Here is a 72,089-nt window from a genome sequence, read left to right on the forward strand (position 1 = left end):
AAGGCAAATATAAACAATGCCGTAGACGTGAAAATGACTGTCTTTGATAACTGGATTTGGGCACATGGGAAAGAGTTAAAGAAGGTGATTTTGACTTTGTTTCACCAGAAAGATGGTGAGATTGGGGACAGGGTATACACAGGAGGAATAGATGGTTTGGGGAGAACGGGAACAAGAAAATATTCTTGATTCTGTTTTGGATTATGTTGTGTTTAAAGTGCTAGTAGGATATCTAGTAAAAAGATTTTCAAGTCTGGAGCACTCATGAGCCCACTTTGCTTTGAGGGGGTACCACACTCATATGCCTGACTTCATCCATTGTTTTATACAGATGGTTTTCCTTCCATTCCCCCCAATTGTGGGGAAGTACCGTATTTAGTACCCTGTGCAAGAGCTAAGAAGAAAGAGAAAGGGAAAATGCATTAAAGAAAAGTGGTTGGAGGTGAAGTGATCTGATTTTCATGCTTTAAGCTGGCAAACTTTACCGTCCATCTTCATTAACTGACGTATGGATAGAGAAATATATCTTAAGGGACTGACCCTCTACTTAGAAATCCGGCAGCAACAGACTCCTTGGTGGTACTCTGACAAAGTGTTGGTGGGAACTGTTCCAGTGGGCATTTGTGTTGCCATGATCAGACATAGTGAAGGGACGTAGTGAAGGGATGTTTTTATAATTGAAAAAAATTATGTCATGTAATCAGAGGTGATGACTTTATTGACTATGCTTCTGAGTGAGGCTTTTACGTTGCTAGAACATTTACAAGGTAAGTTTGGAGAGTCCTACTAATAGTCTGAATTAGAAGGCATTCATTCATTCCTCCTCATGCTCTATTTTGGGCTATGTATTCTGAGGAGCAGACACACTCAGAAAGTTTATTACACAAGGATGGTTTCTTCCTTTCCCCTTCACTACAGTGTCGATACCCTGAACTCTCCCTTCATCCAGTCTTCCTCTAGTCCCACCTAGGCTGAAGCTTTATCAGTCCCCTCCAGGCGTGATGCTTTCCTCCAACCCCCACCTTGCAGGAGCAAGTGCCCCAGGGACCGTTGGAAACACTAACAGTCCCTTTTGTCCAGTAGGTGCGCACGCAGGGCGGGACGGGCTGGCGCGCCAGCGCTGGGGGCGCGAGCCAGGGCGGGCTGGCGCGGGAGGAGCTGCGGCGCCAGCCGAGGCAGCGGACGCGGGACGAGCCTCGAGTCCGACGAGAGCAGTCGCGGCCCGAGGGGCGCGCTAACCGACGATTGGCGTTTGGTTTGGAGAGCGCTCCGCTTCCGCTTTGCATTTGTGGGAAAGCAATTGAATACAGTAAAGTAGAAAGAGCAAGTTACAAAATGATAAGTGTTGTAAGATCCCATTTATGTAGGATGATACATAGCGTGAAACTGTGTGTACACAGTATGTAGATGCCTTGAAAAAGGGCTGTTGAAGCTCTGGGGAAGGAGTAGGTGGGGAGAGCGGACGGAGAGAGCTTACTTTGTACGTTATATATTTCTGAGATACTTAACATTATTATTACTTAGAACGTAATCATGTAATTGAAAAAAATATCTGGATTTGGGAAGCCTGGGTAGCCTCTTGGTTTCCACTCATAGGGACCTGGTCAGACTCTCGAAGCACCCGCAAGATGAGTCAAAACTTTTTCACACTCACCCTCCTACCTTCCTCACAGCTCCACCTCATCTTCTTACTACTCAAAATCCTTTGAATTAACCTTGTCGAGGAGGAGTCTTCACAGTCCTTCTTATAATTACAAAACTAGCTGCAAAACCCACTCTCAAAAGAGGAAACATTTTGAAGGATGCTGAATTACTCATAGGCACCTGAACCAGGAATAATTGGACATTATTCCTAAACAATATTTGATAAAAATTAACATGAAATATTTACTGTATGTTTCTGTTTTCTCTTAAATAGTTATATCATAGTGTTTCTTTAATCCGGCCACATGATGTTAAACATTTTTTCATTTTAAGTTTTCAGTTTGAAATAATTGACTTAGGAAAAAAGTTACAAGATGCTACAAAGAATTCCATTATATCCTTCATCTAGCTTTTCCAAATGTTAACATTTTAACATATAGCACATGATCATAACTAGATCAGCATTTCTACTGCTCTATTAACTAACTAATCTACAGATATTATTAAAATTACAACAATTATCCAACAAATGTCCTTTTTTGTGGTCCAGGATTCAGTCCAGGATATCACAATGCATTTTGTCATGTGTACTTAGTTTCTTCTGATCTGTGACAGTTTCCCAGTATTTCTTTTTTCATGACTGACACTTTTGAAGAGTACTACTGGCCAATTATTTTTTGAATATTCTTCAATTTGGGTTTGTTTAGTATTTTTTCATTATTAAATTCAGGTTATGTATTTTTGGCAAAAATACCACAAAAATGATGTTAGTCATTCTCAGTGCATCATATCAGGGGGCACAGGATGTCAGAGTGTCATTCATGGTGATGCTATTTGATTGGTTGGTTAAGGTGGTATCAGCCAGTTTTGTCCAATGAAATGTTTTGATTTTTCTTGTTGTATTTGATCAAAGGAGGCAGACATCCTTATGATATACACAACAATTTTAGCATTCAGGATTCTTTACTGCAACAGTTAGTAGTGGTGTTTGCCAAATGGTGATTTTTCTGTTTCCATCACTCTGATGTTAAATTTTAATCTGAATATTTAAATACACAATGATTTTTAAATGCAGATGTTTGACTAATTCTTTTCTACTTTACATTAGAGAAAAAAGGCATTTGGAGGTTGCTGTGACATGCTGTGGAATTAGTGGCTAAAATGGAATTTATGAATGTGCAGATAATTGAATTCTGAACAAATAGTTCACTATTCTCAGTATTTGTAAAAACTTGGATTCTAAAATCCCAATTTGCCTGGATTTACAAACTCATTAATTGAGTTGGTTTTTATTACTCCAGTGTTTGTACCGGGCCTTGTAAATGGGCAAATGTAAAATGGTGTTTAAATATAGAACAAAGAAAAATGTCTTTAATGTTATTTCCAATGTATTGCTATTTTTAGTTGGCATTTGCAAAACTGATTCTTTAAATCAACAATACATCTGACTCTCATCCAATGATATTTCACTTTATTTAGCCTCAATGTTTGCTGAAAGGATTTACTGGAAGTTGGAATGAGTACTCCTTTGAATGCATTACATACAAGGCAAGTAGAATTCTTGTGTGTGAAATTTAGAAATCTTTAAATCCGTGGATTATTTGACTAGGAAGAATTTTGATAAATCTCATTGGAAGATTAAGTTACCCTGTGCAACATTTTCCCTAACTTTTATTATTGTAGATGGAAAAATGGTCTAAGATTGGGTCTTAGCCTTGGTGCCATTTTTTTTTTCTTTCAGTATGAAGGAAAGGAGAGTGAATTTAGATTTTTAAAAAAGTCATTGACTTTTTTGAGTATCTGATATCTATGAACATTTTCCCCAGAAAAATGCACACTCATATGTTACATGAGCGCAAAAGCAATCCAAAGTCAAACTGAGGCGGGGAGGCAAGAGGTGATGGGGAGGAAAAAGCCGGCTGCCAGACTGTCCCAGACAATTTCCCCTCCTGCCATATGGCACAGCTTGCCTCTCTTGGCAGTTCAGGTGGGGCAGCAAAGGCTGCGCGGCCCATCTGGCTCCTTGTCTTTTCCCCCCAGGCCCCTCCCTCTCCGTTATCACTTAGCCCCCAGTCCGCTCAACTTTCTAGCTGGCTTTTCGCTCTTTATGAGGTCCTCACTGTCACTGGCTCTTTCACCAACTCCTTCACCTCTTTCACCAATGTATTGTTTGGGAACATAGGTCAAGAAGCTCAAGGGAGAGAACCTGACCACTTCCAATGGCTACAGCAGAGAAGAATTTACAAATAAATGTCAACGTTCCCCCTTCTCATCAGCACAGAAATCTTGCCACGTTTCCTGCTTGTTTGAAGATGGAGGACGAGCTGATGAATGAACACGTTGGGGGAACACATCTAAAGTCAATAGCTTACACAAACGGTGATCATAACCAATGGAGAAAAGGCCGGAGAGTTACTGCACACCTCCAATCCCTCAAAGGCAGGATGAGGTTGGAGAAAAGAGGAGAGCCGAGGAAAAGGGATCAGGACCCGTTATAACGAAAAGCTTTTGTTTCTGAACATGAAAAGAACGTGAACTTTCAGAAACCGCTTCTTCGCCCGCCAAGCCCTCGTCCCCTGCGGCTGTGACAGCCCTCGGCGCCTGGCCCAGCTCAGGCCCGCCACCGCTCGCGGCAAAGCTTGGCGCTCCGGAGCGCGCCTCCGGGGACAAAGAGCAGGCGGCGGCGGGGCGGGGCCTCCAGCTCCGAGGGGGAGGCGGGGCGGAGGCGTGCGCTGGGGGAATCCCTCCCGGGCTCTGACGTCACCGAAGCGCTAGCAAATGAGAAGCCAGAGAGAGGGATTCCCGCTCTGGCTGCCGCCCCGCCGGCTTTTTAAACCGTACCCTGGGGATGCACTCTGGGAGCCATGGGAGGAGTGGGGGAAATGGAGGTTGGGGGTGAAATATGATGGTCCCGGGGGACGAGACTCTAGAGGTTTGACGATTAGGCGTCAAGACTGGTTTAGGCTTGGGGGTTAAGCCAGAGACGGTCCCAGAGAGGCCAAAACTCCCTGTAGGGCAAACTTTTCCTGAAATGGAGTGGAAACTGGAGCGCACCGCACCTCGGAGGGTCCGGACAGAAGAAGAGATGCTGTGGGTAAGGCCCTTTTGATTCCTAGCCCCAACTTCCTACGAGGGCATCTTGTGGAAGGCGCCGTTTGTAATACTTCTTTAGGACCAAAAGGTAGTATAAAACTCTAAACCCTGATCTTAATTTTAAATTGGGTTGGGTAATTTAATTATATTCTGGAGATTGCTTAAAAAAAGTGAATGTGGTTTGACAAGATGAGGATTTAGAAACATTCCACATCTAACATTATGATTTTCCTAAGTAGTTTCTCTCTTCATATATTATTTATATTTTCAAAGGAGAACGTCATGCAGATGCTCTCCAAAGGCATGAAGCAGAGGAGAAGTCAAGGTTCTCCCAAGGTGAGTGTCCAGTGCTTACATTAGGTCTCTGTCTTAAATATGACCTTGAACAAACTGATTCTTGCTAAAGAAGATATTTATTGGAAGTCTGGCGGTATGAAAATATGAAAAAATTAAAAATCAATCTCATATTATCACTAATTATATACCTAAAATAATTCTGTAAGAAACTGAAGATTCCTGACAAATAATGGTAGTTATTTGTATCTGAATGGTACTTTGTATTGTTTGCGTCAAAGGTAAAGGATGAAGCTTGGATGTGTCAGGTAGGCAGTGTGTTGCCAGCTGGCTCTTATAATTTCATTTTAACAGTTGTTATAGTTGCATTCCCCTCTGTTACATTCATAAACTTGCCCCCCAAAGAAATGGAAGTGGTGCCATCTTGTGGACAATGAGAAGTGGCATAATCCACGCTTTTAGGTTAGTAGAGTAGTAATTTAAAAGTCGATCCAATGCAGACTTTTTCTCCTTGAAAGTCCACACTGAAAGGCCTTTAGCTTCTCTCGTAATCAGTGTAAAAATGAAACAAATCCACGTGATTTTTTTTTCTTATTTTTTCCACATAAACCACTCTCACCTGCTTTAAATCTTTCATTATCACCATTCACCTTGCTTCTCTCGAGGCTGGTAGTTCACATTCCTTTAATCTTTACTCACACATTATAGTTTCAAACCCATCACCATTTTTAGATTTTTCTATAAAATTTTCTATATTTAAGTGGTGACACAATAAATTGAACACATAACTGCACTTTTAGAATGCAGTTCTATCCTTTATAGTGGGAGTAAACAAATGACATTTAAGTCCTTAAATTTCCTAAATATTTTACTGTTGATTCCTTCCCCCAAAACATAACTGAAGATTTGTCTTATATCCAGCTTACGTATTACCATGACTCCTAGGTATTTTACTGCCTAATACAGACAACTGGTCTTTTGGTCAGTAAATAGAAATAATTGGGAAAGCTATAGTTAAATGTAACTTTGTTAATTCACTTGTACTGCAATAACATGTTTTCATATCCAAGCTTTTAATTTGGAAAACCTAAGTGTAAGTATTCTGAAAAATTTTCTTTTAAAGTTTTTGACCAAAGAAAATATTGGTTTTATTTCTTAATCCAGCAGTGGGAGATTTTATTTCTTATAACAGTTTTGGAGGAAAAAGTTTTGTTTATAAGTTGTCTTTAATGTAGCTATTAAGATTAAAGTTCTGCCACTGTGTTTCATATTACAAATTTCGCCTCAGTGATTTCACGGGCCATGAAAAGCAGCAGTGACCTGAGTCAGGTAGGCAGTGTATTGTTAGCTGGCTGCTTTGGGTCAATTCAGCAGCCACAACTACCCTGCCACTTGCTTCTGGATAGATTCTTCCTGTTAATGAAGTGCATTGGTTACCTGTATGTGATGGGTTGGCAGTGTATTGTTAGCTGGTTGAATATGTGAATGACATCAGCTAACATGCAACTGCTATCTTATTGCATGTACAATGAACATCAGAGTATAATTAAATCTGCAAGTAATATATGTGTATGTATGTGTACTTTTAGCTATGAACCAGGATACTCTTTACCATAATACTTGTTGTTGCTATTCAGTTACTGACTTATAATACAATAGACACCTTTAAAATGGTCAAGAAACTACTCTAGTTATTTAAACAATTTCCAGGTAATATTTTGGAGTCTCTCATTCTTGTAGACAGCATTAATGTATTTGTGACATTATATGTTCATTATTTAATATAAAATTTAGGATATAATAACAATCTGCATGGAAAGCCTAAAATTTTCCCCAAATTTTCAACCAAGTTATTAGTATTCTTTCTGGATGATCAGTTTCTCAATATGGCATTAGAGTAGGTCTCTGTAATGATGGTATGTGCAGCTGAAGGGAGAATTGAGTTGACTTTCCACATGAGAAAGCCAAAGATATTCACTTGAAATAGCAAGAAATTTGGGATTTTGGGGTGTGGTGGGGGTAGGGGTTGAATTGTTTGAAGGATTTGCCTCAATTTTTCACTTCATATTTTGTAAAGTCACAGACTTGTAACATATTTGGAAGAGCCCATGAAATTTAGTTTGTGAAGTGGGAAGAACTGACTATACAATATGATTTTGAATATTTTCTCATTCCCTTGGAGGCCATTTTGACCCATGGAGCAGTATCAGGTGTGTGCTGTGTCCCAGACATACAGTGAGGACATTTGCAGCAAGTTGATGGAACTGACTTTGGTGGTTTGCTCAATTAGTTACACATGAAGCAAGATGTGAGACATATCTCACCCTCTGTACTGTTTTGGATTATAAGTTATTGGTAAAATAATTTTTATTCTTACCTCATTTAAATTTAAATATGTCTAGAACCATGGGTTAAATAGACACCTATAAACTGATTCTAACGCATTTTGCTATTCTAAAATCTCACCCTCTTTTTGTTGTTGCTCAATTATCATTCCATTTGCAGGATCTTTGTGTTTAAGTATCCCTTCCATGTAAATATTGTTTTCATCTTGTTTTTTTTTAAGATTAAATTTCAACATGTTATTTTTCATAGAAAGTCACTAACCTGTTGATAAAAATAAAACCTACTAAATTGGGAAGGCTTGGCCTTTGTGTTTTAATTTTGGTATACTAAAAAGCAAGACATAAAATGCCGACATTTATACTCAATAAACAGAATACGTATTTAAAACTGTTCTTCAGTTTCATATTGTTGAGATGATGAGAAAGGAAGGATAGAATGAAAGGAAATAAAGATACATTAAGGAGAGCAATGGGTAAGGAGGAAAATGAATACATAAATTCGAAAAGAAAATGTTTCCATAGGTGTGAGAGTGAAAGAGAGGGAGCCACACATCGGACCTCAAAGGAAAAGCAGAGGGAAAGGAGGTTGAAAAAGAGGAGGGAGGCCCTACTGGTGGGGAAGTATTTTCTCCCACTTGTTTTCTCTTGGGGCAACCACCGTGCTGTTCTCTGGTGCTGGGGATGGAACTGCTTCTCATCACTGCCCTCTAGAGGGCTTCCTAATTCCTTCCTGCTCTTTATCCCCCCACCCCAGAGAATGCTTCCTTCTGTAAGGTTTGGCCTTAACAGTTCAGCCACTTTGAAAGAAAGGAAAGAGCAGAGAGGAGTGTGGTGTGTTAGTTTGTAGGTATAACAGTTATTAGAATTTTATTCCAGGGGAAAGATGAAATCAAGCTGAGGGATAAATATGAACAGAGTGTCTCCACATTAGCTCCATTCAAACGTCAATTTTCTTTCAAAGGAACATCATGAAAGAACGGTGATATTTTGTACAGGGACTGAGCGACACTTTTTAGCTCATGCAAGGCAATCTTTTGAAACACAGTATGCTTAAAGAATATAAACACAGAGACATACAGTTCTTTTCTTCTTAGGCTTTTCTACATTTCTTTTTCTTTTATTGTAGTGTTTTTCTACTTGAGAGTAACTGCACACAATCTAGTTAGGTCATTAGATGTTTCTGTGGTTATACAGTACACTGTTAACAGCTTTGCAAAATTCAGTAACTGAATACACTTCCACATGTTTTATACCCTGTCAAAATAGTATATTTATAATAAAAGAGTATATATATGTTGTTGCTGTAAATTTATCTCTTTGGAGAGCCCAATAATACCCTGATAAGTCTGATTTTTAAGAATTTTGGTGTGCTGGAGCCAGTTCATACTGATTTGTGAAAACTGATGGTTAAATTTTCAGAAATTTTGCAGGCCAGTTATTAAACCACTGTTAGGTTGGCCATGAGGGAGCATTTGCACCATGGAAATTGGCAAATGCTGCAAATTACAGCTCCTTCTCCAGAGACTTGGTTGTTAAACCTTTATGAGCCTCCACTATATATATGCTGCAATTATTAAGACTCAGATATATGTACATATACACATACTATGGATACACTATAATTTAATTAAGCATTTTCAAAGATGAAAGCTCATAAAGGTTTAACTCATCTCAAGGCATGCTTCAGGCAAATTCATATTTATTCCAATCTCCAACACTATTGTTACATCTCCTATGAGATGGTGATCAGGCGTTAGTGTGAAGTACTCCTCTACCTCCCAAAGAAAACAAACCAAAACAAGATTCAAAGCAGTGAATGACTGACCCAAATCAAATGCATTTGATTTTATCCCTTTTCTGTGTCATGAAGACAACAGCTGAATACCCTTTTATCTGATGCCTGCTATTTTCCTTTTATACTCCTCCACTTAGGCAGCCTGTAGCACTCTCTGCTCAGGCTTGTTGATGCTGATAGGGAAGATATTATGCTCCATTCAAGAAAGATACAATTTTTTTCTCAGTTTGCCTTGAGGTATTCATGTAAGACATTTGATTTATGGGGAGCAGTACATTGGCAAATGGCTCCACCCTCTTGCAGAACATGGAGCCTAATTGTTACAGAATCCAAAATGGACACCTGTATTGCACACTGTCAAATCCTTACCTGCCTTCCCTGCATATCCAAACGGCAAGGGGAGAGAATCAAGCACTGACTGTGGTAAATACTGCAGATTGAATAAAGCAACCAGGAGTAGAAGTATACACGTGAAAAAACCCCCTTTACCTGGCTTTGGTGAGAACCAGTGATTTTGGGCAGAATGGGCATCTGAATTGCATTCATCAGGACTGTCTGGTCGTTGCCCCAGAGCAGCTCCATTACCTCTGTCTGGCAGTGGGGAGTCCATGCAGCCTGTATGCTGCTGGCTTACACACTTCTGCTCACACAGCTACTGTGAGCACATAACCCCACCCTCCCTCCAGCAGTCCTGTACCAGTTATGACCTCATGGCAGTCGTAATCGACAGTGTATGGCAAGAATGCTCTGGAAGCAACATTTGGAAGAGTTGCCCTGAACCGTTTTTTTTTTTTTGTTTGTTTGTTTTTGTTTTTTTTTTGGCTTGGTGGCTCAGAATTCAAATAGGCTCTTGGGGTAAAATTGTAAAGGACCGATAGATTTGTTAGATGGCTTCTATTTCCCCAACAACAATCCAGGTTAATAATGATTCCTTTCTTGATCACTTAAAACACCTTGGTAAGCATGTTCATTGACTTTGAAAGTTGGAAGGTGCTTTTTGTTCAGTTTGATTGCCCTCATTTACAGGTGGGGAAACCAAAAACTAGTCATACTGCTCGTGAGAGGTAGAAGCAGGTTTGCTGACACGCCAACCTGGTATTCTTAAGGCTATCCCTGTAAATCCTCTTGACCTTTGAGGGAAACTACACCTCTACTCCCACCAAATATCTTACTAAATACATTCAGAGCCGGGTGGTTGGATATATACTTTGAAGAAGAAGGTGTCCCAGGAAATATTTTTGGTTTAAGAACTTTAAACACTTAGGCAGAACTATATAATAAGGTGGCATTACTGATGTCACCATAAAAAAGCATCTTCACTTTCATTCATCAGGTCAGATTTTGGGAACCAACTTACAGCTATTTAGATTGGGTCTTCCTTCTTAGCTGAGTTTTTCATGACTGTATTTTTACACCCCCTTCCTGGTTTTCCTATTTAATTTTTATGAAATGAATATATCGTTCATGGGCAACAATTAACCTATATCAACTTGGTAGGTTGCTTTGTTGGCCAATTATAAGGCTAACAAAACATAAAGGTCATGACTTTGGGAGAAAAAGTTTGTTGTAACTCTATCAAAATTTTCAGTGATTGCTAATGTTTAGGACTTGTGCAATTGCAGATGCTCCCTTTTTTACATTAAGTGTTTGACTATTTGGAGTTGATTCTTATTATGTCAGCCATCAGAATGATGTAGCATTGAATTCTTTCCAAATGGCTAATCTAATCTGAATATGAGCAACCAGAACTAACCTATAAGGAATCTAGTTATATGATCATACACTCTTGGCCTTTTTCTTATGCTTGGGATTTTCCCTCAGAAATAAAGACGGACTCAACCATTAATAACCTATGGAATTTGAGTTGCTTCTGGAAAATAATAAAGAAATATTAAAAATTATGAAGGCTTTTTTAAATGTTATGATAGTGTCATTTATAAATGATTATTTGGCCAGATGTAGTAAAACATATTATGAACCTCTGCTTAAAACACTCAAAATCCTGTAGATGAAACAAAACATATACAAATTTGAATCTATGTATATATATTTTACATTTTTCAATGGTTACTTTGTGTTTTATTACATAAAAATAGCCATTTATAGTTAATTACTCCAGAAATTTCAGTCACACACAAAGTCTTGAAATCAAACAATGGTCTAGTATGTTGGCATTTCTATTAATTATAATCCTAGAAAATGTCAAGTTGAACAATAGGATATTGAAGCACATCGGTAACTGTATTTTCTGAATTCTTTAGTGTGGTCAAATGAAGTGTTTTATATATTTCATTTTGATTCTTTGGGTACCCTTTATTTTTGCTTTCAGTAACATCTCTGTTGTGGGGACATTCATTACCACTCACTAGCAAAATAACAACAACAAAAAATTCTTCAGTGTCACATTTAATTGTCAGAGTATTTAAAACGAGACTAAACCTTCATGGAGACATTTCTGTATTCTGACTATTGCATTAGAAAGATTCAATGGCATTTTCATAGATCCTCTCTTTTTTTAATGATCATTTGTCTAATCAGATCTGCTATATCAGGCCTGATGACTTCAATGGGTTCCTCTGGCCTCCAGGATTTCACAACGTGACCCTCAGGGTTGACCAGATACTTCCAAAAATTCCACCTTGGTTCCTTCTTTGAAGAATCTAAAATATCAGAATATATTTTAATGAGCATAATTTTATTATTTGTCAAGATTTTCAATTCTGTTAGTATCTTTATAAGTGACAACTTTAGAATCAAGTTCTAGGATTATCACAATGTCAAAAGGAAAACAAAAAGCAAAACACCCAAACAAAGCAAAACTCAAGGTTTGATTAAACAGATTTCTATATACTTGGTGACTTCACTGATGATTCTACTGATCTAGATTCATGAAATGAAATACAGTGGTTTATTTCAGATTTGTTGACCTATAAACAAAAAAATTTACCTTGTCATTAGCTTAAAGCTTTCAGTTTCCTAACATTTTCTTACTAGATAAAATGAGGTTCTAAAGGTCCTTCATAATGGGAATGTATAGATTACTTTTCATATTAAATGTATCTCTGTTTTTAATATCGTTATGTATTACATAGCTGAAAATAGTAAGAAATTCTAAATAGTCATTATTTTGAGAAATTATGACATCCTTTTGTTACATTTTAATTTATTTAAGAAATGTAGATTTCTCCCATTTATATCATCCTGGATTTATGTGTATTATTATTGACTAACATGAGAAAACAATATATAAATAAAATGTATCAAGTGCCTACTATATGACTAGTAATATATGTTCAGTGCTTAAAATGGATCCTCTCATGTAATCTTTACAGCAACCCTGTGAGGTGGGTATTATTATCCCCATTTTGCAGATGAGAAAAATGGAGGCCTAGACTTGAGGTTACGTGGCTAGTGAGTGGTAGAGCCTGGCCTGATAACTAGACCTTCCTATTCCAGAGCTTGTACTCTTAACCTCTGGTCTCTATTACCTTCAGAGGGGACATGGCAAAGCAAGCAGATTTTAGGAAGAGAAAGAATAAAAAGAATAAATTCTTTTCCGTACATGAGGGGATTCGGGTGTATATGGGACACACAATCAGAGGAGGCCGCTGAATATATGGGTTTAGAGCTTAGGAGAGAACTCCCTCAGGGAAAGGAGATAGACTAAGGAGAGCCCAAGTGGGTTTTTGGCAGAATCTTGAGGATCAACAGAATTAAGGGTGGATAGAAAAGAGGAACCTGCAAAGGAGAAAGAGGAGGGGCCAGAGTGGAAGTTACTGGTACCATGACCCACCAGGAAAGTCATGGAGCAAAGAAGCCAGACACAGTGATCTAAGAAGGAAATGGAGACAGGGAAGCAGAAAAAACCAAGTGTTAACTATTCTTTCAAAAAGTGATGAAGTAGGTAAAAGGAATACACTGTCTAGAGTTTTTAAAGGTGGGGAATACTTTGCTTTATGCTGGGAAAACAACCAATGAGGGAGCATAGGTTAAAAATAATATTTACCATGCCAAGCATTTAAATTGTTTTTTTTTTCATTATTAGAAGTATTGAGGACTAAGTTTCAGCCCCCACTTCCCTCCCCACCCAGATGCCCTGAACAACATGCCAACCTGTACAGTGTGGACCTCTTTGTGGTGACCACATGATCAGTTACTTTCAGTCCATTTTGGCTCGTCCTAAAAGATCTCCTTGCAATTTGGCCATCATCTCATAGTCTTTGTCTCTGGAGCTTCATCTAAAATCACTGTTATCTTTTGACTACATGGGGTAAGTGGAGTTTCAGAACCTTTTCTAATGGTAAAGGGGAAGAACCTAGGCGCTATTGCGCCCAAGTATTTGGCTGCTATAATTAAGGAATGACTGGGGCCTGTACTCTGGCCTTTCTATCCTCAGTGTACCCCAGGACATCATTAGCTGGCTTGTTGGATTGGAAGCTTGGTTGCCAGACTGAGGTCATAGTTTTATCAAAACTCAACAATCTACAATCTACAGTGAAAACAGGACTGAAGATATCATCTGCATAAGTTAGATGAGAGGACATTAGCCGAACGTCCCTTTGTGTCTGGCACAGTGTAAGTGATGCACAAGTACTTTCCTTTTATTATTAACACAATCTGCCAAACAATCTTAGGAGGTAGGTACTATTGATAATCTCATTTTACAAATGAGTAAACAGGCCCAGACAAGTTATGTGCCTAAAGCCACACAGCAAAAGCAACAAAGCAGGAGTCTGAAGTCAGGCAGACTGGGACCAAAGTCTATGCTCTTAGTCACTAAACCTCACTTCCTTTATGCTAACTGACCCTGGAGAATCTTTAAATAAATTTCAGTTGTTAGCCTAATTGTAGAAATAGTCTAACACTACCTTCCTCCAAAAAAATTATTATATTCTGTTTTAAATTTTAGCAAAAATCTGGTAAACTGAGTATCCATCCTTGAGCATAATATCTCAGATAAGGCAACATAAAATGAACCATAAAGATATGTTTAACTAAGAATACTCAGCAATATTCATGAGAGATGTACAGTTTTTATAATGGGGAGGGATAGTTCCTCAAATCAAATGCTAGTTAAAGAAGAGATTTCAGATATATTGTGAAAATAGTCATGACCACTTCAAGTAAATTCTTCAGAAAAAATGATCAAAAGGAATAAAATACAGTGGAACAGATGTGTTTTTGCCATCCAAGGAGTTAAAACTTGATTTCAGGGATGCATAACTTACAGAAAGTTTGAAAGGATGAAATTCTGGATCTTTGATAGTCTTATAAAACTTTCCCACTAAAACATTTCAAATAGGAAACTATGGTCCTCATATATTTTAAAAATGAAAGCAAAAACATTAAATTGGTGAGGCAAGATAGATATTTACCAACAAGAAATCTAAATGCAGGTTCTGCTTCAGGTCCTAGAATCTTAATCTTGTGGAAGATGGGGAATGTTACTCCGTAGTTATTTCTTGCAAAAGATACTATTTCCTTGCTTGGGCGGGGCTCCGATTCTCCAAATTGATTGCACGGAAAAGCCAAGACGCTGAAGTGGAATGGTCCAAACTCTTTGTGCAGTTCCTGCAGTGCTAAGTAATTTCTGTCTGTGAGTTGGCAGTCACTAGCCACGTTTACAGCTAGTGTAACCTCCCGGAAAAAGAAAAAAATCCAACCGGAAAGTGAAGCAAATAAAAGATTAAAAAAAAAAAAAAAAAAAATTCTGCAAGCAGTTAAAATCCTAAACCATTTCGGGGGAAATACAACCTTTGATAGATGGTTATTTCATGTTTTTAGACATACCCAATTTTATTGAAAATTATAACCTGGATTCTGAAAGATCACTATCATTAAAAAAGCATCAGGTACTCATGACAGTTTAAAATAAAAAAATATTATTGATAGAGTGCTTTTTAATGTTGTTAGATTACAGAATTAGTACTTTTCCTAATGTCTCCATATTCACATTACTAAGAATTTTCTAAACTCAATGTATTAATTCAGCACATAAATGAAAACATTTTCAAGGAAATGGTTAAGATAATGTTTATCAATTAGAAGTATATAAACTGAGGACTCTGATGGCTAAAGTGATATACTAATAACATTATAAACTATAACTTATGACCATTTAACAACAAAAATTGATTCCATTAAGAGAATAAACAGAGAATGTGGACAAGCAAAAAATAAATAAAAATGAGAAGAAGCAACTTACTTTGCCTTTAAATTTTTCCAGAGAAACCGGTCTTCCTTTTGCATCTTTCACTTCAAAGGTATAAAAGCTGTTGATTTTAGGTTTTAGGAATTTTAGTTGTAGAAGAAATAGCATTACTGTACATAGAACCATAGACAGCAAAACTGCAAATACCTTTGCTTTGGGCCCTGAACATCTTAAAGGGTAAGCTGTAAGAGGCTCCATCTTGGATGATTCTAGAGGGAAGGCTCAGCACGCTGGAATTCAAGGAGGAGCTGAAACTTGAAACCGGCTCTGTTTAACGGAAAACCAGGAAGGACAGACTAGCTTCTTTCCCTGCTAAGGAAGAGAAAGACCTGTCTCAGATGGCGAAAGGAGTGAAATTCCTGAACAAAGTAAAGAGCGCTAAAGAATTTCAATATATTTATGATGTCAATTGCAATTTTTGTTAGAAAAATGAGGTCATTTTTGGTAACGCTTTGACACCCTCCCAACAAAGAAATTATTTCACCAGAAGATGGTGCCCTTGTAACTTGAAAGCAGTGAAGTGCTCCCAGCAATGGGTTGAATGTGGAGGATTGTGTACACAATACCCAGAAACAGTTCAGAGTGTAGATTAAATGTGATCTATTACTATGATGTGTGACCTGAAGGACTTGACTATTATATGTATGGGTTTTAAACACGCTGTATGAATTCAAGGACTTTATAGTGGAAAGGTCAGTGAAATACTGAAAAGGCTACTCCAACCTAATCTAGCTGAGGCAATGCCAGGTGAACATAGTAAAAATAAATAGATTAAAAACAATGATGGCTTTAAAAACCCTCCTCTAGCATAAAGGAAATTATAGTCTGGTGTTTTTGAAATTTTTGATCATAACCCACAGTAAGAAATGAACTTTACAATCTAACAGACACATGTAACTGAGAAGTTTCACTAAACAATACTTCCCCTTTGAACAGCGATGCACTTCTGTCAATTGTATTTTTAAAACACCTGGTTCTGACCTGTGGAAATGATTTCATGATCCCAAATGGGCTACAACCTGTAGATGGAAAAATACTGAACACTGTAATAAAGCAGCAACTTAACAAATAAGATAATTCTTCCAAAAAGGCAAAATAATCTGTGCTCCCCACCCCGCGCCCCACCCTTTCTGCCTGAACTCAGCTCTACTTGGGGTGCATCATCTAGTTGCTTTATTGTTTTTGTATTTATTTTTCCTCTGGCTGTTGCCTCCTACAGGAGGCCTAATTTTATGGTTGAAAATTTTAGGGATAGGTGTGGAGATGGAATTGCATAAACTGAAATCCATGATTCCTTTAGTCACCTTGGAATCTGCAAGTTTTGAATGAAGGTGTTTGTTCCATTTGGGCCTGACTGTTGGTGTTGCAGTGTGTTTCCAGAAAGTGCTAGGAAAGTACATGGAATGATGGAAGAAGCTTGTGGGAGTGCCCCTCCCATCACTATTAGATCTTTGGAGCTTTAGAAGGTATGTTAAGGATATGCCAGCTCTGCTTCTGGCCCCTGCTTCTGAGGGGTATGTGTTTGTGGGTAGTGGAGCAAAGCCAACAGCTGAGGCACGTAAAATCTGTCAGAGACCAATAACCACTTTACTTCTACTCTTGTGGCCTGATAAGAATGGATAGAATAGAAAAGTATTCTCTTGTAAACCTAATTTCTAGCAAAACCCAAAATGTACAGGAAATGTCTTGTATCACTTACTAACTGGGATAATTTCACTTTGGTGTTCTCTGGCTGAGTTACGGAAAGAGTCAAAGTTCCTATGTTTACATTAAATTCTGGGGCCTTGCTCCTCCAAGTGGGGTGTTCAGGTTGGCAGCACTGCCATCACCTGGGTGCTTGTGAGAAATGCAACATCTCATGCCTCACTCAGACTTCCTGAATCATATTTTGCATTATTATAAGATTCCCTAATGCCAAGTGCACCTTTAAGTTTGAGAAACTTTAGACCTCAATCTTTTTTATTTTGGTTTTCAGAGCAACAAGCCTCTTTGGTTTTCCTTTGTCTTTCATGGTGGATGTGTCTCATGTCTCTCTGTTTACGCTAGAATGTTAACTAGCTCCTCAGGCTGTTCAAGCACCTGGCTCAGGAACTTGAGTTTTAAAGTTAACTTATAGAACACCTGCTGTAGTTTGAACCATGTGAACCTATCACATTATAACTGTGTTTTGAGGGAGGGGACAGAAGGGTTACCTCTGGGAGGGAGTTGACTCACCATCCCACAGGCAGGGCCCCATAGGGTGATATTATTTTGATAAAATTGTTATAGTTTCTAGCCCATTGTTTTGTAAGTATGGAAACTTCCACTAAGTGATCCAGAGGTTGGCCTCTGAGAAGGCCAAAATTATGCTGTATAAACTTGCAAGAAATTGCTGTATAAGCCAGCATGTCAGTTTTTACAACCAGAAATCAAATAATTGTGTGGGCCTGATGTTTCATGTTGGATTGACCAGAAAATTCACTCTATATGAAAACTGCTTTGAAAGCTTACGTAAAATCTCTTGTCAAGGATTAAATCAGAGCCCATTTGTTAACTTTATGATTCTTAAGGATAAAAAGCCTGCTATATAAATATATCTATTTATAATATATAAATATCCATACAAGCCTGTTAACCTAACATTCAAAACAACAATTTGGGGAACTCCAGCTCTGGACATTGGTGAACACAAATAGATGTTGGCTCTTAGATGTATCTTCTTTTTTTCATTTGACAGAGTCTTTCTCTGTATATATTTTAATAATATCATCTCTCAGCTTTATGGGGGATCTGTCACCATTGCTTCCATGTTCCATCTGTACAAAACCATTGTCAGATTACAAATATATCAGCATTGCAAATTTCTTGACATAGGTGATACCATGCTGGAAAAACCACCAGCACTCTTTCAAAAGATCAAGGAAAGCTTCCTAAAGGAGGGGAAGAGATGGATGAGGCTGAAGGTCAAGGTTAAGGGACGTTACTGGGTCAAAAAGGGGATAAAGCAGTTGACTCAGTTGATCAATCAACTCAGGCACTGTAGAGGGTACAAATAAAGTATAAGTGATAGAGGCAGCTTCACACAAGTTTGAAATGAATTTTGGAGACAATGAAACAATTAGGGAACAATTATAAGGTGGCAAATAACTGAGTGCTAAATAGATGACTTATGTTTCTACAGAGCTTTATTATATATATATATATATATATTATATAAAATATATGATAAATGACATGTTTGTAGAGAGCTTTATACTTCACATAATTCATTTATATATTACATAAACATACATATATATTAAAGGGGATCATGTGTAGTACAAAGCTCTCTACAGACATAATGCAATAATTCTTTGAAATAGGAAGAAGTTAATAACTCACCCAAGATCACAGAACTAGTAAGTGGAACAACCAAAACTAGAGTTTAGGAGTTTCAACTTCATAACCAAAATGTTTTCAACTACATTAAACCATCTTGTAATAGATAAAATATGTTTACTTAGAAGAGAATACATAGCTGAGATTGCTACCATGTCTAGTAAAGGGGTTTTATTAATTAGGAGATATTTAGTTTTATAAGAAAACACTGGAAGAGTCAGAAGAGGAGAGGGAGTGGAGAACAATCACAAAAAAGGTTGGCCATGTGCACTGAAGTTACCTGGAAGGGGTCGCAGGAAGGCTTGCAGAGCAACAAGTCAAGCTGAGAGATGACAGTGTCTTCATGAAGGCTGCTGTGGTCAAGGCCATGCCAGGGAAAGGAGACACACTGAAGATGCTCTGGAGCCCCCAGTGGCAGGCATTGGCAACGGAGAATAAAATCTCCTGAACTGTCTGCCTAAAAATCATCTTGACAGTTTTGCTTGGGTTGTATTGACAACTAGGATGAGGAAGCACTGGAGGTTCAAAACTGAGACGAACATTTTGTCTCCATGATTAATTTGAAATAGTATTGAGACACATTCAAAATGTCTGTGCGCAGAAGGCTGCTGCCTTGGGATGGTGGTAGTGGGGCAGGTGGGAGGGGCAGAGATTCAGAGGCTAAGGGAGGGGGATTGGGAAGACATGCCTGAGAGCTAATGGGCCGTCTTTGTTACTTTGGTCTCGGCCACAGGGTTCTAGCTAGACCCTGGTATCACCAGCATGCCATTCCTGGAATGTCCAGGTTTTTCCCACCCACTGAATATTTGTGTATCAGATTATTTATCATTAGATATGTATGTGTTTCTAGTTTCCCAATTGTTTCATTTTGTTACTTCCTGACCTTATTTTGTAACCTCTCTAGGTTTCTATTTATTTTTTGGCCCTGGTGCCCTGAATTCCTCCTGAGTTAGTGTCAATATGATGTGAACTCTCAAGGGAAACAAGCAAACTGATGTGCTGGGAGCATCGAGTCATTCATCCTTTTTCCCTTCTTTGTCTTATTTTTCTTATCTTCCTCTTCCTCTCTATTAATAAATACTTGAGTCATTTAAAACTACGCGACAGGCATTTCCTCAGCAGGAGATAGGTCCTGGAACAAAAGTTTAAAAACATTGAAGATGAAATAGCACAATCTATGGCAGTATTTCCTAAGCTGTAGTCATTTGTATACCGTCTCTGTGATTTTTGCCATATCTGCATACTGTCTGTTATTTGCTTAACATTTTTTGTCCCAATTGACTCATTTATTTTACTCAAGTTGATTTTTATAAGGGAAAACCTTATATTAACATTGAAAATTTTAAACATTTAAAAATGCACATCAAATACATACTATTAAAAAATGTTCATCTGCATCACTATGAACCATATGTCCGTAGCAGGGACTGACTGAAAACTGGATTTTATATTCAAAATGTCATGGAAAGTTGTGATCAAATGTTTTGAAAATTCTTTGTATTGAATAAAATTTGCCTCTTCATGTATTGGTCCTAGTTTTGTCATAGGGAGCAATAAAAGTAAGTTTTCTTTTTTCATAAATTGCCTTCCTTTAAATATTTGAAGACAGTTCCTCTTGGGTCTTCTTTTCTGTAGACTAAATACCCCAGCTGCGCACACTCCATTCATGTGTTGCTCCATTACTGTGTTTTCCTGACCTCTTGTCATTGCAGTCCCTTTCTTTTAAATAAATTCAGGTTTTGAATCCTGTCCATCTCTTTCTTAAAGAATGGTTCTGAGGCTGGACACAGTTCTACAGGTAGGTTTTGAGCAGTGCAGAGACAATGGGGTTTCACTTGCTCTTGTTTTGGACACTATTTTTTCCTTAATGATACCTAGAATCGTACTGCTTTAAAAAAAGTAATTGCATTATACTATTGACTCATATTCTAGTGGTGGTTGTCTAAAACTGCCAGTCCTTCTCCTCTTCTGTGTAGAGTCCAATCACCCTCTGCTTTCCTCTAAGACATGTGATTGCATTTAGGGTTTACCCAGACAATCCAGGATAATCTTCCCATCTCAAGATCTTTAATCACATCTGCAAAGCCCTTTTGTCATATAACATAACTTTCACAGGTTCCAGGGATTACGATCTGGATATCTTAGTGGACCATTATTGTATTAGTCAGGAGTCTCTAGAGAAACAGAACCAATAGGAGACTATATATATATGACTCAAGAGGTTATGGAGGCCAAGAAATCCCACTATCTGCTGTCTGCAAGTTGGAGAACCAGGAATACTGGTGGTATAATTCAGAGTCCAAAGGCCTGAGAACCACAGGGCCGCTGGTTTAAGTCATGGAGTCTGAAGGCCTAAGAACCAGGAGCTTCAATATCCGAGGGAGGAAAAGATGGACAGTCCAGTTCAAGAAGATGGAGGGTTTGCCCTTTATGTTTCATTTGAACCCCCAGTGGATTGGGTGATATCCAATGTTTGCCCACATTGGTGAGAGCAAATCTCTTTACTCAGCCTACTTAATCAAATGCCAAAGATTCCAGACACACCCAGAAATAATGTTTTATCTGCTTTCTGGGCATCCCTTAGCCCAGTCAAGTTGATAAAAAGAATTAACCATCATAATTATTTAGCCCACCACAGGCTGCCTAACCCAGTTTAGAATTGGGAGGAGGGAACGGTAGAGACAACTTCCTGAAGGAGTTGGTGGCTGATCCAGCTCTAAAGATGGGCTAGAAGTTACCCTGGCAGAGAATTGTGGAAAAGTATCTCAGATGGGGAAACGGAATGGAGTGAGTGAAAGTAGATGAGCCAGAGAAACATGGACCTGCCAAGGCAGTGTGAGATTGTCAGTGTGAAATTTCTTGATCATTTTTCTTAGCCGACATATATCATTGAATTCTTCTTTATTTTCCTTCTTTTAAACTCAGGATTATTTTGTTTTCAATTATATTTAAATTTGGGACTCCAAGGAAAACTGAGCAAATGTGTCTATCATATTTGTTGCAAATTAAAGATGTTACCAAACATGGTAGCTCTTCCCTTTCTTGCTCGCTGAAGGGTGAGGGCTGCTTGACTAGTATTGCAGAGGTTGCAGACGGAGCCCACAGCCTCACTGTGGCCCACAGACATGTTCTGCTTAATCCTACAGTAAAACTTTAAAAAGTGGGGAAACTGATGTGAAAAGTCTAAATTTTAACTTCTGTTAAAATATGGGACAACATGCCCCTCTGACTGTCTTCTTGCAGAGGCTTAAACGTGAGCCTTCCCCTCCAGATAGACCCCCACCACCCACTCTTCCTCTGTCTGGGGCTCAATCTCCCTAGCTAAGAGCTGGCATGGTGGTTTTCCTTGGATGAGAGAAATAAAAAAGTAGGGGGATGAAAATTTACATGGACCACGATTCTCACTCTAGGCTTGCTTCTCTGGTCATCTTCCCTACTGTTCCCTTGTCTAGGCTTCTAAGTTTGAAGTGCTTGATTTACATTTTCAGGGTTCTGTCTTTCCCTTTTCAGCTTTCCCCTTTCTACTCAAAAATCAAGAACAAGGTTAGAACAATTTGAAAAAAAAGGAGACCCAAAATAACACTGTTTACAATAACTGAGGCCTCAGGTTCCTGACCTCTCTCTTTCTGGGGAAGCTGTCCTCCTCCATGAAGTTTCTGGAGGAAAACACAGAGTAGCAATGATGAGAGAGAGCTCTCCTTTCCAGATGGAGGGACGGCAGGAGGAATGGGTGCACGTTCACACACTTATTAAAACAAAACAAAACAAAACAAAACACCCCAACTATAGATAAGAAATGGGACCATATTGAAATACTCGTATATTACATTTTCACTTGGTAATATATTGTGAGCATTTTCATATTTTGTTGAATATTATCCTATGTTATCATTTTCTTTTTAGATATTTTTATTGAGGTAAAATTCACAGAATATAAAAGTAACCATTTTAAAGTGAACAATTCAGTGGCATTAAATAGATTCACAATGTTGTGCAAGCACCACCTTTATGTAGTTCATCATCCCCAAAGAAAGCTTCGTACCCTTTTAGCATCCTTTTCATATCCTTTTCCTCCTTCCCTCAACCCCTGGCAACCAGCAATCTGTGTTCTACATCTATGGATTTGCCTGTTCTGGATATTTCATATAATGGAATCATACAATATGGATTTTTGTGTTTAGTTTTTCCTTAATATAAAGTTTTCGAGGTTTATCCATGTTATATCATGTTATCAGTACTCCATTCCTTTTTATAGCTGAGAAACATTCCATTATATAATATATAATGAGGAAATATATAATATACAATATATAATATATAATGTAATACATATGTATATACCATTAAATGGAATGGAATATATACTATTGCACACCTGTATTATCTATAATTTATTTATCCATTTATCTGTTGATGGACATTTGTGTTATTTCCACCTTCTGGCTATTGTGAATAGTGTTACTATGAACATCGGTGTACCTTTATTTTTTGAACATGTTTTCATTTCCCTTGGGTATATACCTAGGAGTGGAATTGCTTGATCATGTGGTAATTCTAGGTTTAAATTTTTGAGGAATTGCCAAACTGTTTTCCATAGCAGCTGCACCATTTTACAGTCCCATTAGCAATGTACAAAGGTTCCAACTCCCCCACATTCTCACCAACACTTGTCATTTATTAATAAGATAAAAGCCATCTGGGGGGGAGTGGTACTTGTGGTTTTGATTTGCATTTTCCTAATGGATATCATCATTTCTAATGGTTGCAGAGTATTCCTTTTATAGATATCATGTAATTTATGTAGTTAATTCTCCATTAGAAAACTTTGAGTCCCTCCATCTTTTTGCCTCTATAAATAAATATACTGCAGTAACACTGTCATGTTCTCAGTGGAGAGCAAGGACTGTGCAGTCAGACAGATGAGGTTAGAGTATATCATTTCACTTACTCACTGTGTGGTCTTAGGCAATTCCCTTAACTGCTAAATCTCAGTTTCTTCATTAGTAAAATGGGAATAAATAACAGACTTGCTTCATGAGGTGTTTCCAAGGATTAAATATGGGCTTGTATGTAGTAAACACTCAATAGATGCTGGATGATTTTGCCCATTTCGCTCACATCTTTGATTTCATCCTTAAACTCTCAGAAGTGACATTGCTGGGTCAGTAAAGGTTATGTATATATTTGAAGGCTTTTGACATACATTGCCAAAGTGTCCTTTCCAGATACTAATTTGCTCTCCACCAGCAGTGTATGCCAGTGTTTGTTTTTAGAACCTTCACAACGGGGGTTTGTGATTAAAAAAAAAAATCATTGCTAACATCTCATTATTGTTCTAAATTTGCATTTCTTTGACCTAAATTATTGTTCTAAATTTGCATTTCTTTGACCAGTAGTAAGGTTGATTAATTTGGAGCTATTTATGCACCTCTTTTGTGAATTGCTTTTTTGTGTCCTATACTCATTTTTCTTCTGGGTTGGTAAACTTGTCTAAATTTCTCTAAGAGCTCTTTATATCAACCAACATGCCTGCCATTTTGTTAAAAAATAATTTATTTCCAGGTTGTCACTTGCATTTTAATTTCATATGGTTATATGCATGGTTCACCACTATTGGATCTGTAAATACCAAACCCCTGGTGTTTCTCAGAGGGGAAGGACAGATGTTGAGCAAGTTAGGCCTCAGTTTCACACAACTGTGAAATGAAGGGGTTGGACTAGAAAATATCTGTTTATTTCCAGATTTGAAATTTTATGATTTTATATAAACATCTTGAGTGTTATTTCAACCTCATATTTTATATTGATATGTAATAGTAATAACTATAAACATAATTACTCAAGTTCTAAGTGTGTGTGTGTGTGCGTGTGTATGTATGTATATGTATATATATATATAGTAACGTTCTCCCAGTTCACAAAAATTAAAAGACTCATACACATATTTTATTTGTATTGTAATAGATAAGTCATTCATAATTCTCTTTAAAAATTTTTACTTCTGCATTATTGAGGTCATTATAAATTACAGTTCTTTTTGTTGTTAAACAGGTATTTGATGCAGTTAATACCACATATTCTAACTTTAAGAACAACTTCATGAAGAGGGAGTCAGCTGAGGTTCCTGTTGCCAGTAGCCCAATTACCACAAGATGGCGACAAAGCCAAGCCAGGGAGTTGGCAACCTATTCCTTCAGGGAAGACCATTCAACCACTGACCTCCTGGAAGCTTCTGGATCCATGCTGAAGATAACTCCTGAGAAAGACACCTTGATTCTAGGTGAGGTAATAGAAATGCCACAGGCCAGTTTTGAAATGTTGGAAAGGATATATTCCTGATAGAATCGTTGTCTTACAGAAATATCTCATGTCACATTTAGTCAACTGCTTTTCTCTTTTTCTTCCTCTGAGTAAGAAGTTTCTATGGTGTGTGTATGGGGAATCAAACAAAAACAAAAGAAAGTACATTGTATTTTAAATACATTTCTGAGATTTGCATTAGCAAATGACTACCTTTAAAAAGATTGTAATTATGTAGGAATATGTGTGTATATATGTATTAGTAGTCGTGTTTTGCAAAGTATAGAGTTTTAATGACTGGTAAGATTTCTGGTCTACAGCAGTCAGGAAAAGATATATCAGTAATACAATAATCAGGTATGAAAAAGGAGAAGAAGAAAATGAGAGGAAAAGAAAGTAAATAAAAAGAAAGAGGAGAAGTGGGTGGGTGTGTGTATGGGGGGTGGGGGGGGAGAGAGAGAGAGAGAGAGAGAAGAAGAAAAGGGCAGAAAAGATGAGAGTGAGGCAGTTTGGTGGGCAGGGATCCAGCATCAATCTGTTGAACCCTGAAGCACAAGCTCTCTTTCTAAAATAATATAATTTTAATTTGGGCACAACCTTTTTTGTTCCCATCCTTCAGAAACAAAACTTGCCACCTGTCATTTAGTGATTTAATTTCTCTTCTCACCTTTAAAAATCCTAGACAACAAAATTAATTGTTTTATCAACATGTTTAAGACAAATGTTAACAGCAGCGCCAATTCTTTTCTCAATGACAATAAACACAACGAGGCATTGTAGTCCTGCAGATTGAAAGGCAGCCCAAGTCATTCTTGAACCGATGAAATTTCCATGTAACGCTGAGTATCAATACTGAAAGTAGCTGGTTGAAGCAGAAGGAGATACACAGTTGTAAGAAAGATCATTGTTATGGCTATCATCTGAAAGAAATCTTTTGTGTCACATTATAATTGAGGGATGGTTTCTATGCTGATTGTTTTAGAGAAATTACTGGCTAAAATCAGGGTCTCCCTTTTCCTTTCTAGGCCCTAAATTAATTTATTATTTTAAGAAAGACATTGCATGAGAAATTCAGAATTCTAAGAGACAAGTTGTCAGTCAAAAGGATTTTACAAGAAACTCTATTTTATTTTCTAGTAAGCTAATACTGCGTATTAATCAGATCTATTGATTTCTCTGTGCTTTGCTGGTGGGGTTTCCTTTTGTTTCACAAGACTGATCACTGAAGATCCTGTCATCCTAAAAGGGATGTATACAAAGAGCTTCATTTGTAGTCTTGCTCTGTAGACAAAACCCAAGAGGTTCCTGCTTGTCAGCCTGGTGGACCCAACCTCTCTGTTGATAACTGGGGTGATTATCTTGTCATCATCCAATTGCAAGTTTTTCTTTCTCATTTGAAGTTCTGAGAGCTGGCTTCTCCTCTATGCTTATCTATGCAAATAGCATATCAAAACAAGCATGCAAATGTCTTAGGACAAAGAACAAGATCTAAAACTTTGCAGAATGTTTTCTGTTTTCAATCCCCCCTTCTGCTGTGATGTAAACTATATTTCTTAGATTTGGGGTTGCCCAGGACTCAAGGTGCTGGATTCTAGAAACATTATCAGTGACAATTTATCAAACCCAAGTGAAGAAGGGATTGCCACATGGCAAAAGGTCAAGATTTTCCAATGGTCCCTTGGCTCCTCTGCTGAACAAATGATAATGGCAGGTAATTAGTTTTATAGGACGACTCGACAAGATTTTCAGTGCAGTTAAAAGTCTGGTAAAGGGCTTTCTCAATCCTGAGAAGAGAATAGCTAGGAATAATAATGATGCAAATAACATTCACTCTTCTATTGTTTTAATTTAGGAAGTATTTTACTGATGTCATCGCAAACTACTCTTACAACACCTTTTTGCAATACGAAGACGGAGAGGCAAAGTGTTTTTGCGCTTGATCATGTCGTGAATGTCAACGATTGGCAAAGCAGGGTCCCATAGGGATTTCCTGGCAGAATGATCATAGCCTGGGCTAACCAGACACCCTTTGCTCCATCAATTTAAACTATTGAACTGTTTGCATTCATTCTTCAAATGTACAAATATGTTCTTTCCATACAGAGATAAAGCATTTTGGCTGCTGCTGCAGTTGGCATGTCCTCCTGGCTGTAGAGGTCACGGAGGCAGTGTTCACTTATGAACCTGGTATTCTGGATGAGATCCTGTATGGTCCCTCCCTCCCTCATCCTCTCTTTCTGGTTCAGGGTTTTGGAGAGACAAGGGCCTGTGTCTTCACATTCTGTTCTACTGTGAAAGATGCCGTGGGTTGACCTCCAGTCAAAGTGATTATCTTGTTTTAAAAACCAAATTCAAAGCTAAATGTTTTTCTTGCAGGATCCTACAAAGAATTACTGAAGACTCCCATCAAAGGAAATCTTGAAACAAATAGCTCGACTCTCCATTTTTGCCAGGCACCTCATGCACTGGACGGAGGCCGGAAGGAAGACATTGCCTCAAAAAGCCAGGTAGGTAAGGAGAGAAAACTGGAAGATCTCACATCTTGACAAGCTCAGACAACTGAATCCCAACTATGAGGAAAGAGCTGGCTTAGCTGCTCTTACAAGTCAGTATGAAAGTGATGGGTTCCTGATAGAAAAAATGAGTGAGTGAAGCACATGAATAGAAGCATTTTGTAAATAAATAAAATGTCTGACAAATACACAGAAAAGTGTTTAGTTAATATCAATCAAAAAAGTGAAAATGAGAATAACCATAAAAAAGGTAAAGGTTAAAAATATGATACAATTATACATACTATGATATGCTTCCTATCAGTCAAAAGATCCCTTGTGCAATCAGTTTCCCTTAATTCTTTGTTGCTGTTGTTTTTTGTTTCTTGACTAAGTTAATTTAGTTCTTTCAAGTATCTTATTTATTATGGTTTTAAAATCTTTGGAGTCTGCCCTAAATCCTTGGGGCACATTAACTGTCAGTACATGTTTTTAAGTTTATCCAATCCAGTGAAGAGCTTCTAAAGGAATCAGTGTTTCATTTAGAAAGCTTTATGCTAGAAACTCATAAATTCTTGATTTAGGCAAAATTACTCTTTTAATATGCTGCTGTGCTTGGCATATACGATCTTGCTAGAGGAACTATAAAAATTGTGAATGTGAAATTTAATTATTTGAACTCATATGCAATTGAAAGTAAATGTATTAGAGCAGGTGTTTTGCTGAATGCTTTCTTGTTGGGTAAGGGTTTGGGGGTGCAGATGGCAAGGGAGTTAGTTCTACTGAGGTAATTAGGGGCGCTGTTGACCTCATACCCTGGCCAGGTTTTGAGCACCACTGTCCTTTCCACACTCTACTGCTGATCGGAGTTTCTACTGCCTTGACTTCAGGACTCCCTTTTCCTTCCTCTTATGCTGTCTGGTAACTAGTGGCAGCAAAGTTGGTGGCTGTCTGTCAGGTCACAATGGTACCATCCATATAGCAATTGTTATCCAGCCAGAACATCATCCCAGTGTCACTAAGGAACCTGGGCAGGGGATAATGGAAACTGTTTTACTACTTTTTATGTAGAATATTAGTTGTCATGACTAGTTGGGAGTCAAACAGCATCAAGAGTGGTGCAGATACAAAATGAGATCTTTCACCTTAACAATAAACATGTCTTTGTGTGATCGTCAGAGATCACTGAAGGGTGATTCCGCAGGGACGGCCGGCATAGCTGTGGAGATGGTCAGAATTCTCATATCCAATCAACTCTAGGCCAAGTTACTTATTAAAGTGATAAGTAGACCTCACTTAGGGAAGAGCCTCCCGGGTACATCAGGCAGAAGTACACTGTGTTTGGGTAGTACCTTGGTCAGTTTTGGGGTAATTATGGGATTCTGAAGAAGTGCATCTGTGGAGTTATGTTGAGCTATTATTGGCTAGTGGGCCATTTTTAGAAATGTTATTTTATACCAGTGGTTCTCAACTAGGAGTAATTTTGCTCCCCAGGGGACATTTGACAATCTTTGTAAACATTTTTGATTAGCACAGCCCAGAGAGAGGGCATCTAGGAGACAGAGGCTAGGGATGCTGCTAAACGTCCTATAATGCACAGAAGAGCCCCACAATAACAAATTATTTGCCACTAACGGCCAATAGCGCTGAGATTGGGAAACCCTGCTTTATTCTTAATTGTACTTTGAATACCTAAAATCCATGATTGATTGACTGGCAATGCCTATTATGTGACATAATATCTGGGAAAAAACCCAAAATATCAAAATGATGCCTGTCGGAGAGACTTCTGTCTGAATTATGGTGATCCAGTGATTGTTATACACGTAAGATTGAATATATTGTTGTGAAGAAGTAAAAAATGAATTTTCTCTGCTTCAACTATTCACCGTTATGGTTGTAGAAAATTCCAATGAGTATTTTTCTTTACCCTTATTACTAATTTTCCTATCTAATTTTGATCAAAGTTGGATGTAAGAATGTCAAAAGTGTTTTTTATATAGTAGCCCAAAGGGATAGATATCAGATATTTGTGCTCATGGAAATTCAGCCAAGTTACTTAAGATACTTTTGACTTGATGTTCCTATTTCTAATGCGTTAAGGTGATAATGGAAAGGGACCTTTAAATGATTAGTTCAATCCCTATGTTTTTATAGATGAGGAAAACTGAGGCACAGAGAAGAATCTCAGTAACAGATGCGGAACATCTCTGGGTTGAATCTGACAGGCATCCCACAAAAGAAATCTTTCTTTTGAAAAGTAGCCTTACTAATGCTCCACTTTATTATTTTGGGGAGGTCTTTTAATTTTATAAAGTACTAGAAATATCGTGACATTTCAGTTCTTGCAGGCTTTGATGATATCACTGGCCTATGGTTGATTTGTAGGCTAAAAAGATTTTTAGGCTAGAAGAATGAAAGAGGATTTTATTCTAGCTGAGTAATACCTGTCCTATGGAGTTATTGGGGGAGATTAGAAATAATACATATATGTAAAATGCTCAGCACTGTGTTGGTTACACAGTGGTTAATTAGTAACAGCAATTATTGTGTGTTGGTTTGGTAATGTGGAATCTTTGAACTTCCTAGTGAATTATCAGTTTTAACTCTGTCACGAATCACTCTGAGATGTACATGAATGTTTCTAAAGAAGTATGCTCTTTGTGTTTCTTTTCAGAAATGCCTAAACGAGCTATTTTCAACCCAGAAGGTGGCTCAGCAGGTTAATGGGAAAATGCAGCTCTGTGAGCAATCCCAGTGTGTTTGGAAAGGTATTGGCCAAAGATTTTCTGTTTGCCCTTCTTTCCTACCCTCCTCTCTCCCTACATCCTTCACTTCTTCCTTATCTTAAAATGTATCACTAATTATGTTATTAGACTAAATAACATAATTGTAAAATTTAGATAATTCTTGTAATCCTCTGCCTTAACCAATCCCCACTTCCAAGTCCCATTTTCTAGAGGCAACCACCCTTAGCTCTTCTAGCTATTCCCCCAGCCTTTACATCTATTTTCTGAATAATATTTGTAAACTGCTGTTTCTTGCAATTTTAGATTTTTATCATGACGTTCTAGCATAGTACATAAGAACTTAGTTTTCCTGATTCATTCACTTCCTTTGGTCTACTTACATCACACTGTGGAAAACTAATATTAGTCGTCACTGTTAACATGATATTACTATACAACTATTATTCACTGCCAAGCCAACTAGTGTACCATAACTATGCCTCTTTTCTAGTGTAACTTTTTGTTTTTCCTGGAATTACAAGTTGCTTTATATTTTCATTTACTAGATATCTATGCAACTATGATTGTTTCCCCGAAATGCTCCTATGTTTTGTTCCCAGCTATCAATTACATTTTGCATGCACCCACCCACATCAGGTCCAGTTTTCCTGGGTCACCTCCGGCCAGAGCCTGCTGATCTGTTGGCCCATTGCACATTTATAATTCTGGGACTTCTCTTCTTCCATGCTAGACCCACTATTTCCTGGAAGTTATGTTGTGATATTTCTCAGTTTGCTGATCTAAAAAGGTCCTTATTCTAATCTTACATTTGATTCATAGTTTGACTGGCTCTAAATTCTAGTTTTACTCAGAATTTTGAAGGTATTGCTTCTATCATCTATCTATCTTTTAATATCTACCAATCATCTATCTATCACATTTTTTAGAGGAGTTTGGGTTCATAGCAAAATTGAGGGGAAACTACAGAGGATTCTCATACATCTCCTGCCCCAACACATGCACAGCCTCCCCCACTGTCAACATCCCACACCAGCTACAATCGATGTTCCTATATTGATATATCATTATTACCCCAAATCCATAGTTTACATTAGAATTCCATCTTGGTGTTGTACATTCTATGGATTTTGACAAATGTATAATGACATGTATCCATCATTATTCTTTCACTGCTCTAAAAATCCTTTGTACTTCACCTATTTATTCCTCCTTCCTCCTCTAACCCCTGGCAAACTTCTCAATCTCTCCATAGTTTTGTTTTTTCTAGAATGTAATATCGTTGGACTCATATAGCATGTAACGTTTGCAGGTTGGCTTCTTTCACTCAGTAATATGTATTTAAGTTTCCTCCATGCATGTCTTTTCATGGCTTGATAGCTCATTTCTTTTTAGCACTGAATAACATTGCATTATCTGGTTGTACCACAGTTTATCCATTCATCTACTCAAGGACATCTTTATTGCTTCTATGTTTTGGCAATTATGAATAAAGATGCTATAAACATTTGTGTGCAGGTTTTTGTGTGGGCATAAGTTTTCAATGCATTAGGGTAAATACCAAGAAGTGCAATTGCTGGATTATATGATAAGAGCATATTTAGTTTTATATGAAACCACCAAAATGTCTTCCAAAGTGGCTGTACTGTTTTGCATTCCCACCAGCAATGTGTGGGAATTCCTGTTGTTCCACGTCTTTGTCAGCATTTGGTGGTGTTAGTGTTTTGGATTTTGGCCATTCTAATTGATGTGTAGTGATGTCTCATTGTTTTAACTTGCAATTCCCTAATGACATATGATGTTGAGCATCTTTTCATATGCTTATTTGCCTGCTGTATATCATCTTTGGTGAATTGTCTAGATATTTAGCCTATTTTTAATCAGGTTGTTTGTTTATTCATTGTTCAGTTTTAAGAGTTTTTTGTATATTTTAGATAACAGTCCTTTATCACATATGTCTTCTGCAAATGCTTTTCCCAGTCTGTGGCTTATTTTCTCATTCTCTTGACATTGTGTTTTGCAGAGCTGATGTTTCTAATTTTAATGAAGTCTAGGTTATCAGTTATTTTTTTCATGGGTTGTGCCTGTGGTGTCCTATCTAAAAAGTTATTGCCAAACGTGAGGTCATGTAGATATTTCTCCTATGTTATTTTTTAGGAGTTTTATAGTTTTGTGTTTTACTTCTAGTCCATGATCCATTTTGAGTTAATTTTTGAGAAGTGTATAAGCTCTGTGTCTAGATTCATTTGTTTTTATATGTGGATGTCTAGTTGTTCCAGCACCACTTGTTGAAAAGACCAAATTTTCTCCATTGCTTTGCCTTTGTTCCTTTGTCAAAGATTGGTTGATTATATTTGTGGGTCTATTTCTGGGCTCTTTATTCTGTTCCATTGATCTATTTGTCTATTCTTTTGCCAATACCACAGTGTCTTGATAACTATAGCTTTTTAATTTTAATTTATTATTATTATTAGTTTCAGGTGTACAAAACAATGTAATAGTTAGACATTTATACCCCGCACAAAGTGATAACCTTCTTCCCCGAATCTCCTACCCCTCTGATATTGCATCCAGTTGTTACATTTCCACTGTCTCTATTCTTTATGCTGTACTCTACTTCTTGTGTGTATATATATATATATATATATATATATATATATATATGTCATGCAGGGGATCCTGCTGACTACGCCATGTGTCATGCGGGACAGCCTGTGGGGTCTCTGGTCCCGCTCCCCACATAAGAACATAGGATATAGTGAGGCCAAAAAGGAACACCCACGGAGCCATAGGTAGGGGAGTCATACCACTATACTCTCGCTGGCAGCTGGGTTGGAGACACAGGAAGCAGGAGCCACACTGTGTGCAACTTGCTGTCCACTTCTCTGCAATCTGCAACCTGCACTCCGCTGTGCTAACTGCAATCCGCGCTTGCCAGCCCAGCCACCATCTTCTTGCTAGCCCCCATTTTCTTGCTAGCGTAGCCACAGCAGTTATATTAGTGGCCAATGGCTCACTGGTTACAGCTGATGGCCAACTAGCCACAGCTGATGGCCTTCCAATCACAGTTGATGGCCATTTACTACCTGAGCCAGCACCTTTCTATGTGAGGCCGAGAGCCTGGAAACTGGTTTCTGGGGCTCTGTCCATATATATATATATTTATAGTTGACATTAATTATTATTCAACTTCAGCTTCAGGTGTACAGTGCAGTAATCAGGCATCTGCACCATCCCTGAAGTGGTCCCCCTAATAAGACATAACTATAGTTTTCAGTAAATCTTAAAGTCAGATAGTGTTAGTCCTTCAACTTGGTTTTTCTCCTTTAATATTGTGTTGACTATTCTGGGACTTCCCCCCCACATATAAACTTTAGAATCAGTTTGTCAGTATCCACAAAATTACTTGCTAGGATTACATTGAAGCTACAAATCAAGTTGGAAAGAACTGATATCTTAATAATATTGAATCTTCTTATCATGCACATGGAATATCTCTCAATTTATTTAGGTTTTCTTTGATTTCTTTAACTAGAGTTTTGTAGTTTTCTTTATACAGATATCGTACATGTTTTATTAGATTTATACCAAAATATTTCATTTTGGGGGGTATTAATGAGAACTTTTAAGATCTACCCTCTTAGCAAGCTTTAAATATGCAATACAGTGTTATTAACTATAGTCACATGCTGCATATTACATTCTTATGACCTTTTAATTTTATAACTGGAGGTTTGTACTTGATTTTTAAAAAACCTTTATTAATAGTGCTTGATAATTTCTTGTAACCTTGCAGTTCTGCCCACAACTGCAGGTTTTCATAGCTAACACTGAGGCTATGAACAATAACCTGGCTTCTTGGTATAACACTGTGAAGGTCTCATGCTTCTATCAGAAGCCATGTGGTCATAGAGACCACAATAACCTGGGTGGGCTCAGTTCCTGTTGAACATGACGTTCTCCGTTTGATCGTAAGCCAAGTGGTCGGAGAGATGAAAAGATAGTGGCCTGTGGTTTAGACTTAGTGGAGTCTTTGATGAGCATTAAAACTGAGCACAAGATATGATCCTGACCGCAGGTAGTCCTAGATAAAACTAGCCAGACATAACCCTATGTGCTCTGGTACAGAAACAGTGAGAAAAAGAGCCAAAGTCAATGAATCAACAAATATTTATTGACAAAGACTCAGAGGAGGGCTTAGGTCTGCCAGGTAATTGTTGATGTGATAGACATAGGGATATACAAAATTTTCTTTGGTTTTAAAATCTCAAGTGACAGTATACATACGATTGTTCAAAGCATGATATAGTGTCTCTGTGTGCGCCCCACAAGATCTGTCATTACATTTAGATCTAGCATGCATATGCTTTTATTAGACAATGCCATTGAATATTTTTTAAAAAAATATTTAAATTAAGTCCTTTTTGTTTTCTTTCCTCCCCCTGCAATTTGTAATTCATTTTTACCATGATGACCACTTTTTTTTTCACTTCCTTGTTTCTTATTACCTTCAAGTATGAATATGATGTTTCCAGGATCATAGAGATGTATAGAACTGTTTGTTTCTGGTAGGCTGCAGAGATGGAGTCGGAGATGAATCCTTCCATGTTAAAAGGTTCAGTGATATAAACTATTCTATCCTCCAACCAGAGGTGAAGATTCATCTTACTGGTCTTCGAAATGACTACTGTAAGTTATTGTTTATATCATGAATTGAAAAGTTGAAATGACAAAATATATCCTGTGCTATGGCATAAACTTGAAATTTGATTCTGTGAGAACCAGATGGGCCTTTGCCTCGTGTCCAAATGGTGTAGCATCCAAATATGGCTAATATAGTTTGCTTTTCCTTGTGCAGTGCTCATGTTCAGGAATGGGTGTTGGTGGTGTTGGTAGGGCACACAAAAATATACATTTTGTGTTACTGTATTAGAATTAACTGTACAAATGGTGGCCTATTCTTATGCATATATTTTAAACATGAACAAAGCCGATCCGTCAAATAGCCCTGTTGGGTCTTATGTGTCTACTTGTGATCTAGTTGGGAAGCCAGGACTAATCCACATGGAACTGCTACCAACATGCCAATGTAGAATATAAATAATGAGTTGTGGGGTACAGTGAGCTTTAAGGCCTGTAAGTAGTTCAGTGATCTTTGGAGTTTTCCAGGACATTTTCAGTTTTGAACTTCTAATGATCTGCTTGGATCCATGATTCTGTTTTCCAACTGACCTCTACCTATAAATAATGTTGTTTATTTGAAAATGTTTTTACTTGGCTATCTAATCACCCTAATTTGAAATTCATTTTTTATAGATCTGAATATCCTAGACTGGAATTCTCAAGATCTTGTTGCTGTAGCCCTGGGATCTTCTGTATACATCTGGAATGGGGAAAACCACAATGGGGTTGAAAATATAGACTTAAGTCTCACTAGTAACTATGTATCTTCTGTGTCCTGGATAAAAGAGGGGAGCTGCCTGGCAGTTGGCACCAGCGAAGGAGAAGTACAAGTACTGGACAGCTGTTTCTTTCTCATAATGTGCTCTGTGTAATTGTTAGATAACTAAGATCGACTTTTAATCACAGGTTGATATAAAATAAAGAAACTGGATTAGTTGTGGTACTTGAAGCTATGGGGAATAAGAGGCTATATCACTCTGGTTCTTTTCTTCATGACATTTAATAAGGACACAGGGATACTCTGCTTAGTTTTTCCAAGCAATCTTTCTGTCATTTTTTTTCTTTCATTTTTTCCCATTTTTAAAGTCTTTTCTCTCAAACTAAAGTTGGGCTCGTAGAATTCCCAGTTTTAGGACATTGAAGAGAAGAAGATAACCTCCCATTCTCCTTTCTCACCTCGAGCCATGACCGGAAGTAGAGTTATTTAAAATGAGTGAATTTTTTTCTGATAGGCTCTCTGAATTGGGGATTTACCAAGTTTCCATCAATCTATTTAATTTCTCATGCACGTTATTACTATTGCTTATTAGCAATAATAGAAACAATATTGCTCACACGTTTGATGGTTTTGGAGGGCCACAGATGGCTCTTACTGCTTTCACACCTTTGCAGTGATACTGGATATTATGAAGGCTATGCCATGATTTCTTCTTATACCAAAATTCTCATTCTTCATGTGGGTCAGAATATCATTTGTAGCTGGCAGGAAAGAAGTTTCTTAGCAGTAAAGAAAATTCCTGTCTCTAGGAAGTGTCTAGACACCCAAATTTTATTTGTTGGTAATGGTAGGTGCATTTCCAGGTTTGGAATTCCCACAAATTAGAAGGAACTAGTCATGTGATAGTGATTCTCAACCCTTGGCTACCCATTGAATTCACCCAGTGAACTTTACAATAAATGCCATATGCTCAGGCTCTACTCCTACCATTGAATCACAATTGATAGCATCCATAGCACTCTTCCTAGGTGATGCTAATATGCAGACAACATTGAGAACTGCTGACTAGGGTTGAAAGGTGTTGAGCTTTCACTTAGTACAAAAACTGGCTCTATCAACATTAATTGACTATCAGGCCCCTGAGAAGAGAGTGGGCTGTGAAAATGTCAATGCTATATAACTCTGCTTGTTCATTTTTTCAGTTATGGGATGTGGTAACTAAAAAGCAGCTGAGAAATATGCTTGGTCATTTGTCAGTAGTTGCGGCTCTGAGCTGGAATCACTGTATACTCAGCAGGTAAGAGGCATCTTATTGGAACCAATTATATTTGTATCCCCAATTGATTTTGGAGGCTGAGTGAATAGAACTATAAAATTTAAAACCAAAACCAAAGCCAAAATAAAATTGAACAGGATATTAGTTAGTATCAGATACGATCCTACCCTCTCAGGTGTTCAAGTCTTCTGGTGATGTAAGTGGTCCAGTGGCCACACTTACCGTGGTGGCTACGTGCATACAGCATGTGCTAGTCCTGGAATGTGAGGTTCATGCTTCACTAAATTGTTCAGATAAAATGTATAACTCCGTTTAAGTAAAGAGATTCTTTGTACTAGTAGTACCTATTAGAGGGATATTTTGTTGAAGTCAAGGCTTTATTACTATTGGTATCAATAATTTGGAATACATTAAGCTTTCTGGGGCATAGACCCCAGAAGTTAGAGCTGGAAGGAACCACATAGATTGACCAGGTCAGTGGTCCTCAAACTTGAGCATGCATCAGAATCACCTGGAACGCTCCTTAAAACACAGGTTGTTGCTCTCCAGTAATTTTGGATTCAGTAGGTCTGAAGGTGTGCTGATAATTCGTCTTTCTAATGTCCCAAATGATACTGATGCTACATCACTTTTGAGAACTATTGATTTAGTCTAACTGCTTCTTTTTAACCAGAAAAGTTAGGTGACTGGTTCCTGTGATCCTATATAATTGGTCTAAATATACATTGCTTTTAGTAATAGCCATTTGTCTTCATACTGTATTTCTTAAAGTAGATTTAAATTAAATAAATTCCAAAGCCTTTTACAATTTCTTTAAGTAGTTCAGATATAAATTTGAAATATTCGTACCTTGTGATTATAGGCTAAACTTACAACCATTTAAGCAAAACACCCTAAAAATGCCTAAATATTTACACTGAGAAGTTGTTGCAAGCAGGTTAGTTCTATCTCAGGTTCCTTTTACAGTCTGCATTGTTTTAGTTTCATTATCAATGAGAAATATGAACAGATCCTTTCTTGTAATAATAGCAGTTAACATTTTGATGCCAGGCACAGTGCTATATACTCTATGTCCATAATCGTGTTTTAATTCCTGCAATAAAACTGTAAAGTGTTTTTTTTTTAATCCGCCTCCCCAGTTTTTCTGATGAGTAAACTAAGACACTAGCCTGAGGTCCTCTGGTTAGTACAAAGGGAAGAATTAGGCTTTGAACATAGGCGGTCTGGCTGCAGAACCCATATTGTTCATCAGAATGCTAGTCAATGTTGAGCCTGTATAGTTTTTAAAAATATGATTCTGGACTTTTGAGAAATTTCAGAAAAAAATGATAGGCAGTAACTTACTTGCTCCTTGGAGGAAAATAAGATTAGTCCAGAAAGAGTGTATTAGTTTTTAAAGTGATAGGATCTTTATCATTGTTTGGATCCAAATCACGGAGAGTGAGTAGAGACATTATCCACTGATTTTTAATCATATTACAGTTGGCTGGGACATTCAGATAGTTTTATACTCTTTTTAGAGTATTAGCAGTAGCAAAATTAATAGTGAATCTATAAAATAAAAGAAAAAGGAAATAAATTTCTATGGTTAACATTTTACTATAACATATATATACTGTTTTACTATACTATATATAAATATATTAATATACACTAAAACCATTTCGTTGAGATTATGTGAAATATTCTGAATTCCAGAAAAGTAATATTTCCTAGGTCCAGCGCATAAATCTGGGAAAATCTGGTAACCTTATAAATCTGTTTTCCATGGTTGTCTGCATCATATTAAAGCCATTAGAGAAATCTATCAAAGGATATCTTCTCAGTATTCAGATATGAAACTCTGCCAGAAAAATCTATTTCATTGTTGAAAAGAATCACTCAGATAGTATAGTCCATCTTTATTAACCCAAGGAATGTCTACCTGGTTTTGAATCTGTCCTAAGAGGTCTTTCAATAGTTCAAATAATTCTTTCCTTCATGTTTTCAAATGCTTATGTAGCAATAGGGCTCAAGTTTTCTGTCATAATTCTGCCCCTTTACCTCTGTGCAGTGGGTCAAGACTGGGCCACGTGTATCATCATGATGTTCGGGTAGCGCAGCATCACGTTGGAACACTTCACCACAAGCAAGCTGTATGTGCTCTGAAGTGGTCACCAGATGGCAGGCTGCTTTCCAGTGGCTGTAGTGACGGACTGCTGACTATCTGGCCCCAGGATCCAGGTGTGCGTGCACAAAGTCAACCAATAAAAGTCATACCCCAACCCACAGCAGTCAAGGTAAGACATCTGGTAGTTTTCTAGGTGTCCCTTATCTCAGAGACCACTGGGCATCCTTCACACATGAAAACAAAGCCATTACACCAATGCTTTGAGATTTTTCTTCCCCTAGAATTTGTTTTGGATTTTGCCATCCCTCTCCTGAAACACAACTCTATTTTTACTCCACGTGTGTCATATTGTTTGGTTGTAACTAACAGAAACCAAAGTCAAGTTTGAATATAAGCAAAATGTAAATGTATTTTCTTATGTCACCGAGAAGTCCTGGGTACATACAGCTGTTTCAAATATTGGCTGGGTCTAGGGCCTTAAATAATGTCATTAGGGTCCTGTCTCTTTGGCTTTGATCTACTTGTCTCTGGTTAGTTTCATTCATCATTCAGACTCCATTTTGTAGGCAAGATGGCTCTTGGCTGCTTCAGATTCAGATTCTCTCAGATGGAAGTTGGAGAAGAAACAATTGTTTCTTATAAGTCTGGTAGAAAAGTCCTAGGCAGGACTTTGGTCTGGCTTTGGTCACGTGCTCATCTCTCAATTGATAATTGCAGCCAGAGAGGTGGGCACACTGACCGACCAGGCCTGGGTCATGAGCTCACATCCAAGTAAGGAGACCTGTTGCTACAAGGAGGAAGGGTGCTACAGAATAACCTCCACCATGCTCTGCATAATACTTTCTTATTTCTCTGTACTTAAAATTCTTATTTCTAATAAAAAAAAAAATCCATACTTTTCTTCCTTTGGTGTCACAGATGTTCTCTCAAAGCCCAGATTCAAAGGGAGGGAAATGAGATTCTACCTATTAATACAGGGAAATGGGCAAATTTCTAGAATTGCGTGTGGGATTGGAAATTTTAAATTTTAACTCTATTGAGAGTGTAGTGCTGAGCGAAATAAGTCAGACAGAAAAAGCAGAGAACCATGTGATTTCACTGATATGTGGTATATAAACCAAAAACAACAAATGAATAAGACAAACAAATGAGAAACAGAAACTCATAGACACAGACAGTAGTTTAGTGGTTACCAGAGGGTAAGGGGGGTTGGGGGGTGGGAGATGAGGGTAAGGGGGGGTCAAATATATGGTGATGGAAGGAGAACTGACTCTGGGTGGTGAACACACAATGGGATTTATAGATGATGTAATATAGAATTGTACACCTGAAATCTATGTAATTTTACTAACAATTGTCACCCCAATAAATTTAAAAAATAAATTATATAAAAAAAATAACATAGCATAAACCCAATCTGAAGGGTCATGGAATAAAATATTCGCTGCCATTTAAAAAAAAAAATTTAACTCTAAGAACCTTTACCTTAGGATGAAATTAGTGTCTTCGTTTGACGTGGGTGTTGTAAAAAGTTGCAACTATATGGAAAACTTCTGAAGCTTGCAATTTACTAAAAAATAATTTGTCAGAAACAAAAGACATATGCCCGAATATATTTATTATAGTATTCTTTACAAAAGCAAACAATAAAAACAAAACACGAAAAACAAAACAAAAAATCTACCCCTCTCCAAAAAATTCAACCTAATCCAACGCAAAACAAACCAAATCAAATTAAAAAGAAGCAACCTGACTCCAGAATTAGAACAAAAATTTATTAGGGTATAATAACATTATGGAATATTATGGGATTATTAAAATGATAATTATGAAAAATATGTTAAACATGGAAAACACTTATATAAGTGAAAACCACAGAAAAATAGACTAGTTTTACATTATGTTTGATACTTTAAAAATACTTTTTTTACATATAGAAGATAATATGCAAAAATGAGAATAGTTACCAGGATGATTTATAAGGATATATAAATATAACTAAAATATTTGTTAAAATGTTATTTAAAATTATTGTTGCCAATCATTTCAATTATCAATATAAGTGTGTCATACTAAATCCTATTTTTCAGAATTAACTATAATAATTTATAAATATAAAAAGGCAATTATATTTTCTGAATTGTATTAGAAGTTATAATGCATGAAATCTTTTGAGTTGTGAGCAATCAGGCATAACTCTCTTTTGTCTTCTATTCTCTTCTCTGACCTAGAACGTAAAGACATAGGTAGACAAACCAGAGAAAGGCTGCATTTCATAACCAGATTCTAGGGCACACGTGAACCACTCCAGCAGCAGATTTTTGCTCCATAAAATGTGTTAATGCAGTTTTCCAAACTTAACTATTGTGTGATTTTTATGTTGAAAATATTTACAATTGTTATCAAAATTTGAGGATGACACCTCATAGGTGATTTCTAGTTTCTGAGAAGTAATCTCTGGAGAGTGCAGTTGTTCCTGTCCTTGGATAAGAGGTCCAGGACAGCTGCCATGGGTGCAGACCTCTGGAATTTTTGCTTACCTGGATGCATCACATTCACAAGTTAACCTTCTCCAAGGCTGACCTGTCTGTGTGATTATTTGGAACTTTAAAGGCCATGGATTGGTGTCCCTGGCAGGCTGGCATCCTTGCTGTTGGAGGAGGAATGCAGGATGGACACTTACACATCTTAGACATAAATAGTGGGCAGAGCATCCAGACCCCAAGCACAAACTCACAGGTAAACGTCTCCTCTGGAAGTCACCTTCATTCTGATCTAGAATCTTGTGAAAATAATTTATGATAAAGCACAAGATGCAGACACACCGCTCTGTACCTGCTGAATCCATAGGGATTTCATTTGCTGAAAGTTTCTTTTTGTAAAACCTTCTTCTGCGAGTTGAAAATTAATTTAACATGTGCAGTTTTTTTTTTTTTTTTTGCATGTCCCTTCTTTTTTTTTTTTTTGCATGTCCCATCAGCATTGCTTTGATGGTGAAAGTTGATAGCAGTCTGTCTATTCTTGGACCATAATCATAGTCCACTTCAATTCATAGGTTCACTGCACCTAAGCCTATTTCTATATTTAGTCCATTGTTGCCTTGGGATAAACTTCCCTAGAACTAATGTAATTGCCTAACACTGTAATCCCAGCTAGACTGAAGGATGTATGTGGACAGAGTATTCTGCTTAGAATCAGTTTAAAGTATATTCATAATAAATCAGAAACTGCCATAATTCTGTGTTTTTTTTCGGTCATGATGACAGATTTGTTCACTAATCTGGCTACCTAAAACAAAGGAGATTGCAACTGGCCAGGGTGCGCCTAAGAATGATGTGACTATGTGGGCTTGTCCTGCTCTGGCCAGGTCAGGTGGATTTTTTGGTAAGTAAATGAGTGAGTAAAATGCCATATACCTATAGCCAAGTGAGCTGTCATTGGTGGGCAAAGCCCGGAGTGAATTTTCTCTTTTGGGTTCTTTGAAGAATGTATTTCATCCAAGGAAAGAGGCCTATACCCACCGCACTTCGGGGAGGGTGTAGATGAGTGTTTCCAAACTGGACTAGGATTGTTCATCACGTATAATTGTCATATCTTCTCCTTGTGGCGTACGTGTATAGATGATGCAGTGATGATTGTGGACAGTTTTGAACTGTGTTTTTGAACTCTGTCGTTAGCATCATAACTTATCTTACCTTATTCTGAAGAAGAACCAGCAGTGTTGGAATGTGTGGGAGATGAAGAAATGTGAAAGGCTGAGACTTTGCTCTACATCATGGGGAGGCTGCTAAAGAGCATGAGGGTCTGGTGAGCCTCTGCCCTTTCAAGGCAAACTGCTGTTATTTCTCAGCATAGTTTTACAAACTTTGATTGGGTACTTCTTGAGAGCAAGACCCTATAATGTGGACCATGACACAAGCCTCGTCCTCAAGGTTCTTAAATCCTCTTGGGTGTAACCTGGAGTGCTAACGGGGCCCCGGGATGAGTAGGTATCTTCTACCCAGCCCTGGGAAAAGGGGAGACAGAAGTGGTGGTTGATGAAGGAATAGAGCACGGGCATCCAATCTCTTGCAGAACTCTGATTACATAGCCTATCTTCTTCTCTCCATTCAACCTTGTCTCCTGGCCAATCCCTGGAATTTGTTTATTAAGCTTCTGTTATGTGCCAGGCACTTTTTGGGGTGCTGCAGATACACAGATGCATAAGACAGATAATATCCTTGCCCTCATGGAGCCTACACTTTTGTGGGAGGAGATAAGATGCAAACCAAATGTATCCAATGTTAGGTAGTAATAATACCATGACTCTCTTTGGAGATTCTGAGAATGTTATTTGGCAACAACACAAGGCCCTCAACAGAAAGACTTCCTGCTTCTGCTGTTCGTCCTGGCTGAACCTCTGGTTAACCTCAGAATGAACTTTATATCCTTCAGCTGTTATATTGTATGGTATGGTAAAAAAAAAATACAGGCAATTCTTGACAGAGCCACATCAGTGGGCAGGCATGCATGTAGGAGGAGCATGCATTGATCCTTTGCATATTTTCATCATAACTTATGCAATTCACTGGACATTTAGTTGAGACAAATATTTTAAACCAAGCCTTAAAACCTAAATCTTTACAAAATTACAATTCCAGCAGCTAGGTAGGTCCTTTAGCTAGCTAGGTGGGGGCATCTGATAGATACTTGAATTAATTTGCTGATGCTTGGAGTAAAGAATGAACTTATCAGGTATATTTCCTTGTTTCTCTGGTCTTAATAAGCTATAAGTTCTTTAATTTTAATGTCTTATAAATGCTTTTTTTCCCATTGATATTAGACAGAATTCCAAAGGAACATTAACCATTTCTCCTTCTCTTAAAAAGTTTACGATTAGAGAAGATGTAGTTACTTTTGAATTTTTAGACACTAATTTTCATCTCTAACATAGTTTCTTCTATATACAATATGCCCCAAAAGTGTTTAGCAGGATGGTTGTTATACAAACACTCATCATGTGGTCAGATAAATTTGGAAATTTTGTGTTACACAGAATGGTTTTTCCTTCCTAAGGACATCTGAAAACCTTTGTCATATTACTATGTGTACTGTGAATCTCCAAGAGGAGGTTATAGCATTCAGTGTTTCCCAAATACATTTGGGAAATCTTTTGTATAGGATCATCTTGAGGTATTTGTTCCATGAACACACTTCAGGGAGCACTGCCATATGGCATGGGACTACTGAAATATTTAACTTCCATGTGTTTTTCACTGTGAATCACTGTTTCCATTGTGGGTCAAGACTGTCTTGACATATACCCCGGTGACTGAAAGCTGGGTCTTTCAAACTGGGGGGTCTGTGACCTATTGGATCATGGATGGAATGAGTCAAGATCAGCATTAAGAAAAATGAAATAGAATACTATAGAATGGAAACAATGACAAAGTAGGTATTATTTTATGAAATTTTGTGATAGTTATCAGTGCATATACGTGCCTATTCATGGGCCCACTACATAAAATGTAGTTTTGACTGTAGGTTGTGGTAAAAAAGTTTGGAAAAAAGATATTTTAAATTATGGTCACAACTTAGTACTAAGTGTTACCCTGTTAACCACAGTCATGATTCTCTGGAGGAAAATTTCAGTTAAGAGGTCTCTTCCACCTGGCTACAGAATAAAGATAACTTATGAAACAGGAGTAGCTAACTTGCCAACTTGTAAGTGAGATCTGGCCTTTAATATGGTTTTATCAGTCCACAGCACATGTGTAAATACGTGGTCTCATTTATGACTATAGCTGCACAAAGAAAAGAAACCTTTCAATGCTTTCAATGACAGTTTTAGAACTTGGAACTTGGTGATGTGAATCCTGAAAGAGGACCTTTGTCTAGAGATAAAGATGACATTTTCCACTATCTAGTAAGTTAAGATTGTCATTGAAAAGAATTTCAAGAATGCCTTTGCTTCCAATCCAAATGCCATTTTCCTAACAAGTTCTGGATGTAGCTATCTATTTTTTTAAGTCAAGGATTTTTCAAAGCCTGCTTTGGAAAAGATTTGGGCTTTTTTTTCCCCCACTGTTATTTTTTTTCCTGTTTTCTTTTCTTCCTTCCTCTTCATCTTATCACATTGTAATAAAGAATGAAAGCATATTTATCACCTATAATATTAATTGAATAGACTTTTCTTTCTCAGATTTCATTTAGAAGCATTACATATCTATACCATTTTTAATTTCTATTAACCTCATAGAGAACTTGTTCAACAGAATGTTCTTTGAGAAATGATCAATTAGGTAACAGAAAGAAGTCTCCTTCTGTCTCCAGAAGTCTGTAAAGACTTATGTATGCTTTGTAGGAGAGATTTTGGGGTCCTTTTCCATTAAGCTGCATCAGTTTATTTGAAAAGTTTCTTGAAATATAGGTGATGAGGGGATAATTTTTTGGGGAGAATAAGAAAAGGGATGAGGTAGGTGGCAGGAGCACAGCAATTCCTGGGTGTTGGTGGACTAAACAAGATAGAACTAATAACAGTAAGGGGCATGAGGGGTCTGAAGGTCTAAAAAATGGTCTACCAGAAGATATCCATGCCAAAACCCTGGAACCTGTGAATGGGATCTTCTTTGGAAAAAGGGTCTTTGCAGATGTAATTAAGTTGGGATCTTGAAATGAGATGATCCTAGATTATACAGATGGGCTCAAAATCCAACGACAAGTGTCCTCCTAAGAGACACACAAAGGAGAACAGACACACTGAAGAGGAGGCAATGTTACCACAGAGGCAGAGACTGGAATGATGTGGCCACAAATCAAGGACAGCCAACAGCTGCCGGAAGCTAGAAGAGGCAAGGAGCAGAATATCTCCTGGAGCCTACATAGGGAGCCAGCCCTGTTGACTCCTTGATTTTGGACTTTTGGTCACCAGAACTGTGAGAGAATAAATTTGTGTTGTCTGAAGCCATGCAGTTTGTGGTGGTTTGTTATGGAAGCCACAGGAAACTAATAGAAGGGGGAAGTGCCCTGAAGGGGAAACTGAAGCAAAAGCTTGGCCTCCCTGTGATGTTGCCCAGAGTCTGCCCTGACGGGTGTTCACAGCACCAAAGGCTCAGTGGGAATGCCAGCTCTGAACCTGGCAGGTTTCAGAGAAGCCTTTTATTCTGGGATGGGATTCGTGGCCCCCACCTTAGGTTGCTTCGCAGCCCTCAGCCCCAGCCCTTGCAATGTGGAACATGAACTATCTTTCCTTCTTCCCACAGGCCACAGAGGCAGAGTGCTGCACTTGGCTTTGAGTCCAGACCAGACCCAAGTGTTTTCTGCGGCAGCCGATGGCATAGCCTGTGTATGGAAATGCTGCTATCCGCTCAGCCCCTCTAAGCTTCAGCTTGCTGATTTCTAAGTGCGAATGATGATATTGGCCTTGTCTTCTGCATGGCATTGTCAAGAGGATCAAACAAGATGAAGTGCTTTTCCTGAAGTGAATGCCTATTCTCCTGACCTTCTTTCTCAGGTTACTGTATTTGTTCTGCCTCCTCCTATTGCATTTCCCAGCCATTGTTTTTAACCCTCCATTCTTCTCTCTCCACTTTTCCCCTCCTCCTGCTCTTCATTTTTCTTCTTCTCTTATCTCTTCCTTGTTAGAGATGCATTTTCACTACTATACTCAGAATAAAATCTATAGCAAAGATTTTGAGATACTTCTTTCCCACTTGAGTTTTCTCCCAAGCTCCAGCCTCATACTTCTGTCTCTGGATATTTCCTTTTTGAGATCCTTTCCTGTCTTTAACTCACACTCAATACATTAAAAACACAATGTGTTCACTTGACAGATATTGGCAAAAATCTTACTATATGCTAAACAGTATGTTGAGCATGCATATTATTTCCTCTCAAAATGAGTTCCTCTGTAGGATTCCCTTTTCCCTCTTCACGGTCTTATCCTCATCCTGGTCATCCCTTTACCCAGGAGTCTCCTGATCATTGTGTTCCATGCTCACTCAGATTACCCCATGTTCTCTTTTCTTCTGTTTCACCCTAGTCACGTCCTGAATACCTGATGACCAGTCTGTTGTAATTACCTTCTACCTGGTTTTCCTGTCTTTATTCTTCAAGGGTCCCCACACCACTGTTAGGTTAAATTTCTGAAAGTACTGTGCCGACCCTCTCTGTTTCCTGCCCATAAACTCTCAATGACTCCCTAATACCTAAACCTTGGAGCCTTGAGCCCAGAAGTTGAAGTTTAGGGACCTGTTCTTGCCTTGGCTCTGCCGTAATTGACCATGGGTGTGTCACAACATTTGCAAAATTAGGAATTTGGATTTAATAACTGCTAAGGTTTCTTCCAGCTTGATCATCCATTGTTCTATCTTGTTAATTTTCACTTATCTCCTATAATAACCCTGGACTAAGTTTGTGATTTTCTACCCTTCGTGCCTTTGTTGGAGCTTTTCTTCTAGTCTGGAATTTCTGCTCCTCTCTTTGGTTCTGAAATGATGTTACCTGGGTTTGAATTCTTGGCATTAGTCTATATCACCTATTTGGTATTAATATACTATTTTAGTTGTTTAAAAATTTTTTATGACTATGTGAATCTTTGTTTATTTCAGTTGTAACATTTTTATTTCTTTCCTGGAAGATTAAACCAAGGAGTCGAGGGAGTACATATTATACTTTTTAGTGCTTCTTAGAATGTTTTCTTCTGTCAGATAACAAATATTGATTGATTGGTTTGCTTTGTCATAAAACATTTTTTGCCAATATATACTCATGCCCTTCCCCCTTCCCTCTTCCCCTCTAAGTCCCCCCATAAAACAAAACAAAAATCTTGATAATTGAAAAGTGGAATAGTATAGACAAGGGGTGTGAGGACTCACCTGCCAAATTAGTATTAATTTGTCCAATAGGTTATTTTCTTTTTCCTGTTTTTCTAATTCAGAAAATCTGCTTGGTAGTGCTAGTAATTCTTGCCTTAGAATATTTTAGGTCACCAAAAACTTCAAATGTGATTGATACTCTTCTGCTATATACACTCTTCTTTAAGATAATGTTTTTTATTTGATCTTCTTAATTAGCCAGGTTTAAATTATAGGAAAGTGTGTAGCAGGGAAATGAGCAAAATGATTAGACAGTTTCTAGTGTCTCCCACTATTCTGATCTGGGTGCTTCTGTCTTAACAGTCTTGTGACACTGTGTCACAACCAAAGCCACTTCTCTCAGCTAATACTGGTGTGCGAACAAGGTGCTTTCATTGAAGACAAATAGCAATATATCTTTTTTTTTTTTTTTAAAGATTTTATTGGGAAAGGGGAACAGGTCTTTATTGGGGAACAGTGTGTACTTCCAGGACTTTTTTCCAAGTCAAGTTGTTGTCCTTTCAGTCTTAGTTGTGGAGGGCGCAGCTCAGCTCCAGGTCCAGTGGCCGTTGCTAGTTGCAGGGGGCACAGCCCACCATCCCTTGAGGGACTGAAGGAATCAAACTGGCAACCTAGTGGTTGAGAGCCCACTGGCCCATGTGGGAATCGAACCGGCAGCCTTCGGAGTTAGGAGCATGGAGCTCTAACCGCCTGAGCCACCGGGCCGGCCCACAATATATCTTTTACCTGGTATTAGTTTTGGTGGAAAAATCTAGGATATGCTTTTTTTTTTTTTTCTATTTAAAAATTCTTTTTATTTATTTATTTTTTTAATTATTTATTTATTTATTTTATTTTATTAGTTTCAGGTGCACAAGACAAAGCAAAACTTAGACGTTTCTCATTTATATCCCTCACACTGTGTGAACCCCCCTCCCCCCATCCACTATTAGGATATGCTTTTAGTAAAGAGAATAAGTGAACTTGTAGATAATACATAAAACAGAAGTCTTTGCTACACCTGATTTTTAAATTTTGTAATTGAATTTTTTTATTTTAATTCACATAGAGTAAAGCACACAAGTCTTAAGTTTATAGCTTTGATACGTTTTTAATTTATGAATAGATAACTGTGGAACCGCTAGATGAAGGTATGAACATTTCTTGTACCCTAAAAGATTCCTGTGTCCACTCCCAGTCAACACCTTTCCATCATTATGACCTTTATCACCATGGATTAGTTTTGCCTTATGCAAGCCATCAGATAAATGGAATCATACAGCAAATATTCTTTTTTGTCTGGCTTCTTTCATTCAACATTAAGTTTGTAAAATTAATTCACGTTGTTGCATGTAGTTTATTCTTTTTCATTGCTGTATAATATTCTATTCTATAAATGTACAATTGTTTATCCGTTTTATTGTGGATGGATATTTGAGTTATTTTCAATTTTGATTTTGAAGAATAAAGCTCCCATGTACACTCTTGAACACATCTTTGGTGAAAAAAGCACTCATTTCTGTTTGGTGTATACCCAGGAGTAGAATTGTTTGGTCGTAGAATATCTGTACATTTAGTTTTAATAGATACTGTCATTTTTCCTAAGAAGTTGCACCAATTTACATTTTCACCAGCAATGAACAATGGTTCCAAACTACTTTATAAGTGGACTTCAAAATCTATAATAAATGTTGCCAGTAGGGAATATTCCATCCTCTTATTATTATTAAAATCTTAACTAGGAATTAGGGATTTGAGTGTGCATATAAAATATCATCCTAGTGACTCTTAGAGCCTCTCTTTTAGATAAAAGAGCCTATCTTTTAGATACCATGCCTCACTTTCTAGTATAGCGGCTCTCATCCCTAGCTGCATATAGAATTATTGGGGAGATTATGTAAAGAATACTATGTCGTGGGTCCCACTGAATACAAATTAAATAAAATTTTCTAGAAGTAGGGCCTTGGCTTTGGTAATTTTAAAGAGCCTGGTGAGTCTAATGAGCAGCCATGGTTGAAAACCAATGTACTAGTATTTTGGTCAGTTTTTAAATTATGCTCCTTTTTATTTTGTTTTGTTTTGTTTTAAGAGGCTGTCTCTTAGTGTTGCTGTATATTCTTGGTTCAGACACACACACACACACACACACACACACGCGTGGCCTGACAATTAAGTTCGCAACTTCATCCTAGAAAAAGTGCTACATGCCTCATTGCTGAATATCACTATGGTCACCTTCGAAGTACTCCCCTTGGGAAGCTATGCACCAATGCCGGTGCCTAGTCCACCCTTCAAAGCAATTTTGGAACTCTTTTTCTGGAGTGGCCATCAGTTCTGTTGTTGTATTACCCTTGATGTCCTGAATGTCATCAAAATGTCTTCCTTTCAACAGTTCCTTTATCTTTGGCTAAAGAAAGAAGTAACTGGGGGCCTGATCAGATGAGTAGGGAGGGTGTGCCAGTACAGTTATTTGTTTACTGGCTAAAAACTCCCTCACAGACAGTGCTGTGTGAGCTGGTGCATTGTCGTGATGCAAGAGCCATGAATTGCTGGCGAAAAGTTCAGGTCGTCTAACTTTTTCACGCAGCCTTTTCAGCACTTCCAAATAGTAAACTCGGTTAACTGTTTGTCTAGTTGGTACAAATTCACAATGAATAATCTGTCCGATATCAAAAAAGGATTAGCAACATCGTTGTAGCAGGTTGGTGAACGTAACTGTCAGACCTCATATGTATATGTATATGTATATGTATATGTATATGTATATGTATATGTATATGTATATGTATGTGTATATGCATCTGGTGTACACACACACACACACACATAAAATTTATATTCCTAAAGGAACTGATGGAACTCAAAGAAATCTGTTCATATAATCACATCTTGCAGGAGCTACTGGGCTAATGACTATCCAATAAATTCAATATGCTGAATAAACTTCATGGGGCTTTTTCCAAAGGTAACTTTCGGGCCGCAATCCAACACTCATTCCCTACTATGGGATGGAAACCACTGTAACCACTATGTTGATTGGACCTACCCTGGCTCAAGGACAAGGAGAACCAAGAAATCACCTAGATAATCCTAAACTTAAATGCAAACTACTGAGAAACGAGGCCGACTTTCTGTTGTATGCTCTTCTTGGATGACAAAGTGCTTCATTTGTATCCCCTAGAATTTTAATTTCTATTTCTTATCTGCCTTTGGAAAATAGTGTAAGGCATTTCCTGTTTCTATTTCTCCCATAGACTCAGGTTTTTCATATAAATCTGAATAGCAGGTGTTGATGTAGAGCCATGGCCTTTGAAAAGCAAACTCATTTCCTTTTAACCCAAATGCTCCAGACTGGCTGTTTCTGTTTCCTGCAGAACTGCTGAGCCCCTTACTGTACTTGTTACTAGACAGACTTTAGTGTCACTCCTGCTGGATTCCATTGAGACAGTGAAGTGAATAATTCAAGCAAATTTTGCATTTCACTTCACACATGGATGACATGGGTGACACTGGTTCCCTAATCTCTCCCTTGCATTATCCCTGAGGTCACTATATTACTCTGCCTCACTTTGCTGATGGAAATCTGCCCACTAAAGTTACAGGAGAGAAATGAGTACAATTATACAAATTAATTTTATTTATGACAGGATTAAAAAGTGACAGCAAATCAAATGAAACACTATTATCTAAACTGCCCCCTTCGTGGTCTTTCTTATCCAGTTGAGGTGTTTCTCTGAGAGAAGTATATAGACACCAGGTTTTCGAGGGTCTCCACATTTTCCTGGAGAGCCAAAGGAAGTGATGCCTCTGAAAGTACCATCACATATCAGAGGGCTTCCAGAATCTCCCTGGGAAAAGACAAGAGGGGTGGTGGAAATGAGTATCGGACAAGACCATAGCTGAATGGAAGAAACTCTATTTAATGTGGAGTTAAGGCCAACTTTCACTAAATCGAAATTAGTGCTTGAAAAACCACAAATGTTGACAATATTTTAATATTTTTGAATTGGCTTAGTCAATTTATTTATGATCCAGTGAAAATTGAAACTTGTATTATTGTTTATGTTATCCACTAATTTGAGACTGATTCTCTGCATTAGAAAGGAAACCCTTTTATTTGTCATTTTCTCAAAATGCTTAATAACACAAGTGGTAAAATAGTCAAATGCAGATGGGACTTTGTTTGAGGCAAAGAACAAAAACTATGTTTTCTAGTTCCTCCAGCAGATAATTATCTTCCCCCAAAACCAAACCAAAGCAATTTTTCCTTTCAACATCTCAAATAGACAAAAAATTCTCCGCGACTCTCCTTTGAGCATCTGATGCTAGATGGAAGCTCCCAGAAATCAGTTATTATGCTTCAGAATTAACTGACTCCACAGTAGAGGGGCTTTAGTTAGCTGTATGTAAGTTGATTTTATTCTTCCTGATTGTGTCACCCAATGCATGACCTTACATTTTCTTATTGAATTCTAGAATCAGCATATTTTAACATATTCGAGGTCTAGAGCCTGGATTGGTCAATTCACTGCTATGGCTTTATGGAAGACTGGTGGTTCTAAATGGAGGGCCATTCAGGCTTGTACATAGAGTTCTGCAAATGCAAGGCTCTGAGGGCCCAACTCCATTCCACCAAAATGAAGGCATGGATGACCTGCCCTTTCCAGGCAAAAATTGGCCTTATGAGTGTATGACGCAAAGAACCACGTGAGACACTGAGGTCCTCCCTGGGCAAGTATATTTCTCCTGCCTAATATAGTGCCTACAATTTTCAGAATGAGTCCTTTAGGTCTAATTCATCAACAATCATTGAGAGAACGGGAAAAGAATTGTTAAGTTTTGATGGTAGAAGGTGGCTGGTGGGAGGGGGACAGGCATCTTGTGATGCTGTCATGGCCTCAGGATGTTGCATGTGGGTTCCAAAAGCATGCACGTTCTGGGTTTCTGGATGCCCAGTATGGTGGGTGAAAAGAGGGGGAGAGGTGAGGAGAGCAAAGGAGAGAAAAGTGGAAGCGTGCTGAAGACAAATGCTATCTTTTCTGAGATTTGCCTAGCCTTGATCCTGAAGGCAAGCCATTCAGATTCTGCTGATATTTAGATAAGCACCTGGGAAGGGAAGAAACCTCTGAATCTCTCAGTGTCTGATAACTCCCAAACCATGCACACTGCATACTCCTTCTCTTCAGAGGATGCTCTATAGGGTCTTTGGAAAAGGTGAGAAATGACAAGCCAACACTCAGAGCTTAAAAATCTGTAAAGTGTTTCTTTTACTTATATCCTCAGGCAGGGCCCGGTCCCATCCCTTCCCTGGGACTCTGGTCTGGAGAGTTAGATATTCATTCTCTGGTTTGGGTCATATTTCGATGTTGGTTCCTGGGGATTGAGCTTGGCTCTAGGAAGCTATAGAGTCTAGCCTGAGATCCTCAGTCAGGCTTGGGAATGACAGGCATTTCAGACTTGCCTAGTTAAATGGCAGAGGAATTTTTGGGGAGTGCTGAGATGGGGAAAAGTGTACGGAAGGCCTTGGAGGAATCTTGACTTCAGTTCTTCTGATTGTTACATAGTTTTAAAATTAAATCTACATATGTTAATATGGAGAATGCGAAAATAAAATATTGCTTCTCAGCAGTTTTTGATATAAAGTCAAGAAGATATAATAGGTTAATCTATGTACTAGCAGTAAAGTTGTTATTTTTGGTGAACAACTCACTTTGAGTTGAGAATATTAATTTATTTGACTGGGGTTTTATCAGTTTTTTTTCAAAAAGTGCTAGGACTCTCTAGAAGCCAATGCAATGAGAAGACTAAGCACGACATTGTGTTTTTTTCTGTCTGCATGACTTAATCCAATAGCTAAAACGTGAGATCTTATTTTACTTACATTGCAAGAATCTCTTCCACCAGAGCTGTATCCAGCACAAATCATATTTGGTCCAATCATGGGATTATAATTATAGTGCTTTTCATCATTGCAGATTTTTCTGTCGATGACGGTGACATTGACTTCTCTCAGAATATCGGACTGAGTTGATTTGTCATTTTTAGTCAACCCCCATCCTGCAACTTGACACTTTGTGTTTGGTTTTACATCATCCCCCTTTTTAGGGAGAGGAAGGACAGCCACATTTTTATTAATTGTTGCTTTTTTATTCAGCTGTTGGAAGACAAGCATAAAGAGTTGATGAGATAATTAAAATATTCATATTTTTACTTAAATTCTAGTCCAACCCTCAGGGACCCCCCTTATGTAGCTATAGTCTGTAGCTATGAGGGCACCAAAGAAAGGTTGCCATGTAGTTGACCAGATTATAGGAGCTTCTATGACTTTTAAGTCAATCAAAGGTGCAATCAAAGGTATGTACCTTTAGAAGTTTAAGATCACCCTCATGTGAATCACTGTCATAGCATGGATAGGGAACCTCTTTCTTAATGGACATTTTCTGTTTTTCTGGCTCATGCTTGGATATTGAGTGAGCTCCAAGAATGATCTGGGTCTTTCTCTTCCTGAAAACAAATACGACACTGTTAACAGGGTTTATTCTTTTAATTAGGAGCTGAGCATAATATGTGCTAATCAGTTTCACTGTCCCATTTATAAGTATGCTTGCTGTGGAAATACTTATTTGTGGCTCAGAAAAAAATGTGTACTTCAAAGAATAAAAAGTAAGATGTTTATGAATTATCATCATCATCATCATCACCACAATAACCAACTTATTTATAATAAGCTAGGCTAGGTTCATTGAAAACGAATAATAAGAATTTCATGGCAGCTAAGCCAAGTCTTGGGGTTTTAGTGCGTGTGCACTCACCGCAACCCTCCATTAGCTGTGATAGAGAATCAGGCTGCAGATTACTGGAAAACAAAGGTCTCAGCAGTTTAGAGACAGAAGCAAAAGCGACTCGATGGTTGTAGAGTAACTCACTGAAGGGGTCTCTGTACGACAGCAACAAATTTATCTTACATGGAAAAACTTTTAGACATAGATTGTCCAGTGAAGGACCCTATTTGCATGACGTTTAGTGTGTGCATATTGGGGGCGGGGGGGAGTGGTCTGAAGGAGGAACCCAGGATTCTTCTCTGACTCTGTGCTAAAGGTTCATTTTGATTAATGAACTCAAAATGCTCTGATGTATTAATGATCAAGGCTATTATTATTCACAAGCTAGTATAAAGCACACCAACCAGATATTTACTCTGCCATTTTTCCATCACACCAGCTGATACTAATCTCACTTAAGACATTAGAGCAGTGCTTTTAGTAGGGCAGTTTGATAATGAAATGTTCTATAAATCTGCACGGTCCGATATGGTAACCAGTAGATCCATATGGTTACTGAGGGTGTGAAATGTGGCTAGTGTGACTGAGGAAATAAATTTGTACTTTAAATTTAAATTTATATAGCCAATGTAAGTGACACAGCCAATATGATAGTGGCAATCATATTGGACAGCCCAGGTTTAGAGGCTTGATTTAAGGAATGGAGAAAAGACCAAGCCTGGAAGAGGTTTAAAGGTGGTGGTCAACAGGGGGTAAGAAATGCCTGAAGGTATGAGAGACGTTCACCAAGGGAAAAAGGAAGGCATTTGAAACAAGCTTTCTCCACTTGACTGCTATGCTCAGGTTCCTGAGGGGATTGAGGACTTGGCTAAGTCATGAAGTCAACACCAGAAGCAAAGCCTTTCAGCGTTTGGACCAGGTGGCTCTGAGGGGACCTACTGAAAGAGCTTGTGGATGCTGCTCATCATTGGTCTGATTTTCTGGGGCCGAGTGTGGGCTTTAACACCTGGATGGGGTAAAGCAAGTTTCCAGAGACATAAGTCATGTGAGCCTCCTGTGGCTTTAGTGAGATTTACTTTTGTTGTTGTTGTGTTTTCTATTAATATTCACCCAAATAGAACTATCCACATTTTTTTTTTTTAAATCCAAGCACTTACGTGACACAATGAGCTGCAGTCAATACCCAGTTTTTTGCAATCAAAGCCCCACCACAGATTTCGTCTCCTTTAACTAGTACCATGTAGGGTCTTGAATGAGGGGTCACTTCTTTTCCGCCAATAATTTCTACACAGAAATCTGTTTAAAAGAAAAAGGCAAATCATATCAGTGTTCACACTAGAGGGCTCTACCTAAAGCTGTGTTTCTAAGACCAGACATGCTTGTTCTGCTCGGAGAGGACGTGCAGACAACAGCACTCTCTCCCCCCACCCCCATGTAGATGTTCCGATATCTGAATGTAAATCCCATTCCTATTGGACTCTCTGAGAGGGTCCTATCCTTTCGGGAGCTGTGTGGTTGGCAGTTCCAGGGATCATCAAGCTGGAAATCTGTTACAACCACTGACCTCAGGCCTCAGGGCTTGCAAAGGGCAGACAGCTGTGCATGGCTCTACACAGATGGCAGCTTCTGCAAGAGATGCTAGTGATGATGACAACCTTGAGTGCCCTCCCAATCCTCCCCTGTTCAGGCTGAGTATTAATCTGGGGAAGGAGAGAGGTTTTAAGAAGCCCGAGAACTGTCCCTTTCAGCCCAAGTCCTTGAAAAAACACAGAGCTTACACACGGATATTAGCACCTTTTAGGTATGATCTTGCCCATGAGTTGTTTAGTCATTGTGAGACTTCTGTTTGCTGAAATTTGCATTCTCTCTCCTCATTCATAAATTGAGAGAATAATACCTATTGCACCTGAGACTCCTCTTTAATCTCCAGACTGAACCACATGGTTTAATCCAAGCCCTTTTCCCAATGAAGTAGGGGAAGGGAGGAGGGAAAAGGCTAGGTATAAGGAGATAATTCTGCCTTAGCCAATTTCCTTGATGATTGACCAGGAACTGATTCATTATTAGAGAACAAGGAGACCTACACACAAAGCAAATCATGTACGTTTGTTAAGAAGGTCTTGTCCCCTTGTGATATACTCTCAGTTCTCCACCTTCCCACACCTGATGTTCTTGGATTCTCCTGAAACATTTCTCCTGAGGGGACCTACAGAAAAAGCTTGTGGATGCTGCTTATTATTGGTCTGATTTTCTGGCGCTGAGTCTGGGCTTAACTCCTGGTTGGGGGAAAGCAAGTTTGGTAGGAACTCATGATTCCTTAAACAGGACATAGTGTCTATTACTTTATTATTAAATATAACTCATTGCCGAATTCACAATAAGGTGTAAAAAATGAGAGTGAGGGGATAGAAAAGAGAGTGACAATAAGGGCTCAAATTTCCAGAAGGGAGTTGGGAAGGGGAAATTCTAAGCTCTAGAAACAAAAGGATAAGGAACCAAGAGAACTTCACCCACGTCTCAGTATTTCCTGGGCTCTATCACATATAGATAGATTCCAAATGTGCATATTTGGACCTTCTGGACTGCAGAAATCATAAACTCAATAGCATACTCCCCTTGCAGTGTCCTGTGTTTGGTGAGCACATATACCACCTCAGAAAAAATCTCACCTCTCCCACAAGCAGCAACTCCTGATTGGGCCGGAAGGTAGGGTTTAGAGCAGGTGAGAAAGCGCCTAAAAATTAACAATTCTTGATCCCCACCCAGAATCAAGATAAATTGGAATTACTGGGGCTGGGGCTGGGATGTCAGTATTATTTAAAAGCCCTCCAGAATATTCTAATGTGTGGGAGGGTTGAGTCCAGATCAGTAAGTCTTGCTTTGCTGTGTGTCCGTTCCCTGTATGGGCCCACCTTGCTCTCTCTGACCACAAGAAACAAAGTGGAGCAGAGAAAGTTGGTTTTGTTTTTCCCTTTGAAGAAAAGATCTAACGGGAATTTTATCTGCTGTTGTCACCATTGTGGAGAATTTGCTTGAGAACATGCCTGAACAGAGTCACAGTAGGCCATACTGATACTATGCCCACCCTTTTGTCCCAAATATCCTGCAACCTTGTGCTTTTTAATTCCCCCCCCCCCCTTACTTTTAGGTGCAAGATGAATCAGAGGACTTCCGTGGGAATTTCTGGCAAGACAGGTTGTCGCGTCCATCCCTGCCCACTGCTCCCACCTGCAAAAGCTGACAGACCCTGGGAAAACCCATGGCTGCTCCACACTTGTCAGTCCAGTTTGGCCCAGCCCTAGAGTAGTCCTCACTTTCTAGAAGATTTTTAAGGAAAAGTATAGCTATCCAGGGCCTATTACCCTTCTAGTGATAACGGAGTGAGTTTTATGATATTTCGAACTGATGTACGTGTAGCTCACACAAAACCAGGCATGTTGGTTACTACTTAGTACACTAAAGAATTAGCTTAATACAAAATAGCACTTCCAAAGAGTTCATGTGGAGACATTCCCAAGCCTGAGAACTGCCCTTTTCACCCCAAGTCCTTGAAGAAACACACAGCTTACACACTGATATCAGCACCTTTTAGATATGACCTTGCCCATAAGTTCTTTAGTCATTGTGAGACTTCTGTTTATTGAAATTTGCATTCTCTCTCTTCATTCATAAATTGAGAGAATAATACCTATTGCACCTGAGGCTCCCCTTTAATCTCCAGACTGAACCACATGGTTTAATCTAAGCCCTTTTCCCAATGAAGTAGGGAAAGGGAGGAGGGAAGATTCCTGATTTATTATGGGTGTTAGGTCAGTTTTAATTGTCATTAAAACCATCTATGTATTTTCTGCAGCAACGGGCTGAGGCATGAGCCTGTTCCAGAAAGGTACTATTTATTTTCTTAACTCAAGAGTTTTTGGTTTATTTGTTTTCACATTGTCCTTTTTAGCAATTGTCAAGCTACAAATTGGCAGCGATAAGCACTGGCGGTTCTATGATCTTTTGTGAAGAAATTATAAAGAAGAAAGAATGATGTTTTTTCCCTTTAAAATAAAGACATATTTAGAGTCCAAGAAAGAATGTTAAGGCTTGGAAGGAAAAATCTCCTCTTAGTACACTTAGCTATTGCCAAAAGCTCACTGAAAGTCTGCTCCATTTTGCTTAACGGTTGTAATGTAAATGACAAGAATCAGTCTTACCTTCAGGAATTAGCAGGAGAAAAATGACAATCGAGAGAAAGGATGCCGGAAAGCTACCGGAGTTCCTCATTGTGGCTGGTATCCCCACATCAATCAATGTGAAAATCTGTTTTCAGTTTTTGACTGACTCTGTCTATATATTGAGAATACAAAGGATGTGGTTTCCTTAGCTTTCTTTCACGTTTCAAGGTCGAGCATTAGGAAATGAAACACAAGTTAAGTGAGAACAGCTCATTACCAGTGGGTATGCTTCCCTTGGCTAAGACTGCTGAGGGAGAGTGGGGGCAAGGGGACCTTGTTGCCCTCAGAACATAGTACATAAGAAGAGACTTTAAAATGTCTCAGCAGAGATTGAGAATTCTAGTTTTCAGCATCAGCAATATTATCTTCCATATCCATGAATGGAAGCTCTGTTAAGACTTAATTTAGAGCTTTAAAAAAATGTTCTAACAATTGTTCACCAATGATACTTCTTTCTAGTTATCTATTTGGGTTATGTAAAGATCAATATAAGTCACGGGCAAGGAGTCATGTAAGAGGGAGACTTGCTTATTCATAAACTGCTGCCTGGATGTTCCTCCCCCATTTTGTGGAGGATAATTTTTTGTGCTCCTGTCTGGAGTCTATGGCAGGAGTGGGGACAGAGGCTACTGGGGGTAGGGGGTGTTGGCTCTTTCCAGACCTCTGATTATGCTTCCCCTGATTGTTTGATTTTATAACTTTAGATACATGAAAGTATTTCTGAGTTTCTACTCTCCCTCTTACCCTCCCCTCCCTCTTTTTCTTCCTCTTTTCCCCTCTCTCTTCCTCCCTTCCTTTCCTCCTTTCTTCCTTCATTCTGGATTTAGCTAGAGAAAGAAAATGGGATTCGGACATGGCTATTTTGTTTCAATATTGGGGGACATATCACTTTAAGGCGGATCAACCTCAATCCCTAAAGGAATAATATTCAGTATGCTTTCTATTAGAAATGTCTTTTGCTCTTTTTCTGAGCTGAGGATGTGGTCTTTATAATAATACTTATGGTCCTATGTTCTGTCCGGATGTTTGGTGTTAAACTAACCCCCAGTGTTAACACCCTGATGACTTCAGACTCAGTGGTTACTTTTTCAGAAATCACATGACCATAGAAGGGAACCCTAGTGAGACCCCTCTGTTTCCTTTTCCCAGATATTACTAAGTGCATCAAAGTGCATCATTTTTAGTAATAGCAATGGGATACCCAGCTTCTGGTTCGGGTGAGTAATTTTAGTGCAGACTTAAAAAAAACAACTCAAATATTGATTGACTATAGTTACTGAAAATTTCTTAAAGGAAACATTGGCAAATTTGTCTCTCTTTATGTGAATGTGGTTGCTATTCCCCCATTCATGTTGACATTTAACAGCTTTGTGAGAAATCATTGACATACCATAAAGTTCACCCATTTAAAGTGTATAATTCAATAGTTTTTAGTATGTTTATATTTACTGAGTGGTGCAACCACATCCATAAGTAATTCTAGAACATTTTCATCATTCTCCAAAGAAGCCCCGTACCCATTAGCAGTCACACCTTATTACCCTCCATCTGCCATTCCCCTGAACTTAGATAACCACTAATCTACTTTCTGTCCCCATAGATTTGCCTATTCTGGACATTTCATATAAATATAATTGTATAATATGTAGTCTTTTTCTGACTGACTTATTTCATTTTGCATAATGCTTTTGAAGTTCATCCATATTGTAGCACATATCAGTATTTTATTCATTTTTATTGACAAATAACATTCTATTATATGAATATACCACATTTTATTTATCCACTCATCAGTTGATGAACATTTGGGTTGTTTTTACTTTTTACCTGTTATGAAAAATGCTGTTTATAACATTTATGTACAAATTTTTGTGTGGACGTATGTTTTCATTTTTTGCGGGGCATACACCTAGGAGTATGATTATTGGGTCATATGGTAACTCTATGTTTAACATTTTGAGGAAGTTTTAAACTGTTTTCCAAAGTGACTGTACCATTTTACATTCCCATGAAAAAGTATGAAGGTTCCAGTGTTTCTACATCATTGCCAGTACTTGTTATTTATTATTTTATTTTTGCTAATTACTTTTCTAATGGGTGTGAAATAGTCTCTTATTGTGGTTTTGATTTGCATTTCCTTAATGAGTAATGATGTTGAACTTCTTTTCATGTTTAGTTGCCATTCGTATATCTTCTTTGGAGAAATGTTTATTGAAATATATTGCCTAATTTTTAAAATTGCGTTGTACTTTTATTATTGAGTTGTAAGTGTTCTTTATGTATTTGGGTATGAGTCCCTTATAAAATATATAATTTGCAAATATGTTTTCTTAGTCTGTGGGTTGTCTTTTATTTTATTTCTTTTGATGGTGTCTTTTGAAGCACAAAAACTTTTAATTTTGATGAAATCCAACTTATCAACCTCTTTTATCACTTGTGCCTTTGGTGTCACATCTGAGAAATCACCGACTAATCCAAGATCACAGACTTACTCTTACATTTTTTTTTCCTGAGAGTGTTGTAGTTTTAGTTCTTGCATTAGGTCTATTTTTAAATTAAATTTTCTGTATAGTTCAAGTTAACTTTTGAGTATAGTTTGAGGTAGGGGTCCAGTTTCATTCTCTTGCATGTGGATATTCAGTTGTCCCAGCATTATTTGTTGAACAGAGTATTCTTTTCCCATGTAATTATCTTGATCTGTTTGTCAAAAATTAATTTGTCACAAATGTTATAATTTATTTCTGGACTCTCAGTCCTATAACATTGTCTATCCTTATGCCATCACCATGCTCTCTTGATTACTGTAGCTTTGTAGAAAGTTTTGAAATTGAAAAATGTGTGTCCACTCACTTTTTCACTAATTTCATTCTGTTCTAGCAATTTTTTCCAAGATTGTTTTGGCTTTGAAATACACATTTTGAAAATTGTGTGTACAGGCTATTTCTTCACCTTCTTGGGAAAAATTTTAATTTATTCCAACTGTGAATGAGCCATTGCAATATTGAAAGTCAGTAATTCTCAAAGTGTGGATTATGGACTCCTGAGCATTCCTGAGATCCTTTGTGGGATCTGCAAGATCACATAATAATGCTAAGATGTTGCTTGCCTTTCACCTGTGTGTTGACCTTTTCCCAGACGGCACAAAAGCAATAATAGATAAAACTGCTGGTGCCTTTTTTTTAAAAAAATAATTTTCTACAATTTATCATAAATGCCAATAATAACAATAACTAACATTCACTTAACACTTATTAAGCATCAAACACTGTGAGAGGCCTTTTGTATACATTATTTCATTAATTCTCACAAGAACCGTACAAGGTAAGTACTAATATTATAATCCCCATTTTATAGATAAGAAAATAGAGTCTTACTTATAGAAATGTCAGGTAATTCGCTCAAGGTCCCATCTAAGCAATGCTCTAACCCAACGATGTTGCAGCATTGCCTACAACAATCTCACATTAATGGGTATGTACTCTCATACAGTTTTGTTTTAAAATTAGTTTCAGGTGTACAAAACAATGTAATTGTTAGACATTTATCATTTATACCCCTCACAAAGTGATACTCCCCTCCCCCAATCTACTACCCCTCTGACATTGCATACAACCATTACATTTCCATTGTCTCATTCCTTATGTTGTACTCCACTTCTTGTGACTATATGTGTCACAATATATGTGTGACTATATATATATATATAGTTGACATTCATTATTGTTCAGCTTCAGCTTCAGGTGTATCATGCAGTGATCAGGCATCTATGCTGGTGCCTTTGCATAAATCAATGAAGGAGTAACAAACTGTACTAGTAGTCACTGTATTATTTATTGTCAGGCACTCAATAAGAAAAGGAAAAAGTCAGTTTCACTTAAGAGTGAAAGAGATGAAACAGTAGAAGCAGTAAAACATTTTTAATTTTAACACATCTTTATCTTGTAGTAAATGTTGTTTTAATGTGACGTGGGAAGTATGCAAAGTGTGCAAACAGCATTTTGGCTTCACACTGAAGTACCATGGTTGCCTTGAGGGAAAGTGCTAGTTTAAGTTGTGAACTGATTATACTTGAAAGAATGCTGACAGACAAACTATGATTATTCAGATTTGACTATCTGGCAGACATTTTCTCAAATATGAATGAGGTGAGTGTGTCACTTTAAAGAAAACAACTGACCATGTTTGTTGCTAAGGATAAAATTAGAGCTTTTAAGTGAATATTAGAATTTTTGAAACACTTGTGTCTGCTGTCATGAGCTTAACCTTTTCCCAACACTTAAGGACTTTCCTGAGGAGCTAGATGGTAGTCATATTAACAAATGTGCTTTTAAAATTATTGTGTAGTGATATGTGTCAACATTTAGAAAATCTATGTAAATCAGTGAATCCAGATTTTCAAAAAGAGCAATCTATGCTGTTACATGAATTTATATTTTTATTTGCTGTGCTCTTTCTATGGTAGAAGAGGAGTAAATTCCTACTGGGGAAAATACGTGAAATCATGTTAATTAATTAATTAGACAAATATTTACTGAATGCCTATTAAGTGCCAGACACAATGTTAAATGCTGGGGATTAGAAGCAAAGGTGAGTAAAAGAGATTGAATTCTTGCCATTTGTTAGTACACACAGACCCAGGGAAAGACCCTGGGACTGAAAATCTACCTCTGTAATGGAGGACAGGGAAAGATTGAAGAAAGAAGCTGACTACTCCAGTATGGTAATTAGTTTATTAAGGGAAACACATGCAGACACGTCTTGGATGACTACAAGATGAAATGGTCCCTGTGCCAGTAAACAGGCACCAGAGAATTATATAGGGTAGAGGCAGGATAGTCATGGGTACTAGTGGTGAATGCTACCAGGTACAGGACATTACTTTACACGCTTGACCAGGTCAGGACAACACCCTGTTCTAGGAACCAGCACATAGCAGGAGGAAGGGGAGCTGGTTTATGTCAGAATGAATATTGATTATAATCAACAATTTTAAGGGGGGTTTGTGGTAAGTAATGTCCATTCTGGCCCATATCTAGCTCATGGGTCAGGCAGCAGTCATGTCCTGGAGCAGTTTCTCCACCCATCATGACCTGCTCTTACAATCTCGCACACTCTCCTCTTCTGCAGGGTGCCCTGAATGGTCAGCAAGGGGTTTCAATATCAGGCAGGTAGCTCACTTAGTTGCCAATTGACTGCATGGAAACACAATCCACAGCAACAATATAGGCACACACAAGAAAAGAGACACATTAAGAGAAGCAATCCAAGTATTAGTAACAATTGTTTTGCACCATACCCACCCCACTCACACAAAACAATAGGTAACTAAAAGAGATATTAGCAGATTCATGTGGTATAAAAACATGACATCTTGTTTGGATGAGGGTCAACTGGCGTTTTGTGAGTATGTCTCATTTGAGGAGTTTTGATGTAAAGCAAAGCAGAGAAATGGGGGCAATGCCTGGAGAAGGAGTTTCTTTTGCTTTCTAAGGTAGGAAGGGTTTAAAAGCATGTTTATATTCTTATGGAAACCGAAAAAATTGCTGAAATGATGTGGGTGGGGAGGGATGCAGAAGAGCTCCTGAAACTTGTTGTGGTAGTATGCTCTTTGCTGAAGCTCTGTGGGCCTAACTTGTAGGAGACTAATGTCTAAAATGGAAGGCAGATTTATTACACTATTATCTAACAGAAAAAATAGTATTTTTTATGTGCTCAGGATACATCCTCTTTCCTCTTAAGGCATATCAGCTTAAAGGTAGAAGATTGCTTGGTTAGACAAGGATGTATAAACTCCCTTCACTCCCACCCTGAATCTGAAGTCATATTTCCTTCTAGTAAGACCCTCCCCTTGCTGGTATTGCCACAGAAACCCATGTCACATGTGGAAGTCACCCATCTGGTATGTCCACAGCAATGAAAAGAATGAACCACTGGTTTACAAGATAAACTAGATTTGATTAGGAAGAGATAAAAGTAGAAACAGGTCCAAGAAGAATAAATAGTCTTAGAAAAATAAAAAATGGCCTACTCTGCCTAACATTTAATGTATTTTAGTACTAGAATATCAATGAAATGAAACCTAAAAGTACATAATCTAGCAATTAAAGCATAATATGAAACTTTTAAGTTTCATGTTAAATGGATTTTAAAAATAAGAATAACAAAAACTAAAGACTTTCCCCTTGTTAATATATTGATGTCTCTACCAAAGGAACTAAATAGGCCTCCAGAATCAGCATTATTTTTGCAATAATACACATTGATAAATGATTCATCATTATCCCTCCTTTTCTAGAAACTGGTCTGTCTCTCCAGTAAAGTGTCCTTTCCTTAGGCATATTGGTGATAACAGAGAGGATTAGATTACAGAAAAGCTTTCCTCAGTTATTTCCCAGTCTCCAGGATGCCTTTTCGAGACACTGCTCCTTCTCAAGTCTTGTTAGTGGCACCTTCATAACTCCTCCCTCACCAGTGCCAAGCAGTAGTCCATGCAGGCCTTGAACATAAAAAGTAATAACAATTGTCCACCCTGTTCTTCCTAGGTACTCTATTTCACTTCATTTCTTGTAGCCAAATTATAGTTTAAATTTGTAATTTACTTATTTCACATGAATCATCTTCACCTTTTCTACCACCAGCACAGATCTTACTGTGTTCAATAACTAACTTAAAATTATAGCGATGGTAATCAAAATGGCTTCGTGAGGTGAGCCTCTGTAAAGCTCCCCTGGAATTTACAACTAATCGAACAACAATAACTCCACAAAGGACTCCCTGCACAGCAGACAGGCAAGACGAAGAGGCCCACTACTGAATTCACCTAAGGGGGGAGAATTGAGCAAGCAGGGGAGGAGGGAAGGGAGAAGTGCAGAGATGGAGCCGTGGTGGCGCAGGACGCAGACCTAGCTCAGTGCTCCGAGCTCGCTGCTTCCCGGAACTACCGCAGCTGCGGGACAGGGAAGAACTTGGATTGCTAGGGCTCCGCTTATGGCCCACAGGGCTGAGGGGACAGCATATAACACAGCTGAACCCAACGCTCACGGCAGAGACCTCGGAGCAAAGACTGAGGAAAGAAGGCTGAAAACGGTGGTTTAAGCCCTCACTGCTGAGCAGAGAATGGAAGCCTTAGGCACTGAGACTAGCTGCCCCCTCCCTACCCTCCCAGAGCTTGCCCGCCCCCACCTGCCCAGTCCTAGAAGCGGAACAGTAGCATTGTCAGATCAAAAGAACAGAATATTTGCTGTTCTGAGAACTGTGGACCGCAGACACAGATTGGCAGCCCAACTAGTTCTGGCAAAGGGGAGGGAGCTGTGGAAGCAGGACTGGCTGTGGTGGGGGTCGCCACCATTGCTCTGGGCCACCTCTCACAACTCACCCCACCCCTGGCCCCACCTATCTAGGCAGATCACTGCAGGAGTAAACAGAACTGCTGAAACCTACGGGCTCTGAATCTGGTGCAGGAAGAGCTTTGGAACTTCAAAAGCTCCCTGCATACCCACACGGACACTGCGCCCTGTGACCCAGGAGAACTATTAACAGAGGAGAGCCCGTCTCCCAGGGAATCCCCCCATTGTGTGAGAAGCTGGAATAGTGCAGAGAAAACATAGCACTACCATGTGAGAGAGAAAAAATAGGCTGCAGTCGGAGAGAAAATAAAACATTCTACCAACAAGTACTGGAAAACAAAAGAAAGACCTCTTCCTATCAACCTGTTGCAGAAGCCACTCCTGTAGATGTCTAGGAAGAGAAATAATAAATCAGTAATTGCCATGAATAACCAAGGCAACAAGACAGCTCAGAAAGAAAGTGAAAAGTCTCCAGAAAAAAAACTTAAAGATATGGAAATATGTGACTTAAATGATAGAGAATTCAAGATTGCAGTTCTGAAAAAACTCAACGAGATGCAAGAAAACACAGAAAGGCAGTTTAATGAACTCAGAAACACAATCAAAGAACAACATGAGCATTTTATGAAAGAGATTGGAATTTTTAAAAAGAACCAGATAGAATTTCTGGAGATTAAGAACTCAATAGAAGAAATTAAGAATGAAATAACCAGCTTAGGTAGTAGAGTTGACCAGATGGAGGAAAGAATCAGTGACATCGAAGATAGAAACCTGGAAATGACACAGATGGAAGAAGAAAGAGACTTGAGACTTAAAAGAAATGAAAGAACTCTACAAGAACTTTCTGACTCCATCAGAAAGAGCAATATAAGAATAATGGGCATACCAGAAGGAGAAGAAAGAGAGAAGGGAACAGAGAATATATTCAAACAAATTGTTGATGAGAACTTCCCAAACTTGTGGACAGAACTGGATCCTCGAATCCAAGAAGCAAATAGAACACCTAATTACCTCAATCCCAACAGGCCTTCTCCAAGGCACATTGTATTGAAGCTGTCTAAAATCAATGACAAAGAAAGAATCCTCAAGGCAGCCAGGGAAAAGAAGACGGTAACCTACAAAGGAAAGCCCATTAGATTATCATCAGATTTTTCAGCAGAAACTACAAGCCAGGAGGGAGTGGAACCAAATATTCAAACTATTGAATGAGAGAAATTATGAGCTAAGAATAATATATCCAGCAAAGATATCCTTTAGCTATGAAGGAGGAAAAAAGACCTTTCCAGACATACAGAACCTGAGGGAATTTTCTAATACACGACCTGCACTACAAGAAATACTAAAGGAGGCTATTTGACCACCATCATCAGGGACAGTTTGTGGCAACCAAAACATAAAAAGGGGGAGAGTAAAGGCCTGAACTAGAATATGGGAATGGAGAAAGTAAGCGTGCTGAAGAAAATGGAATGCTCTAAATATCAAACTTTCTTTTACATAAACTTAAGAGTAACCACTCAAAAAAAATCCAGAACTGAAATATATACTGTAATAAAAGAAGAAACAGAGGGAAACATCATAGAATACCACCACACATAAATAATAGACAACAACAAAAAGGCAAAGAAACAATGGAGACACAGCCTTACCAGAAAACTAAAGATAGAATGATAGGAAATCCTCACATATCAATAATCACCCTAAATGTAAATGGACTGAACTCACCAATAAAAAGGCACAGAGTAGCAGATTGGATCAAAATACTAAACCCAACCATATGCTGTCTCCAAGAGACACATCTCAGCTACAAGGACAAGCATAGACTCAAAGTGAAAGGGTGGAAATTGACACTCCAAGCAAATGGTACCCAGAGAAAATCAGGTGTAGCCATAATGATATCAGATGAAACAGACTTCAGGGTGAAAAAGATAACAAGAGACAAAGATGGACATTTCATAATGGTGAAGGGACTATACAACAAGAAGACATAACAGTCATCAATATTTATGCCCCAATCAGGGAGCACCAAATATACCAAGCAACTACTAACAGAACTAAAGGGAGAAATTGACCAAAACACAATTATACTAGGGGACTTAAATACATCATTGACAGCTATGGATAGATCATCCAAACAGAAAATAAATAACGAAATAGCAGCCCTAAATGACACATTAGATGAAATGGACATAATTGACATATATAGAGCACTTCATCCTAAAACATCAGACTATACATTCTTTTCTAGTGTACATGGAACATTCTCAAGGATAGACCATATATTGGGACATAAAATCAGCCTCAGCAAATTTAAGAAGATTGAAATCATACCAAGCATATTCTCTGATCACAAGGCTTTGAAATTGGATATCAACTGCAAAAAGAAAGCAGGAAAAAACACAAATACATGGAGATTAAACAACATACTTTTAAAGAATGACTGGGTCAAAGAAGAAGTTAGAGGAGAGATCAAAATACATAGAAACAAATGACAATGAAACTACATCCTACCAAAATTTTTGGGATGCAGCGAAAGCAGTTTCAAGAGGGAAATTTATGTCATTACAGGCCTATCTCAAGAAACAAGAAAACTCCCAAATAAATAACCTCATGTTACACCTTAAAGAACTAGACAAAGAAGAACAAGTGAAACCCAAGGTCAGCAGAAGAAAGAAAATAACAAAAATTAGAGCAGAACTAAATGAAATAGAGAACGAAAAGACAATAGAAAAATTAATGTGACAAAGAGCTGGTTCTTTGAAAAGATTAGCAAAATTGAGGAACCCTTGGCTAGACTCACTAAGATAAAAAGAGAGAAAATACTAATTAACAAAATCAGAAACGTAAAAGGGGACATTATCACGGACACCACAGAAATACAAAGGATCATCCAAGAATACTATGAAGGACTATATGCCAAAAAATTCAATAACCTAGAAGAAATGGACAAGTTCTTAGAAACATATAGCCTTCCAAGGCTGAACCATGAAGAACTGGAAAATCTAAACAGACCGATCACCAGTAACGAAATTGAATCAGTCATCCAAAACCTTCCCAAAAGCAAAAGTCCGGGACCAGATGGCTTCACTAGTGAATTCTACCAAACCTTCAAAGAGGATCTAATACCAATCCTGCTCAAACTCTTCCAAAAAATTGAAGAAGAGACAGTACTCCCTAACTCATTTTATGAGGCCAACATTACCCTGATACCAAAACCTGGTATGGACAACACAAAAAAAGAAAACTACAGACCAATATCTCTGATGAATACAGATGCAAAAATCCTAAACAAAATTCTAGCAAATCGAATACAACAATTCATTAACAAGATTATTCATCACGACCAAGTGGGGTTCATCCCCGGGGCACAAGGATGGTTCAACATTCCTCAATTCCATCAATGTGATACATCACATAAACAAAATAAAGGACAAAAATCATATGATTATATCAATTGATGCAGAAAAAGCATTTGACAAGATACAACATCCATTTATGATTAAAACACTTAATAAAATAGGTATAGAAGGAAAATGCCTTAACATAATAAAGGCCATATATGACAAGCCCTCAGCTAATCTCATAATTAATGGTGAAAAACTGAAGCCCTTTGCTCTACGTTCAGGAACATGACAGGGCTGTCCCCTATCACCTCTGCTTTTCAAAACAGTGTTGGAAGTCCTTGCCAGAGCAATTGGGCAAGAGAAAGAAATAAAAGGCATCCAAATTGGGAATGAAGAAGTTAAATTATCACTCTTTGTAGATGACATGATGCTATATATAGAAAACCCTAAAGACTCCACCAAAGAGCTATTAGAAACAATCAACGAATACAGTAAAGTTGCTGGCTACAAAATCAACGTACAAAAGTCCATTGCATTCCTATATACTAACAATGAAATCTCAGAAAAAGAAATACAAAAAACAATTCCTTTTGCAATTGCAGCAAAAAGAATAAAATACCTAGGAATAAACTTAACCAAGGATGTTAAGGACCTATGTGCTGAAAACTATAAGACATTTTTGAAAGAAATTGAAGAAGACACAAAGAAATGGAAAGACGTTCCATGCTCATGGATTAGAAGAATCAACATAGTTAAAATGGCCATATTACCCAAAGAAATACACAGATTTAACGCAATCCCGATCAAAATGCCAATGGCATTTTTTAAAGAAATAGAACAAAAATGCATCAGATGTGTTTCGAACCACAAAAGACCCCGAATAGCCAAAGCAATCTTAAGAAAAAAGAACAATACTGGAGGTATCACACTTCCTGACTTTTGCTTGTACTACAGGGCTACAATAATCAAAACAGCATGGTATTGGCAGAAAACAGACACATAGACCAATGGAATAGAATTGAGAACCCAGAAATAAAACCACATAAATATGGACAGATAATTTTGACAAAGAAGCTAAAACATACAATGGAGGAAAGACAGCCTCTTCAATAAATGGTGCTGGGAGAATTGGATAGCCACGTGCAAAAGAATGAAACTGGACTGCTATCTGTCACCATGTACCAAAATTAATTCAAAATGGATCAAAGACTTAAGCATAAGACCTGACACAATAAACTGCATAGAAGAAAACATAGGTACTAAACTTATGGACCTTGGGTTCAAAGAGCATTTTATGAATTTGACTCCAAAGGCAATGGAAGTAAAAGCTAAAATAAACAAATGGGACTATATGAAACTTAAAAGCTTCTGCACAGCAAAAGAAACCATCGACAAAATAAAGAGGCAACCAACTGAATGGGAGAAGAATTTTGCAAACAGTGCCTCCGATAAGGGGCTAATATCCAAAATATACAAGGAACTCATGAAACTCAACAACAAAAAAACAAACAACCCAATTGAAAAATGGGCAGAGGACCTGAAGAGACATTTCTCCAAAGAGGACATACAAATGGCAAATAGACATATGAAAAAATGCTCAACATCACTAATCATCAGAGAAATGCAAATAAAACCACAATGAGATATCACCTCACCCCAGTCAGAATGGCTATCATCAACAAGACAAATAGTAACAAGTGTTGGAGAGGCTGTGGAGAAAAAGAAACCCTCATACACTGTTGGTGGGAATGCAGACTGGTGCGGCTGCTATCGAAGGCAGTGTGGAGGTTCCTCAAAGAATTACGAATAGAGTTACCATATGACCCAGCAATCTCTCTCCTGGGTATCTACCCAAAAAATCTGAAACCATTTATACATAAAGACACGTGTGCTCCAATGTTCACTGAAGCTTTGTTTACGGTGGCCAAGACATGGAAACAACCAAAATGTCCTTCGATAGATGAATGGATAAAGAAGTTGTGGTATATATACACAATGGAATACTATTCGGTGGTAAGAAAAGATGATATAGGAACATTTGTGACAACATGGATGGATCTTGAGAGTATGATGCTAAGCGAAATAAGTCAGACAGAAAAAGCAGAGAACCATATGATTTCACTGATATGTGGTATATAAACCAAAAACAATGAAAGAACAAGACAAACAAATGAGAAACAAAAACTCGTAGACATAGACAATAGTTTAGTGGTTACCAGAGGGTAAGGGGGGTGGGGGGTGGGAGATGAGGTTAAAGGGGATCAAATATATGGTGATGGAAGGAGAACTGACTCAGGGTGATGAACACACAATGGGATTTATAGATGATGTAATACAGAATTCTACACCTGAAATCTATGTAATTTTACTAACAATTGTCACCCCAATAAATTTAAAAAAAAGAAAAAAAAAGAAAAAGAAAAAAAGTTATAGTGCACTGCATCATTCGTATTTCTCAGTCTGTCACGGTGACATTGACTTCTCTCAAGGTATGAGTCTCT

The 72,089-nt window shown here is 38.0% G+C and overlaps 3 protein-coding genes across 4 annotated transcripts; 1 reads left to right on the forward strand and 2 right to left on the reverse strand.

Moving 5' to 3' along the window:
- The first annotated feature begins 4,546 nt into the window (after positions 1 to 4,546).
- CDC20B (cell division cycle 20B) lies at positions 4,547 to 48,335 on the forward strand. The gene is made up of 12 exons (XM_019743105.2): positions 4,547 to 4,738; positions 5,011 to 5,073; positions 24,791 to 25,019; positions 27,416 to 27,546; positions 30,209 to 30,302; positions 34,851 to 34,967; positions 35,595 to 35,791; positions 36,882 to 36,976; positions 39,009 to 39,234; positions 41,679 to 41,804; positions 42,332 to 42,449; positions 46,307 to 48,335. The coding sequence occupies exons 1-12, from the start codon at positions 4,676 to 4,678 to the stop codon at positions 46,444 to 46,446; spliced, it is 1,599 nt and encodes a 532-aa protein (XP_019598664.2). The 5' UTR covers positions 4,547 to 4,675; the 3' UTR covers positions 46,447 to 48,335.
- GPX8 (glutathione peroxidase 8 (putative)) lies at positions 11,562 to 15,685 on the reverse strand. 2 transcript variants are annotated; one of them, XM_019743072.2, is made up of 3 exons: positions 15,377 to 15,680; positions 14,547 to 14,808; positions 11,562 to 11,831 (listed from the first exon to the last, which is right to left on the reverse strand). In XM_019743072.2, exons 1-3 carry the CDS (start codon positions 15,578 to 15,580, stop codon positions 11,668 to 11,670), a joined length of 630 nt encoding a protein of 209 aa, XP_019598631.2. In that variant the 5' UTR covers positions 15,581 to 15,680; the 3' UTR covers positions 11,562 to 11,667. The 2 variants fall into 2 exon arrangements, with proteins under 2 accessions (XP_019598631.2, XP_019598652.1); XM_019743093.2 differs by lacking the exon at positions 14,547 to 14,808 and having other exon boundaries at positions 15,377 to 15,685.
- A 3,178-nt stretch (positions 48,336 to 51,513) lies between the features above and the next one.
- On the reverse strand, positions 51,514 to 59,025 carry GZMA (granzyme A). The gene is made up of 5 exons (XM_019742911.2): positions 58,881 to 59,025; positions 55,839 to 55,977; positions 54,262 to 54,403; positions 53,781 to 54,053; positions 51,514 to 51,747 (listed from the first exon to the last, which is right to left on the reverse strand). The coding sequence occupies exons 1-5, from the start codon at positions 58,948 to 58,950 to the stop codon at positions 51,586 to 51,588; spliced, it is 786 nt and encodes a 261-aa protein (XP_019598470.2). The 5' UTR covers positions 58,951 to 59,025; the 3' UTR covers positions 51,514 to 51,585.
- Positions 59,026 to 72,089: the final 13,064 nt, after the last annotated feature.

Source organism: Rhinolophus sinicus, linkage group LG03 (assembly GCF_036562045.2).
Source record: "Rhinolophus sinicus isolate RSC01 linkage group LG03, ASM3656204v1, whole genome shotgun sequence".
In the NCBI taxonomy this organism is placed as follows: Eukaryota; Metazoa; Chordata; class Mammalia; order Chiroptera; family Rhinolophidae; genus Rhinolophus; species Rhinolophus sinicus.

Excerpts from the sequence above, each read along its gene's own strand:
- CDC20B (XM_019743105.2), top strand. The coding sequence starts at position 4,676 with ATGGAGTGGAAACTGGAGCGCACCGCACCTCGGAGGGTCCGGACAGAA. Across the intron at positions 25,020-27,415 it reads GAAAGACACCTTGATTCTAG|GATCCTACAAAGAATTACTG; the intron begins GTGAGGTAATAG and ends TTTTTCTTGCAG. Across the intron at positions 35,792-36,881 it reads CCAGCGAAGGAGAAGTACAA|TTATGGGATGTGGTAACTAA; the intron begins GTACTGGACAGC and ends TCATTTTTTCAG.
- GPX8 (XM_019743072.2), bottom strand. The coding sequence starts at position 15,580 with ATGGAGCCTCTTACAGCTTACCCTTTAAGATGTTCAGGGCCCAAAGCA. Across the intron at positions 14,809-15,376 it reads TGGAAAAATTTAAAGGCAAA|GTTACACTAGCTGTAAACGT; the intron begins GTAAGTTGCTTC and ends TTTTTCCGGGAG. Across the intron at positions 11,832-14,546 it reads TGCATTTAGATTTCTTGTTG|ATTCTTCAAAGAAGGAACCA; the intron begins GTAAATATCTAT and ends CTGATATTTTAG.
- GZMA (XM_019742911.2), bottom strand. The coding sequence starts at position 58,950 with ATGAGGAACTCCGGTAGCTTTCCGGCATCCTTTCTCTCGATTGTCATT. Across the intron at positions 55,978-58,880 it reads TCTCCTGCTAATTCCTGAAG|ATTTCTGTGTAGAAATTATT; the intron begins GTAAGACTGATT and ends TCTTTTAAACAG. Across the intron at positions 54,054-54,261 it reads GTGATCTTAAACTTCTAAAG|CTGAATAAAAAAGCAACAAT; the intron begins GTACATACCTTT and ends GTCTTCCAACAG.